The sequence below is a fragment of the Sabethes cyaneus genome, chromosome 1 (genome assembly GCF_943734655.1).
Source record: "Sabethes cyaneus chromosome 1, idSabCyanKW18_F2, whole genome shotgun sequence".
Lineage (NCBI taxonomy): Eukaryota > Metazoa > Arthropoda > Insecta > Diptera > Culicidae > Sabethes > Sabethes cyaneus.
The window spans coordinates 87,660,086-87,732,174 of NC_071353.1; the positions used below are offsets into that span (position 1 = coordinate 87,660,086).

General features: G+C 40.2%; 1 pseudogene; it reads right to left on the reverse strand.

The window, feature by feature from the left end:
* Positions 1-977: 977 nt before the first annotated feature.
* LOC128745917 (ATP-dependent zinc metalloprotease YME1L-like) lies at positions 978-5,203 on the reverse strand (annotated as a pseudogene).
* Positions 5,204-72,089: the final 66,886 nt, after the last annotated feature.

Below are 72,089 nucleotides of genomic sequence, written 5' to 3' on the forward strand. Positions count from 1 at the left end.
GTACCTTTACCTTTTGCAGCATGGGGTTCTTGAAACAGCCAACGCCATGCTCCAAAATGTATTCGACGGTGAGGTTCCCATCGGTAACTACACCGTCAATCTCTACATCCTTGGCAGGGATGTACACGCGATACTCTCTTGTAAAAAGCTCGCAGCTAGCAATTGCGTTTGCTTGCTTCAGACTTTTCACGGCAACTCGCAGTTTATTCGGTCTCACCTTTGTTATCTCGGTTACGTCCGAAAACTGTTTTGCCAGGTCTTTGCCAATTTGTAAAATGTTCAGCGGTTTCGTTTTGGGCCGGAAGAAAACAATAAACGGCCCCTTCGAGTCATCCGGATAAGCCTTAATCCGTTGAGCAATCTGTAGGTCCGAGGCTGGGAGGCCGGACGGGGCTGGGGGACCAGACGAGACTGGAGGAGGACTGAACGGTAAGTTTAAAAGAGGTGAACTAGGCGGTGAGATATCTAGCTCATCTACGACCTCCTCATCCGTTCCAACGTCGATGAACATCGCGACGTTGAGGTTTTCCATTTTAGCGGGAGCAATAAGCTCTACCGCTAATGTACTTTAAAAACCGGGATGAAGGGGGGGGGGTCAATTTAACGGAAAAGCAATTTATCAAATAAACCAAAAAATAAAAAAAAAAAAAAAAAAATTATAAATATATAAGGAATCCAATACTTCACCAAACGCAATCCAAGCCGGCTGGTAGGTGAGTTGATCTCTTCCTGGCTAAGTGACGCTAAGCGCAAACAATACGGCAGGACCGACTGATGTCGATCGGTGCTTCTGCTGCGTCCTGGTTAGCACGTGTTCGGGGCAGCACACAATGAAAATTACAATGCCGCTTGTCGGGCTGTGCTATATCGATAGCATACGATTTACGGCACTGTAGCACAAAGATTCGGGAGGCAAAAAACTGCAACTTCACTTGTGTTGTGTTGAAACGAACGGCACAGCACACCAAGCACACAATTCATTGACCTTGAACGCGGATTAAATAGCAAAATTTTTATACTTTTCGGAGCGATCGCACAACAAGTGTTAACTTGACAACGGTTGTCACTCGAATGAAACTCCCCAATGTAAAATGTTTAAAATGTATCCGTCTGCTGGTAGTCGAGTAATTCGTAGTCAAAATTAGGGTATTTTTTATAATCAAAGTTCTACAGTTCCTAAACAAGCAAATATAGAGGTATACTATATTCAGCAAAATTGTATATTTTTATCATTTGTACAACTTTGTAATACATGAAAAAGTCATACTACAATTACAAAAAGAGCAAAAATATAAAACCTGATTTTACAAATTCATATACAATAAATAAGATTTTTCTATCTTCGCTGCAGAGATGGAAGGTTATTGTCTTTAGCAAAATTTCTTGTAATAATATGCTCTATAACTTTGCAGAACATATCAATGTGTTATATTGACACTGTAGAAAATATTTTATTTTTATTCACTTTTAGGGGGATTAATCAAAATTTAGATTCCACCAGACGACAGAGCTTTTAATTTCAAGAAACTATTCTAAAGGTTCGATAAACCTAAAACCAAGTTTTCCCAGTCAAAACTCTAGTACGCACGTTTTCTTTGGTTTGAGGCTATTGTGCGCGCGAGTAACTGTGTTACAAAAGTTGGCGCGAGTGTTCGAGGGTTAATATGTTTTGACCGCTACAACCAATTCTTATGAAATTTTGCATATATATTCGTAGTGTCAAAACCTCTCGTTTGATATTAAAATAATTGAAATTAGGTAAATTATCTTGGTTAAAATCATTATAAATGTTTGTTAATTTTGGTGTGGTGTTTACGATTGCTCATAACTTTCAAATTAAACGTCCAATCTAAAAATCATTCAATAGTGATCTATTAGGATATATTATCTCTCAAATGAGACTAATAGCGCATAAATCGGTTTGGCCATCTCTAAGAAACAGGCGATAATTATTACCTTGTTAAAACAGGTTTTTTAAGCATAACTTTTAAACTACTTGTTGGTTTTCAATTAGAAATTGCCGAATAATTTAGCTTTAATAAGAGCTTTCATTTGATACTAAGATTGCTGAAATCGGTGATGTAGTTCTAGAGAAATCCGTGTCACGTATTTTTCACATTTTTGCTTATAACTTTTAAACGAAACGTCGTGTCACGAAGCAACTCAATAGTGATCTACTAGACAATAATACCTTTCAAACAAAAGTAATAGCGAACGATTCGGTTCAGCCAGTTTTTTCGGGATGTACGCAATATGCCCCAACAATGGTCCGCGTGGCATGATTGTCACCTGGAGGATGCGATTCTTGAAATTAAATTTTTCGAAAATTTACTACCTCTTGTAAAACGCGTCTTCATTAGATGATTGATACCTTTGTATAGTAGGCAACTATAGCATGTCCGCCTTCATGATGTGCCGTAATTTTGTTTGCTTCTTCGTCTAGTAAATGAGATTTACGTTCTGGACCCATAAGTACCTTATCTCTGGCATTTTCCAAATGCTTCATAAAAACAACTTCCACGCCATCGATGGCAGCTCTGAAAAATTAACCACTCTCGTCTATACTTCAAAAAATCAATAAATACAAGCTAGTACTTACCGTAGTGCAGCTTGATAAACCATATTTTCAATATCGGCCCCGGTGAAGCCCGTCGTTCCTCTCGCCAGTTGGACTATACGTTAATTTCCTTGCTCAAAATTTTATTCACATAGTAGGTGAGAATTTCCTTTCGACCAATATAGTCCGGGGTAGGCACAACCACTTCAACATCAAACCGGCCTGGTCTTAGCAAAGCCTGATCCAGATCATCCCGCTGATTGGTTACCCCCAGCACGATAACTCCTTCGTTTTGTTGAAATCCATCCATTTCCGACAGCAATTGATTGATGGTCTGATTTGCGTTCGGATGCAAGACTGGGTTAATTCGCTTTGTCCCGCTAGAATCGATTTCATCATTGAAAATAGTGCAAGGTGCACGTTCCTTCGCTGCTTCTGTATTTTAAATTAAACGAGAGATCTAATATTTTCGAATCATTCACATGCAAAAAGCACTGAATGAATCTCGCACTCGTCTGGCCTCCTGACCGACCAGTACCTCATCGAATTCGGGCCTGGCAGCGTGGAAAAATGGAACGCCCGCTTCACCGGCCACTGTCTAGTTAGCATTGTTTTGCCGGTACCGGGTGGTCCCACCAGCAGTACGCCCTTTGGTAGCTTTCCGCCGAGGTTGCAAAATTTGTCGGGATTCTTAAGAAACTCAACTACCTCCTTCAGCTCCTGTTTTGCTTTGTCGCAACCCTTCACATCCTCGAAGGTAACCGAGATGTATTCGGGATACACCTCGACCTGGTTACCGATTTCTATTCTACCGAAAAGGGTAAATGCGTTTGCCAAAAATTAACATCACCGGTTGAGCCTTGAACCAACAAAAAAAAAGCGTAGCAGACATCAGACCTGAAGACGAACTCGTTGGTTGAGACAAACAAGCTGATGAAAACTCCGATGAACACGACGATGACAAGCAGCTGGTGAACTTTGAGATATCGCATCGCTTTTCCCGACCGATTGACGTGATCCGGATGTGTGGCAGTTAGATAACCCTCAGCGAAAGCGACCTTCAAGCATTCTCATTGTTCCTCCGCTATCGACGGATTGTTACCCTCGTTTAAAAGCTTATTGAATGGTTCAGTATACTGCTGAGGGAGTTTGAGCATTAAATGGAACGAGATCATATTTATGGGAGATTTGCAGTGCAACCGGAGTAGCTAAAACGAAATCCTGCTACGCCAAGGCAGTTTCCTTTCCATGCTTGGTAGATGAATGATTTTTATGCTACTTTCTGAAAGCGATATTCGTGGTAAAGTTTATTTATTATTAACATACTTCACTCGGTTTCTGATACCTACGATGCTGGTCAATACTTATCGAACAAAAGATCTGTTCTGCATGCAACAATTTTGTTTAATCACCAAAGCGAATAGCGAACACACATAATTTCGTTTGTTCGCTATCGCCATTTTACTATCGTGATCGTCAATATGAAGTAATTTGCGGTTTCGTCACCAACGAGAATGACATTTGCTGAGGATCGCTTATGTAGGAGTAAGAGGGGAGCAAAGAGTGGAGGAGAGGATCCGGGAGTTTGGAATTTGATGTTGTTGATATTACTCCTACTGCAAACAGCCTCAGCGAGGGCCTCAGCTAATGTCAGAAAATCTTTATATGTGTGCGTGGTGGAATACTTCATAGACGTCACTTGACATTATAAAACAAAACAAATGCATCGAAAGTGTTTCACACTTTAAAATCACTGTACAAAACCAGTGGGGTGAATCCAAATGAATTTCACTTCAAAGTCATGTTAAAAAAATATGTAACCAAAATGTTTTTCGCTGATTCATGATTATGTGCAAGATCACTTGAAGCGAAAGTGAATTATTTTAGAATCTAATGAGAAACGTTCTTGGAATCATGGTGCAGTGCTATTTCAAAATCCATATGCCGAAACACAGAGCGTGCATTTTGGTTTCAGTGTATGCGACGTGGAATGCGCCTCCTGTACCGAAGCTGGTGTTCATTGGAAAAAGTACCTCAACTTAACCTGGCAGTTATTACGTAGTTTACATGGATCTTTCATATAACGTTGAATCAGTGGGGCGAGCAACCGACATTCTTGCAAAAATGACGTTAACGTTTGGCTTAGAATTTTCAAGGGTTACACGATTGGTACACCGAAAAAACTATCCAGCTTTTTACGAGCCATAATGGCGGACGCGTTCGTAATATTTTAATATTTTTGACATTTCCCTAATACATCGCACGTTTTCTTTCCGCGCGTTCACGGTAAAACTAAAGCAATGTACGGAAAGAGAACGTGCGATGTATTAGGGAAATGTCAAAAATGCTGTTCAAATATTACGAACACATCCGCCATTATGGCTCGTAAAAAGCTGGATACACGTGCGATCAATGTGCAGATCACATAGATATTCTCCTGGTGCTAATCACTACAGTTCCATAAGAATAACACATGAATCATATTCAATGGTAAAACCATGAGTAAAACACTTTGAGATGATCTGATATTCACATCAACTCATCGTGAAAGCCACGTTAATTCACATCACATTTCATAAGAGTTACCCTTTGATTAAACGTGTAAAACCAGTAAAATATTTATAAAAACTTACACCTTAATTTCATGTTGATTGCAACAGGATATGATCTAATGGTAAAACACGTGGATTTGCGATGTAAAAGAAGTGACTACCATGTAGATTGAAGGTTTGTTAAAGAAACATGGTTATTTAACGTGTTTTCCATATGAAATATTTCACGTTAAATCGAAGGGAAACGCTGATACCCGAATGATTGACATACGAAACAAGATTATCAATATTTGCACGTTGAAATTCATGTGTAAGATCTCTTGGTAACGCCGTGTCTATTTTTATCAGTGTATGTATGGCACTCGTTCAAATGCGTATTTGCATTGCTGGTTGAGCAAAGTCCTTACATTACAAAGCTACAGAGAACAATCGAAAGGTTCCAAAGATCACTGCTAAACGTTGAAATACGACACTTGTTCTATACGGTCAACCAGTTGCAACAAAAACAGTCGATCCCAAAACAGCTGATTATGCAAAAAACTAACAGCAACATATACAGCAGATTCTTCTCCCTATAAGAGACAAGCTACAATTCCAGGTTAGACAAAAATCGTTCCCGAGTAAACCAGAAGCTACAGACACTAATCAACTCCACCGCCAAAGCCAATACCGTTCCATCGCTAAACTCAAAAGCAGTGTTAAATGCCACCAGCACTACATTGCCATCGGATATGGAAGTTCTACTAAGTTTAGGGCCAAAATTTAACGTACAAACTAGTCAAACACCCAAAACAGAATACTTCCACCTCATAGCGGATATCGAACAACTGCTAAAACACAACCCGGATAAACAAATACAAGATACGACTAGAGCGAAACTGGTAAATATAATCCTAAATCACATACAAAAGCAATGTTTTACACAAAAAACGCCAGCAACAACATTCTGCAACAACGCTTTAGCGACAACTAAACAGTTTTTAAAAGATCACTCGAACCTGTGCATCCTACCAGCTGATAAAGGCAATCGAACTGTAGTTATGGAAACAAATGATTATGACACGAAAAGGCAACAACTGCTCCAGGACACAACCACGTACACCAAAATATCCAGAGATCCGACGACGAAATTCCAAAACAAAAACAACAACTTCGTTGAACGACTACTAAACTTGGATTTAATTGACAAACCTACAGCTAAACTTCTTAAATCAAACACCGCGGTTTGTCCTAGAATCTACGGACAACCAAAAGCCCACAAGTCATATTTGCCATTGAGACCAGTTGTGCCGAATATGACAGCTCCAAACTATCAGCTGTCGAAATTCATCGCCAATATACTAAAAGCAGCAATAGACAATACACACAATATTAACAGTTCGTACGAATTCTGTGAATACATAAACAACTTCACAGCACCCCCGGAATATGTGATGGTATCGTTTGACGTCGTCTCATTGTTTACAAATATACCAAAGGAACTAGTAAGTAAAGCTATACACACAAACTGGCCTACCATAAGGAAATACACTAACATCAATCTGGACTTGTATTGGGAGATGATCGAATACTGCATGGATGCCAGTTACTTCGAATTCCGACAACAGTACTTTCAGCAGCTCAGTGGAACCGCAATGGGTAACCCTTTGTCGCCCATTCTAGCAGATTGGGTTATGAACATGCTAATTGATAAGGTTTTAAAAAATGTTAATATTTCCATACCGGTTGTAAAGAAATATGTAGATGATCTTTTCCTACTAATATCAACGAAAGAGATACAAAATGTGCTTAATACTTTCAACAGTTACCACCCGAAATTACAGTTCACTGTCGAGGTAGAAATAGATAGGAGGTTACCATTCTTGGACATGCTGATCATTCGAAATATGGATCAGACATTCGGTACGGAACGGTACAAAAAAAATTCAGAGGGGTTGTGTACAAGACACGACCGCATATATAGGTGACGCAGGACTACGTAAGTCTCTTTGTAGTGATTGTAGCATGTATTCATGCTTGTAATCATTCGATTCTTCATGTATATATGCTATATGCAACTTATATACATGCTACATGCGTTGTATGTAACATTTGTCAAAGTATTAACATTGCATACGTTCAATTCTCAAAAAATTGTGCATTTGAAAACAATTTAACAAAATCAAGAACACAAACTATTGCTTTCCTGCTACCTTACTGAAATTAAAGATTGTTTTTATTACCCATGGTTCCCCACGTTGAAGGGATTTTACCAATTCAATCCTATTTTATCAACAGCACATCTTTTCAATACACTTCTAATGAAACGGTAAGCATGCGTATTCACGGGAAACTAGCAGTCATTGACTTTTCGTCGGTAAACCCAATTTCGGAAGCAGCTTTTCGGCCCAAAAGCGGGATTGTGTTTATAAAAATGTATATACTGCATTCTTCTTGCCAATCTGAACACAGCGAATATATTTTCATAAACCGAATTTTTGTTTCAAACAAAAAAACTGCTTTTGAAATTGGCATAATCGATGATGACTAATTTCTCCTTCATGCAGAGTCTTATTATAACCGAACACTACAGCTGTAGCATATTTTTCCTACACAGATATCAAATTCGCCGAGGTTTAATCGTCTCGCAGTAAAGAATTTGCGAACTTGTGTCATTTTTTCTGGTACACTTCCCTAACACATACATCAAATTGGACTAGGTTTAATCGCGTTCGTAGGAAATCTGTTGGCACGATGGGGCTTTGTCATTCTTTCTGGCGTACTTCCCAAGCAAGGACATCAAAATGGTCTAGGTTTAACCGCGGTGTTAAGAAATTTTGTTGGAATGAGGAAACTTGGTCATTTGTTTTGGCTTACTTCCCAAGCACAGATATCAAATTGGTATAGGTTTAGATCATCGCAAAGAATCTTCCAACCAATCACGAAGCGAGAATTCTGGTAAAACATAGGTTCATTATTTCCAATTTTTCGATAGTTCAACATCAAGAATCCATACTTTTCTGACCCAAATGAAGGTCAATTCTTAGAAGATTTTCCGATCGATTGGTGTAAGAATATTGAAAATCGATCGGAAAACCGCTGAGCTATTAGCGCTCAAAACCTTTCATTTTTCGTGACGCTCGAATTTTTCGATTTTTTGGAATGACACCCTATCTCAAAACTTGCTGTAAGACGTAGTCCTACGTCAAAAAACCTATAGCTTCAGGTCGATTTATAAATTACCACTCAATGCATCCAATGTATCAAAACATAAACATAGCATGCAATTTAGTATCCAGAGTAAATAGACTAACAACAACAATGACTCAAATAGACAAAAACAAGATAATAACCGAGGAGCTAAGCAAAAACGACTACCCAAAACGACTCATAAATAGACTAATCAATAGAAAACAAGAAGATAGAAGCGAAGACAAAAACCAAAACAACAATGAAGTATACAAATCCATTCCATATATATACAAACTAGCTGACCCGGCAAACTTCGTATTGCCACAAATTAAAATGTGTTGTACATAAATCGTGAATCTGTCACAATCTCGAGTTTAGCAAGTTTCTGAGGAGCTCAACCTAAGATAACTCATTTTGGCAGTTACGTCACTATGAGAGCATGGGTATTTTAATTTACAAATTTTCAATTTTTCCTAACAATAAAGTAGAAAACAATCCCCCTGTTAAGCGTTATAGCACTTAAATATGCGCCGTGATTGTATAACATTTCGCTGAATACCATTTCGCGAAAAACCTTACGCGGAATGTCCCATTTCACGGAAAACCTTTTCATGAAAAGTACCATTTCGATCCTCGGGGTGATCCTCTCCTCACTCGTTGTCGCTCGTTCGGATCCAACTGAAGGAAAGTAATAGAGGTAGACCTAGGAAAACAAATCAACCTAGACAGAGCTGATTTCTGCGGGGGGCTGCAGAAAGTTTTTGGTGGTCTTGTTATTGTCTGTTATGTTTTATGGAAAAGTCATGACAAAAAAATCCTGTCTACAAAATCCCCCACATGCCGAATTTGGTTCCATTTGCTTGATTAGTTCTCGAGTTATGAGGAAATTTGTATTTCATTCCCCTAAAGGGGGAGGGGTCATAATTCCCCTCCTAAAGAGAAGAAGGGTGCACCATTAAAAAAAATTATCTCCAAATATACCCTTATGTCAAGTTTTAATCTATTTGCCTGATTAGCTCTCGAGTTATGCAGAATTTGTGTTTGATTTGTATGGGAGCCCTCCCTCTTGGTGGGGGGAGGGGTCTCTGACCATCATAAGAACCTTCCTCGGCCCCAAAAATCCTACAATGCAAATTTTCACGCCGATCGGTTCAGTAGTTTTCGATTCTATAAGGAACTTACCGACAGACAGACAGACAGAAATCCATTTTTATAGGTATAGAAGATTAAGCGACCAGTTAGATAACCCGAAAAAAAGAAAAAAAAAAGAAAAAAAACCTCTTTATGGAATAATACTTAGTTCCTTTCAGTAAATTTAAAATAGTCGGTTATACTAGTTAACTTTTGATTTTTCGAAATCAACGCCAACGTTTTGGTAATGTTCGTGTTTATTTTTCGTCCCTGCTGTTCCTTCTTTAGCATTTAAAATTCAATCTAAGTTTGCGCTTTTCTAGTATGTTATCAAAAATCCTGAGAAAAGTATGTGCCCGTATTGAACTGTTGCTACAACTGTCCGGTACAAGAGTTTAATTAAATCCCAGTTATGATGAGACTCTGTAAGAAACTGTGAAAAGGCGTTAAGAAATCGAAAAAGGAGAATTAAAGATAGAAGGAAACCACACGTGTGTGAATGAACGCTTTGGATAACCAAAAAATTTAAACTCTCAGAAAAGTTAAGGCAAAAATTGCATGTGTTGCATGGGAGCTAATATTCGCTTAACTTTTCTGAACAATTAACTTTTCAGAGAGTTAACTTTTCCAAGAGTCCACTGTATTTTTTTCTTATTAGATAATTCATTTATCTGTTAGTGTCAAAAATTTCACTGCAGTGATTTTTTTTTTCTTCAGGAGTTTTCCACCACCGTGAGAAATATTTTTTCCAACTGGTATTTTTGTCAAGTGGCTAAGAATTTTTTGCCGTTTCATAAAACAAATTGTTCAAAAGTTATAAACTTTTGAAGCAAGTGATGTCCGAGAAAACTGTAAAATTTGATTGGAAGTTTCCTGAGAAAATAAAAAATCGCGAATTTGAATTAATTTTCAAATTCAAAGATTCAGAACATAAACTGGCGATTGACAGGCAATTATTTAATTAAAAGCTGACTTTCATGTCTTAAAGTGTACCATTCCAAGATTGGTAAGCTACCAAGCATCAGTTAATGGTGTCGCATTTCCATTTTTTTTAAATTATCCGTTTCAGGCCGGTTAGCGTTTAGTAGTTACGGAAGGTTCCACACATTCAAAGCTTTGCCTTTGACATTTACCTATTTTTTAAAAATTGGTCAATTTTGCATCCGGACAATTTCGGACTTCCGGACCGGAATCGGACCGGAACCGGAACAAAGCTAAATCGGACCGGAACGAAATCGGACCTAAAAAATTCGTTCCGATTTTTTACCGGACCGGACCGGACCGGAACCCGGACTTCAATTTTCGTTCCGATGTCGAACACTAATTATAATTAGCTCTCGAGTTATAAGGAAATTTGTATTTCGTTTGTATAGGAGCCCCCCCCCCTCTTAAAGTGGGGAGGGGTCCCAGTTCATCATAGAAAAAAATTTTGTCTTCAAAAACACACACATGCCAAATTTGGTTCCATTTGCTTGATTAGTTCTCGAGTTATGAGGAAATTGGTATTTCATTTGTGCAGGAGCCCCCCCTCTTAAAGTGAGGAGGGGTCCTAATTCAACATAGAAAATTTTCTTGCCCTCGAAAACCTTCACATGCCAAATTTGGTTCCATTTGCTTGATTAGTTCTCGAGTTATGAGGAAATTTGTATGGAAACTCCCCCTCTTAAAGGGGAGAGGAGTTATAATTCCCCTTATAAAGAGGGGAGGGGTCTCAAATTACCCTAGAATAAATTCTTGTCACCGAAAACACCCACATGCCAAATTTGGTTCTATTTGCTTGATGAGTTCTCGAGTTATGAGGAAATTTGTATTTCATTTGTATAGGAGCCCCCCCTCCTAAAGTGGGGAGAGGTTCTTATTCATCATAGAAAACATTCTTGCCTCCAAAAACACCTACATGCCAAATTTGGTTCCATTTGCTGGATTAGCTCTCGAGTTATAAGGAAATTTGTATTTCGTTTGTATAGGAGCCCCCCCCCCTCTTAAAGTGGGGAGGGGTCCCAGTTCATCATAGAAAAAAATTTTGTCTTCAAAAACACACACATGCCAAATTTGGTTCCATTTGCTTGATTAGTTCTCGAGTTATGAGGAAATTGGTATTTCATTTGTACAGGAGCCCCCCCTCTTAAAGTGAGGAGGGGTCCTAATTCAACATAGAAAATTTTCTTGCCCTCGAAAACCTTCACATGCCAAATTTGGTTCCATTTGCTTGATTAGTTCTCGAGTTATGAGGAAATTTGTATGGAAGCCCCCCCTCTTAAAGGGGAGAGGAGTTACAATTCCCCTTATAAAGAGGGAGGGGTCTCAATTTACCATAGAATAAATTCTTGTCACCGAAAACACCCACATGCCAAATTTGGTTCTATTTGCTTGATTAGTTCTCGAGTTATGAGGAAATTTGTATTTCATTTGTATAGGAGCCCCCCCTCCTAAAGTGGGGAGAGGTTCTTATTCATCATAGAAAACATTCTTGCCTCCAAAAACACCTACATGCCAAATTTGGTTCCATTTGCTGGATTAGCTCTCGAGTTATAAGGAAATTTGTATTTCATTTGTATAGGAGCCCCCCCCCCCTCTTAAAGTGGGGAGGGGTCCCAGTTCATCATAGAAAAAAATTTTGTCTTCAAAAACACACACATGCCAAATTTGGTTCCATTTGCTTGATTAGTTCTCGAGTTATGAGGAAATTGGTATTTCATTTGTACAGGAGCCCCCCCCTCTTAAAGTGAGGAGGGGTCCTAATTCAACATAGAAAATTTTCTTGCCCTCGAAAACCTTCACATGCCAAATTTGGTTCCATTTGCTTGATTAGTTCTCGAGTTATGAGGAAATTTGTATGGAAACCCCCCCTCTTAAAGGGGAGAGGAGTTATAATTCCCCTTATAAAGAGGGGAGGGGTCTCAAATTACCCTAGAATAAATTCTTGTCACCGAAAACACCCACATGCCAAATTTGGTTCTATTTGCTTGATTAGTTCTCGAGTTATGCAGAAATTTGTGTTTCATTTGTATGGGAGCCCCCCCTTCTTAGTGGGGGGAGGGGTCTCTAACCATCACTAAAACCTTTCCTGGCCCCAAAAACCTCTACATGCAAATTTTCACGCCGATTGGTTCAGTAGTTTTTGATTCTATAAGGAACACAGGACAGACAGACAGACAGACAGACAGACAGACAGACAGACAGACAGACAGACAGACAGACAGACAGACAGACAGACAGACAGACAGACAGACAGACAGACAGACAGACAGACAGACAGACAGACAGACAGACAGACAGACAGACAGACAGACAGACAGACAGACAGACAGACAGACAGACAGACAGACAGACAGACAGACAGACAGACAGACAGACAGACAGACAGAAATCCTTCTTTATAGGTATAGAAGATATAGATTACACTTTTGCTTCGTGCTAAAACAAATACGTAAAATCCAATTGAAAAATTTAAGTGTAACTGGTTTTCTGCTAAATGCAAATGACGCAAAAATAGTTCTTTTTTAAGGGGCATAATACCTTTTACACCATATTTTTTGCCTAATCTATACCTATAAAGAAGGATTTCGTTCTTGCCCTCGAAAACCTTCACATGCCAAATTTGGTTCCATTTGCTTGATTAGTTCTCGAGTTATGAGGAAATTTGTATGGAAGCCCCCCCTCTTAAAGGGGAGAGGAGTTACAATTCCCCTTATAAAGAGGGAGGGGTCTCAATTTACCATAGAATAAATTCTTGTCACCGAAAACACCCACATGCCAAATTTGGTTCTATTTGCTTGATTAGTTCTCGAGTTATGAGGAAATTTGTATTTCATTTGTATAGGAGCCCCCCCTCCTAAAGTGGGGAGAGGTTCTTATTCATCATAGAAAACATTCTTGCCTCCAAAAACACCTACATGCCAAATTTGGTTCCATTTGCTGGATTAGCTCTCGAGTTATAAGGAAATTTGTATTTCATTTGTATAGGAGCCCCCCCCCCCCTCTTAAAGTGGGGAGGGGTCCCAGTTCATCATAGAAAAAAATTTTGTCTTCAAAAACACACACATGCCAAATTTGGTTCCATTTGCTTGATTAGTTCTCAAGTTATGAGGAAATTGGTATTTCATTTGTACAGGAGCCCCCCCCTCTTAAAGTGAGGAGGGGTCCTAATTCAACATAGAAAATTTTCTTGCCCTCGAAAACCTTCACATGCCAAATTTGGTTCCATTTGCTTGATTAGTTCTCGAGTTATGAGGAAATTTGTATGGAAACCCCCCCTCTTAAAGGGGAGAGGAGTTATAATTCCCCTTATAAAGAGGGGAGGGGTCTCAAATTACCCTAGAATAAATTCTTGTCACCGAAAACACCCACATGCCAAATTTGGTTCTATTTGCTTGATTAGTTCTCGAGTTATGCAGAAATTTGTGTTTCATTTGTATGGGAGCCCCCCCTTCTTAGTGGGGGGAGGGGTCTCTAACCATCACTAAAACCTTTCCTGGCCCCAAAAACCTCTACATGCAAATTTTCACGCCGATTGGTTCAGTAGTTTTTGATTCTATAAGGAACACAGGACAGACAGACAGACAGACAGACAGACAGAACGAAATCCTTCTTTATAGGTATAGATTAACACCAAAAATAACAAAGCTAATTGAGAAATCAAAAGATTACAACAATATTAAAATAGCGCACTACAATAACTATAACGTCGACTGGCTATACCGTACAATAAAAGGAAAACAAGACACCCTACAGGCACACAATGTAATATATGGAATAAAATGCAAGGAATGTAAAGCTATGTACGTTGGACTAACAACCAACAAACTAAAAACAAGATTATCTGGGCACAAATCGGATACAAACAAACTGGAAAAAATCGTACAAATACAGGATCAAACTACAAGACAAATACAACTTGAACAGCTGAAGGAAAAAACAGCTATGATCACCCTCTGCATCAACATAAACCACCGATTCGACTTAGAACAAGCAACAATTCTGGATCACAGCAACAAACCAACACGACTACCGATACTGGAAGTATGTCATATAATGACTACGAACAACATCAACAAACGCTCCGACACAGATGGAATCAACATATGTTATACGGGAATACTAAACACACTAAAACAAAATAGTAGAAAAACAACCACACAGACAAACACTAACACAGAAACACAGGACCAGACACAAACACAAATAAACATCACGAATACAAACCAATAAAAAATAGCACAATTAAAATCAAGCCAATAGTAAAAGTATCGTGTCCAACATAGGAAGAACAATTCACGACAGGTTAAAATAGTAATAAATATAACACAAACAAATGACAGTTACCAGTAAGTTAAAACAGCATTGTATACACAATTAGAAATCTTGACTAAATTCTGATTAACTTAAACATTATGTAGTAAACCAAATTGTACCAAAATCCAAAACCAGACAACACTGTAGGCTAAAAGAATTTAGACAAAGACGATCAACACTTTGTAAGTAACAAACAAATTATAATCCCGATAACAACAGTTAATAAAAGTACCCGTTCGTAGAAGCCCTGATGAAGATCCAAATCCGGGTCGAAACGTTGGCGTAAAAAGGCAAATATAACGTCTACTAAAATTTAATGACTGAACGGCCAAAGTCCCAATCATTCGTAAATCTCTTATTGTTTCGCGAATTAGTGACAGCCAGATCGAGTATGTACAAGGACACGACACCCCGAAAGCTGTTTGTTTCATTGCTATTGTCCCGTGCAAGATTATAGTCAACAAACGAAGCTCACTAGTGTCTCACACACGCGCATTCAGTCTGTGTTGCTTTCTCCGTTTCATCTCACACACGGTACGATGACGAACGTTCAACGCACACCGCTGACTGCTGGTGCTAGGAAAAATTTACACTTGACGAACGAGTGGCTGCGGACTGATGAATGCGATGCTTATACCAATTCAATTACACTGGAAGGTATGCTACGGACGGTGATGCAGCAATTTTTGGAAACGAAACAGCTGATCGATACGGTGCGCTCTGAAATTAGGAATGTCAACAGCAAAATTGATTCTGTTAAAACTGAACTGAGGAATGAAATAATGTTGGTAAAAGACGAATGTGTGACGAAGTTTCAAAACCATGACACTGCACTGGATACGCTTAACGCAAGGGTAGACAGTATATCGCAGAAAATCGGTGCCCTGCAGAATCGAAATGAGCTCATTGTAAGCGGAGTTCCTTTCAAAAATGGTGAAAACTTGCACTCGACGTTAAAAGCAATTGGCACATAGCAGTGAATGAAACAACAATCCTGATGGCGCCCCCTAGACGAATGAAAACCAGCGGCAACACGGACAGCGATGGTCAAATCGCTGTGGAATTTCCGCTGAAGGCAACAAGGAACGAGTTCTACAGTGCGTATTTACAGAAACGAGACCTAAAGCTACGGCACATTGCACTGGACTCCGATCGCCGTGTGTACATCAACGAGAACCTCTCCATTGAAGCGCGCAAGCTTAAATCGGTTACACTACATCGGAAAAAGCGGGAAAGCTGTCTTCGGTTAACACCAAAGAAGGGGTCGTCTATGTGAGATCTACGGCCGGTGAACCTCTCGTAGCCATACAGTCCGAGAATGAACTGGATAAGTACTCGTAATTAGTATGTTATATATACATTTCTCTCTATCTCTGCGCTTTGTAGTACTTTTGTAGTAGTGTTTAAGTAGTATTGTTTTAAATTATTTTTGATTGGAGTTGAAGATTGTATGTTAAAGATATTTGCTTTTCGCTCCTCCGTAATTATGCAGCCCTCGCGAAATTGCTTTCCCTACTACACATGATGCCTCCGTCATATACCCACGCCTCTACAAACATTCCTGGAGCTGTTCTAAACGCTGCTCTACTACCTGGAAAGCTGAACATCTGTCATGGAAATTCCCAAAGTCTTTGTGCACCGTTACCGTTACCGTGTTGTAAGAAATGATAGAGTATATACGCGTGGTGGAGGTATCGTTGTTTACTACAGGGAGGATCTGGCCTGTTTTAGTGTTTTCGGCACCGTACTCACAGTAGATTCAGTAGACAAAACGGAATGTTTGGCATTAGAGTTTCGACAGGATGGCCAAAAGATCCTACTAATGGTAATGTATAATCCGCCGGAAAACGATTGCTCGGCTTTCCTGGCAGAAAAGTTGGCAAATTTTGCTGTTTACTACGACAATGTTTTCCTGGTGGGAGACTTCAATACCGACATGCTCCGGATCAGTAACAAATATACGTCATTTGAATCGGTGCTTCGTACGTTTTCTCTGTCATCCATCAGCGATGAACCAACATTTTTCCATGGTGGAGGATGCTCGCAGCCAGATCTTTTCCTAACCAACAGAAACGAGAAGGTCTTGCGATTTGGACAAGTCAGTTTTCCTGGGTTATCATAACATGATTTGATTTTTGTGTCAGTCTATTTTGATGTTACACGGTCCTCCAGTTTGCGTACTTATCGAGACTACGCCAATTTTGATCCGCATGTCTTAGAAAATAAAATTCTGACTATCCCCTGGAACCAGTTCTACGCGATGGAAAACCCGAACGTTTCCATGAAAATTTTCAATGAACGCTATAATCTGTGGTTCACGGACAGTGTACGTCAGTCCCTGCTCGAGCGTGACTTAGCGTACAAGGATTGGCTGCAAGCTCCAACATATTTGAAAGACATGAAGCGGCAACAATACAAGGCACTGCGAAATCGTGCTAACACGAAAATTACTCGAGCCAAGCAAGAGTATTTGAATCGTTTTTTGAGCTGCCGTCGAAAACCTTACTGCAGCGTTTAAAGAGTCTTGGAGTCGGTAAGGATAAACACTCTGGGTCATGTGATTTCGATCCAGATGATGCAAATCGTGTTTTCTCAGCCAATTTTACAAACAGTTCCCGCCGGAGAGAAATACCCGTAAGCTCTGAATTCACCATACACCATACAGTTTCTGTTTTCAACCAGTGCACGACTGGGAAGTCGTCAACGCCATCTGTGACATCAAGTCGAACGCCGTCGGAATGGACGGCTTGCCCATTAAATATGTGAAGATCATCCTACCGCTAGTCGTAGAACACATTACATGTTTGTTTAATATGTTTATCGAGGGCTCCACATTTCCTGATTCCTGGAAGCACGCAAAAGTTTTACCATTGAAGAAAAAGGCTCGTTTGAACGACATCAGTTATCTTCGACCTATCAGCATACTTTGTGCGTTGTCGAAGGCTTTTGAGAAGCTTCTTAAACAGCAAATAACGTTCTACATAGAAGTTAATGGCTTGCTGACGGACTATCAGGCTGGTTTCCGTCAAGGACATAGCATCAAAACTGCAGCTCTTCGAGTGACCTTCAATGTTTTCACTTGCACCTACTACGGTTTCCTCCTGAGTGAGTAGATCTTCTCTTTCCGTCATATTTAAGCCGGGAGCATTCAGTGTTGATGATGCGAAAGGGATATCAGTTTGCTGTCGGCTGCTATGAATCGGGATAGCAGACGTAGTACGTTAGCATTCGATGAGGTAACGATGATCGGCTCCGGACGGATTGCAGGTTCGGGAAACTCCACTTCATAATACCGTTTCACAATTCGGTTTACAACATCGAATACCACTTTCTTCGTTTCTTGCCAAACAGGTTCTTCAGGATAATAACGAGTCACTTGGAGGTAGTAATGCACTAATCTGAAAAAACAATACGGATTGTGACCGCCCAAGTAACAATTCTAAAGCCACTTGGTTTTACTTGAATTTTATAAATGTTTTATTGCGTTTTATATTATTAATCATTACCTCTGGTTTTATTGTGGTATTGCGCAATACCGAAAGGATACGAGTCCAAACACACTTATAGCTAGCTAGAAAACAATAATAAAACTGTTAATAAAGCAAATTTATTGTGGTTGCTTATATTACCACGTTAAAACTCGTTGGCTGCACCACGTCTGTTATAAACTTACCATAAGTGTAGCGCAATAAATCTGTTAGTTTTATAGAGCTATTAAATCGGTAGCACCCTGACCACAGTTTTTTTGCTGCTATTATGAAGAATACCGCAGCTCAACATCAAACTCATTTTTGACATAGGACTACGTCTTACGGCAAGTTTTGAGATAGGGTGTCATTCCAAAAAATCGATAGGTTTTGAGCGCTAATAGTTCAGCAGTTTTCCGATCGATTTTCAATATTCTTACACCAATCGATCGGAAAATCTTCTAAGAATTGACCTAAATGAAGAAAAGTATGGATTCTTGATGTTGAACTATTGAAAAATTGAAAATAATGAACCTATGTTTTACCAGAATTCTCGCTTCGTGATTGGTTGTTGGAAATGACGTCATCAAAGTAGAAACACGTTTTCACAACTGGCCATCCGCAACAACGAAGAATTTAACAAATCGCTGTCCGGTGTCACCACTGCTCACAGAAGTGTTTTTCCAAGCATCCAAGCTGTTTTGTTGCTGCTAAGAAGACGAAAAAGAAGGCTTAAATTTCCAACATATCATGTCGACAAAATGTTCTTTTAAGGACATAACATAATGTTCATGAAGATTTGAGGAATTTTCGCTCACTGATTTTAATTCTATTTAATTTAGATTGATTCTAATTGTTCGCTTCTTATCAAATAATTTTAACCGATCACCTCACGCGCTTTTGTTCGCTTGTTGCTGCTGGTTAAGAAGTTGGTCGTCTCGGAAGGTACCAAAGCAGCCACCAAATATCCCAGCTCTAAGTAAATGTGTTCGGTCAAGCGTCAAAATGAATGAAACCATGGGTTTAATAAAATGAAAGAGTTTTAGTAACATCTTTTGCATCTTCATATGAGAATTTGTTCGTTCTTCAAAGAACGGTTTTCAGTAATTGATGAAACCTAGGAAACTTGAAGCTAAGGGCTTTTCACTCGGTTTTCTTTAGCAACACAAATTTATCCATCACCAATGCTACAGTAATAATACGTAGTGTAATTTTTCTTTGGCAGCAAAAGGCGAACGGCTCACTGGTAACTTTGCTCTTTTGTTCAGACTGAAATTGAAACGCTCTATTTTATTTAACGTAGATGATAGAATGAAGGACCATGAAAAATAGGTGTGGCTGATTCTTGTCGCTTGCGCTGGTACATAACACGTGGTAAGCCGGTGAACAGCATTATTCAAACGCTAGCTGAGCTACTGTCAACACCGTTTGCCAGGGCAAACGAAAGCCACACCTGACTCGTGCACATTTGCAGTGTGTGTGCAATGCAGTGTGTTGGAGCTGGAGCACTCGTTTCGCTGCTGTGATGAAATATCTGGCTGCTGAAGTTCTAGAATTGGCAGGAAATATGCTTCACGAGACAACAAAACGACCAGAAGCATCCCACGTCACTTGCAGGCCACTTGGAGTAGTATTTCATCGTGATTCAGGACCATACACGAACGGCTTCGTTAATCGCATAGCTGCTGAAGCTTTCCGACTGGTCCGTTGCAACAAGCCGTGCCTGGTTAGTGGTTATCGGTACTTGGTTAGTGCAAGTTTATTGCAAGCTGGAGTTATGATAATCAAACAATCGGTCCTTTTAAGGGTCACACAACGATTGAAGAGTTTATTATATTTTCTTGTCCAGTTAATACCATAATAACACAGGCAACGAGGGAAAAGTTGAATTTTTCGCCATTGCGGACGACCAACAAATGACGGAAACAAGCTTTCTGGTCACGGGCGACATTTTCTGCGACTTCCAAAACGTCTGCAGGTTGTAAATGCTTTATCAGTGTTCTTTTGTAAGCCGCAGAAAAGTTGCGCAAAATTTTCAACTTTTTGAAAACTCGCGCGTACCGTCTACCGATTACCAGAGGAAAAGCACTATTCAACGTAGAAACAGATCATAAAAATTTATTTACTGTTTGGTTTAGTTACTGACTTGGTTTCGTTTTAATAAAATAGATTCAATCAATTCATGGATATAACTCCAAAATCGGTTGAGGATTGAATGTATACAATGTTTCTACTTTGATAAACGTTACGTATGTAGCTTGTATACATGAAGAATCGTATTATTACATACATGGATACATCCTACTATCGCTACAAAGAGACTTACGTGGTCCTACGTCACCTATGCGGTCGTGTCTTGTGCACAACCCCTCTGATTTTTTATGCGAGGCCATATTGCCATATTCTAGTAATTTGTTTTAGCTCGCAAACAAAAATTCATCAAAGCAAAGTGTTTTGCAGAAAAAAAATTATTATAAATCGGTTTTCCAGCCACCGGAGGCAACTAAAATGATTTTGTTAGAAATTGAGATTGATAAGCTGAATATATTTATTTTCTTAAAACAACCAGCTTTCGAAAATTGCAAAATTTTAGTGGCGCGTTGATTTTATACACCTATGACCAATCATATCCATATGCACGATGAAATTAAATGCGCTCATGCTGCAAACCAACGAAATTGCTTAAAATTTATGAAATATTCTATGCGATATTTTATTATGGTCGCTATACCTAAACCAAATCGATAAGAATAATCTGACAGCAAAACTATAACTTTGCTTCTCACGCACAGGGCTTGAAAAGGGATCGCAAGTTGAATGTGACTGCCGTGAATGTGAACTTTCCGCATTCAAACTCCGCTTTTTGAACGATCATTTGACTGTTTTTTGAATCCAGTCAATCTGCCGCTTGCGCTGCTGCAGTCTTACAATTCATGCGGCATCTCAACAAGAGCAAAAAGTCGATCTCCCGTTTTGCTTTGCGCTTTGAGAATATAAACTGCAAACTGACTGGAAGCATACGGTGACGTATTTTTTTGTTTCTCTTTTTGTCTCCAAATCGGCTGCTCACAGTAATAGTTTGTCACCCGGACGTCGCACAGAGGAGTAACTAGGGCAAAAAGCAGGCCAAAATAAGAAAAACATTTTTTTCGGTCTTCCAACATAATATACATTTTTTTGTATGCTTAAATAGATGCTTCACAAAGTACTCTTAGTCAAAATACACAGAAACATACCTGTAAGTTTTGGCAGGTGTACAAACATTGACAATGTTTGGAAATTTTTTTTTAAATCATCAAGCATCAGGAAACGAATTCCATCAGAAGTAAACAAAAAGATTAACAAAGGCTATTTATCAAAACATAGGTTCATCATAAGTAATTCTAACTGGTTTGTAGGAAAAAAATTTAAAATTTTGAAAATATGACTTGTTTTAAACAGTTTTGTCAAACAACTATTTTTTTGCAATTTTGTGCTTTTTCAATGGTAAAAAAGTTATCAAATCCTGCAGAATCTGGTCATATATTCTATGGAGGAATGAATCTTAGTGGTATTCTGAACAAATCGGTACGTAAAGCTCATCCGGAAACGTCCGGACTGGCATTTGCGACCCTTTTGAAAATTATATGTTTCACATTGTTTTCAAAGAAATATCGACAATTCGCATCTAGTTGCGTATTATCTTTGGTGCAAGATAATTCACCTTGAATACAATGGGCACACTAGCTATACTATAGGCACAGACAAACAGACATATAACTCTTGGAAGAAAAATCAACAAAAATTATCGTACCTCACATTTAGCCTGAACGCTAGCACCATCTATGATCAACATTCCCAAATATCAAATAGCAACAGAAGTATCCCTCGAAGTAGCAAGTATTTTTATGGGGAATTCCCCTTCTTTTGTCAAAAAGCGCCGCTTTGACCAAAACGAAGACATTCCCAACTAAGTCCAAATTTGAAATGACGGTTTAATCGGTACGAAGAATGGAAAACGAGTGTTATGTCTGTTTGTCTGTGCTATAGGGGAGGGACGTCTACAGCGAGACACTTTTTTTCAAAAACATTTAAATTTTTTTGATGATAGCTATCGACGAACTCTTCAGTCCATTTGAAAGGTATATCCTTCTAGTTGTCTGAAAAAAAAATTTCAGTCGTTTTGATTAAAAGCTAAATTAGTTATAACCACAAATGGGAAGGTATATTTTTGGCTCACTGTTCCCCAAGAGGTGGGAAGAGTGAGACAACGGGTATTGCCTACTGAGACACCTATTTGAACTAAACGTAAACCATATTTTTGGGTAATAAAGAATGGTTTAGCTTTAGAGGTCGTGCTGTTTATTGTGTCTATAAAGCATACATTATTGATGGATATGATTGAAAATTACGATTATTTTCAGATATACATTTATACTCATATAAAACACAAATCCTGGACATCTGACTTTTAACTTACACTTCAGAATTCATTTACAGTCAATCCCTATGGATTAATTTGCAGTTGAACACAAAAAAAAATCAAAAAAATTTGCATGCCGAAAGCTATGTCTCAGTGTCACCCACGTCTCTGTGTCTCACCGTTGCCAATAGGAATGTTTTATGAAAAGTGGTGAACTAGCGAACAGCAAACAATTCGATTGTCATATTTTGACGTAGGACTACGTCTTACGGCAAGTTTTGAGATAGGGTGTCATTCCAAAAAATAGAAAAATGCGAGCGTCACAAAAAATGAAAGGTTTTGAGCGCTAATAGCTCAGCGGTTTTCCGATCGATTTTCAATATTCTTACACCAATCGATTGGAAAATCTTCTAAGAATTGAACCAAATAAAGAAAAGTGTGGATTCTTGATGTTGAACTATTGAAAAATTGAAAATAATGAACCTATGTTTTACCAGAATTCTCGCTTCGTGATTGGTTGTTGGAAATGACGTCATCAAAGTAGAAACGCGTTTTCACGCTTCGGCTTATAATTCAGTCAATTTTTAATAGATTTCCAAGATATTTACACCAATTGATCGGGAAATCGATTGAAAATATAGAAAACTATTGATTTTTTTTTTGAAATTGAATTTGAAAAATTGTTGTTTTTGAATTGATTTTGAAAATTTGAAGTATTTTCATATTTTCGCCTTCCCTCGTCAGTGCTTCTCTAGCACGGATGACAGAAATATATACGATATAAGCTTCCTTATGATTGTATTTAATTTACGCCCTATAGAATCCGATCGAAAATTGTTGAGCTTCAGCTGTTGCTGCTTCTCACGGATAAGGCAACGAAGACATGCAAATTCACCAAGCGAGGTGTTGTAGCTGGAGCACTCAATGATCGCTGCCGTGATGGAATATCTGGCGACAGGAGTTCTGGAATTGGGAGGACATATGCTGTTCTCGACAACGAAACGATCAGAATTATCGTCACTTGCAGCTGGCCATCCGCAACAACGAAGAGTTGAACAAATTGCTGTCCCGTGTCAATGCTGCTATGAGAAGTGTCTTTTCGAACATTCAAACTGTTTTGTTGCTGCCCAAGAAGACGGAAAAGAAGGCTTAAATTTACAGCATATCACGTTGAAAAACCGTTCTTTTAAGAACGAAACATTTGTTCATGAAGATTTGAGAAATTTTCACTCACAGATTTAAATTCTGATCTGATTGTTCGCTTCGTATCAAATAATTTTGACCGATCACCTCGTGGTTTTGTTGGCTTGTTGCTGGTGGTTCATTTCGTTGCCGTGATGGCATAGTTGGCTGCTGAAGTCCTGGAATTGGCAGGAAATATGCTGCTCGCGACAACAAAACGACCAGAAGCATCCCACGTCACTTGCAGCTGGCCACTTGGAGTGGTATTTCTCGTGATTCAGGACCATACACGAGCGGTTTCGTTGATCTCATAGTTGCTGAGGCTTTCCGGTTGGTCCGTTGCAACAAGCCGTGCCTGGTTAGCGGTTATCGGTACTCCAATTTACCGAACAGAGAATTACGTTAAATGCGTTAGTGCAAGTTTATTGCAAGCAGGAGTTATGATAATCAAACAATCGGTTCTTTTAAGGGCCACACAACGATTGAAGAGTTTATTATATTTTCTTGCCCAGTTAATACCATAATTAACACAGTCAACTAGGGGAAAAGTTGAATTTTTCGCCATTGCGGACGACCAACCAATGACGGTAATAAGTTTTCTGGTCACAGGTGACATTTTCTGCGACTTCCAATACGTCTGCAGGTTGTAAATGCTTTATCCGTGTCCTTTTGTAAGCCGCAGAAAAGTTGCGCAAAATTTTCAACTTTTTGAAAACTCGCGCGTACCGGCTACCGATTACCAAAGGAAAAGCACTATTCAACGTAGAAACATATCATACAAATTTATTTACTGTTTGGTTTAGTTACTAACTTGGTTTCGTTTTAATAAAATACATTCAATCAATTCATGGATATAATTCCAAAATCGGTTGAGGATTGAATGTTTGTACAATGTTTCTACTTTGATGACCGTTACGGATGTAGCTTGTATACATGAAGAATCGTATTATTATATACATGGATACATCCTACTATCGCTACAAAGAGACTTACGTGGTCCTACGTCCCTATGCGGTCGTGTCTTGTGCACAACCCCTCTGATTTTTTTCAAATATTAACTCTTATTGCTATGTGATGCCATGCGGTAATTTTAATTTTAATTTAATATGTATTTTGTTGATGAAAATCACTTGAAAATGATTGCTAAAGAATTTACTTTGACCCCTCTAAAACTGATGTTTGTTGAAAAATATATTAAAACATCAACAAATTTTTCTCGAACTACATTATGCGATGTAGGTTCACAAACTTCACTTTGCACCAAAATATCGTGGATCTTGGGTGTTTTATGAGGTAGCTGTTCCCGTTGACTCACTTTTCCTGTTGTCTCTCTGTTGACTACTCTCTCCTACATGTCTAGGGATTATGAGGCCTGTTCTCCAGATGTGTCACTAATTGAGTCAACATTCCCATTCAACAAATTTCACTGACAAAAATAGTAGGAAAAATGTTAGTTGAGTAAAGAAGGTAAAGTATGTTATTGCATGTGTGGCGTGATTGTTATTTGATAAATTGCATAACAGAGGCTTATCACAGAGAAGACATCTGCGTTGATTTAGTGTCGAAGAATCAGTCTAATCCACTATCAACAATTTGGTATTAACCAATATCATTTCTTTTATATGAATCAGAGATAAACAAGATACTCATTTATTTGCTCATGCATTTGTAAGTTTTGGAGAAGGCTGCACAATAGTGACTAAAAGAAAAGCATAATCTGCACTGATAAGTGAATTGAGATGACTAGTAATGGCACCAGTTTGTTACAAAATTAACTATTTTTACGTTTCACTTCATATTCGAGCGATATATTACTTAATACATTAGAAAATAATTTTGGCCAGTTTTTGCCCTAGTTACTCCTCTGTGCGTCGGTCCGACGCAAGCAAAATATTCGTTTGTATTCACACCATCGACATCTCTATATCGAGCTGCAGTAAACGTCAGCGACAGCATGTCCGGGGCTCAAAATTTGACAGCGGGCCCAAATCAGACTGCTGGCAGTTGAGTGAAACGCAGTGCTGACATGCTATCTCATTTTCGCACACACGAGATGTTGGCAGCGAAAACATGGTTGCCTGCCGATGGGGTGTTTGTATTGGACGGAGTCCGACCGACTTCTTCCATGCACATGTAGTGGTTGTTTTTTTTGTAGTATTGAATCATAGTTAAGTTAAGTTTCGTTAAGTTTGAGTAAAACGGTTTTGATTTCTTGCTACCAAATTTCCGAGTTTTTAAGTGATCATTTCATTCGAATCGCATTTTTTAGGCGCAAATATTCAATTGGATATATCGCTTGATTCGATCGTTGTGGAGTTTGATCAAAATCATTTGTTTATCCCGTGTACGGACGATTTTAGTTTTGCAATTCGTACCATCTCTCCAGTTACATTTTGCCGGCAGCTATTGTTGTGGATCTATTCAACAAAACAGAATGGAGAAAACACTGTGCGGAGAATGTAAACAAACCGTCAACGATCTGGAACCGATCCGTTGCGGCTTTTGCGAAACCAGCTTCCACATCAACCAACAATGTTTCAATAGCCGAGTGTGCAAAGATTTCTTCATGCAAGGCCAAATTATGTTCATTTGCCCTAATTGTCGGGAAATGCTAAATGGGCGTTCAATTTCATCGTACGTAGCCGACTTGCAACTGAACAGCACTACACTATCGCCTACACTTACCGAACTGCCTGCCCAAGTTCAAAAGTTTTTCGAGGTGGTTGACGGTTTAAGCAAAAATCAGATAGGTTGTGTACAAGACACGACCGCATATATAGGTGACGCAGGACTACGTAAGTTTCTTTGTAGTGATAGTGGCATGTATTCATGCTTGTAATCATTCGATTCTTCATGTATACATGCTATATGCAACATATATGCATGCTACATGCGTTGTATGTAATATTTATCAAAGTAGTAACATAACAGAGAACAGATTAACAGGCTCGAAGGAAGTAATCGATTTTTTGTGTGTAAAATCTGTCGGTAGCGCCCTCCAGAAATAGTTTGCCAAACGCATCAAAAAATATCCATGTACCTTTATCAATATTTCTTTGTGCTGGAGTTACATAGCAGCGATGGCAGCGACATCAAGATTTAGTTCGCCACTTACTGCTCGAGGGGTGCTCTATTGCAGGATTACTCGTAGATTACATAAAAACCTTTTACACACTTTTTGTCAATTACCTGGTAGTCTGTTCTCTGTGGTAACATTGCATACGTTCAATTCTCAAAAGATTGTGCATTTGAAAACAATTTAACAAAATCACGAACACAAACTATTGCTTTCCTGCTACCTTACTGAAATTAAAGATTGTTTTTATTATCCATGGTTTCCCACGTTGAAAGGACCAATTCAATCCTATTTTATCAACAGCACATCTTTTCACTACACTTCTAATGAAACGGCAAGCATGCGTATTCATACAGAGCCGTATTATAACCGAACACTACAGCTGTAGCACATTTTTCCAACACAGATATTAAGTTCGCAGAGGTTTAATCGTGTCTCAGTGAAGAATTTGCAATCTGTTGGGACAACGTACTTGTGTCATTTTTTCTGGCACACTTTCCTAACACAGACATCAAATTGGACTAGGTTTAATCGCGTTCGTAAGAAATCTGTTGGCACGAGGGGGCTTTGTTACTCTCTTTGGCGTATTTCCCAAGCAAGGACATCAAAATGATCTAGGTTGAACCGCGGTGTTAAGAAATCTTGTTGAAATGAGGAAGCTTGGTCACTTGTTTTGGCTTACTTCCCAAGCACAGATATCAAATTGGTATAGGTTTAGATCATCGTAAAGAATCTTCCAACCAATCACGAAGCGAGAATTCTGGTAAAACATAGGTTCATTATTTTCAATTTTTCAATAGTTCAACATCAAGAATCCATACTTTTCTTCATTTGGGTCAATTCTTAGAAGATTTTCCGATCGATTGGTGTAAGAATGTTGAAAATCGATCGGAAAACCGCTGAGCTATTAGCGCTCAAAACCTTTCATTTTTCGATTTTTTGGAATGACACCCTGTCTCAAAACTTGCCGTAAGACGTAGTCCTACGTCAAAAAAATTGACAATTTTCCTTGCAAGCCGATAAGTGTTGAACCCGGAGCGCCTTCTAATATGACCGCTACTCCTGTCTGGCCGAATAAAAGCCTAAAGCGTCGCCGAACTGAGCGGGTACCATTCTCAGCTCAACCTGATCGTGGTGAAAGCAATATTGATCTAAGCGATCTCTCTGTTCCATCGATTGCTTCCGTCGTAAAACAAAAACGCTTTTGGCTTTACCTATCGGGATTGAATCCACAATTAAGTGACGACGACATACAAAAAATTGTTTCCCGCTGCCTAAATGTTACCGAGCCTGTTACTGTTGTGCGACTCGTAAAAAAAGGAATAGATACATCCAATTTTTCGTACGTGTCCTACAAAATTGGTTTGGACCCGGAGCTAAAAAATGTTGCCTTAGATCCTGCGTCGTGGCCCACTGGATTGCTGTTCCGTGAATTTATGGAAATGCCAAAAAACTAACATGTGATGTCGAACCTGCTATCAACAACGAACATGAGCCTGTTTTTAATGAACCTACGCGATTTATTTTGGACGGTGGGAGCCCTCAGGCTTCTGCCAGAGGCGAGTATTTTGATCATTTTTCGGTGCAACCCATACTGTATGATCACGCATTCCAGCACACTGCAAGGAGCTTGAATCGTGTTTGGTACTATTATCAGAAACTCCGCGGATTACGTAACAAAATCGACGAGTTTTTTCTAGCTACTATCAACTGCAACTTTGACGTGATCTTGCTGACCGAAACTGGACTGGATGACCGTATAAATTCGCAACAGTTGTTCGGCGACTCGTTCAACGTTTTCCGATGCGACAGGAGCTCTATTAACAGCGACAAAAAATCATTCGGTGGAGTTTTGATTGCCGTTTCCAAACAACATTCATGCGCTCTATTGGAAACCTCAAACGGAACCCATCTCGAACAAATATGCGTGAGTACCATCATTTATGGTTTGCGAATTCTGCTTTGTGCCGCCTACGTTCCCCCGGTCTTAAGCTCCGACAGTGCTGTTATCGATAGCCACATAGCTTCTGTCGCAGAGATGTGTGAAAAAAAGTCTGCTTGTGATGTCATTTTGGTTTGTGGCGATTTCAATCAGCCTCGTATTATATGGGCTAATGAAAGATCACCGCACACGACTTCTCTCCGCTTACCCGTCGCAAGCGCGGCGCTTCTAGATGGCATGGACTTTTTGAACCTGCGTCAAATGAATTATCAACTTAACCATCTTGATCGTGTGCTCGATCTGATTTTTTGTTCCGCTGAGCAAAACTGCGTAGTTGACACTTGTGATACTCCACTCGTTCCTGTTGATCCGCATCATCCCCCGCTAAGACTAGCGATGATGTTTGAAAGCAGAAGTAATACAGCACACTTTTTGCCTGAGAATAACACACGTGCCTTGAACTACCGCAAAATTAACTTCGCTGCTTTCACCCAGTTCATAATGAATATTGAATGGGCTATGTTATTTGAAATGAACGATGTTGATGATATTGCTAGCTTATATAGTGAGACATTGAACCAGTGGTTTAGATCTAACTTACCATTCGCGAAGAAGCCAGCTTCTCCCTCGTGGGCTACCCGTCGCCTGCATGAATTGAAGCGTGTGCGTAACACTTGGCAACGTAAATATCGAAATTTACGAACTGATGCGACACGATGTAAGTTTAAACAAACAAGTGCTGAGTATCGGCGCCTGAATTCTAGTCTGTACAAAAGCTATGTTTTGCGCGTGCAAACAGACCTCCGCCGAAATCCCAAACAGTTTTGGAATTTTGTAAACTCTAAGCGGAAAAGTTCTATTATTCCATTGAATGTTCGTCTTGATGGCAGTGAAGCTACGTCCGCATTGGATTCGTGCGAAATGTTTGCTCAGTTCTTTTCTTCTGTATTTGCCAACAACACTGCTACCGAGTTAGATGCCGAGGCTGCATCCGAATGTGTACCGCTCGACCTGATTGATTTGGACACTTTTCAAATAACTAAGGACATGATAGTATACGCTGCAAAAAAACTGAAAACTTCTTTTTCTGCTGGTCGGGATGGGATTCCTGCAGTAGTTTATACTCGCTGCGCTGAAGTTCTGGCGGAACCATTATGTCGCATCTTTAACAGATCGTTTGAGCAAAGAAAATTTCCAGCCATTTGGAAGCAATCTTATATGTTTCCGGTTTTCAAAAGTGGTGACCGAAACAATATAAGGAACTATCGCGGCATAACCAGCCTTTCAGCGTCGTGTAAGCTATTCGAAATAATAGTAAGCTCTGTTGTTCTTGCGCATACGAAAAGGTATATTTTGGTTGACCAACACGGATTCATGCCTGGACGATCCGTTTGCACTAATCTGCTGGATTTCACGTCGACTTGCATCCTGCATCTAGAGCAGAAAGCTCAAATTGATGTAATTTACACCGACTTAAAAGCTGCGTTTGACCGAATAGACCATCGAATACTCTTACGAAAACTTTCTCGACTTGGTGGATCACAACATTTTATAGAATGGCTGAGTTCCTATTTATGCGATCGAACACTTCGCGTACAGCTCAATTCATGCCTTTCCACCCCATTCTCAAACAAATCGGGTGTACCACAAGGCAGTATTATGGGGCCATTGCTGTTCTCGCTGTACTTCAACGACGTGGCATTACTTCTTGGTGATGGATGTAAGTTGGTGTACGCCGACGATCTGAAATTATTTATAGCTGTACGATCCATTGAAGACTGTCGTTATTTGCAAAAACTACTGGATATTTTGGTTAACTGGAGTCACAAGAACTGGCTCACCGTTAGTACTGCAAACTGTCAGATTATGACTTTCCATCGTATTGTCAGCCCAATACTGTTTGAATACAACATTGATGGTGATGTTCTCAAAAGAGTCGAGCATGTCAACGATCTGGGTGTTGTTCTTGATGCAAAACTTAATTTCAATATGAACCGCTCGTCTATTATCTCGAAGGCTACCCGACAACTAGGTTTTATCTCCAAAATTGGACGGGATTTTAAGGATCCATACTGCCTAAAAGCACTGTACTGCTCTCTGGTTAGACCACTGTTAGAAAATGCATGTCTGATTTGGACACCTTTCCAACTTGCCTGGACTTTAAGAAATGAACGAGTGCAGAAGAGGTTTATTCGACTGGCTTTACGTGATCTACCCTGGCATGATCCTGTGAACTTACCACCTTATCCTGATCGCTGCAAGCTTATTGCCCTTGATACACTTGAACGTCGGAGAAAAATCCAGCAAGCCATGTTTGTTGCCAAGATGTTGAATGAGGAAATTGATTCGCCGAGTATTCTTTCGTTGTTGGACTTTCGTGCTCCTCAACGTTCGCTTCGTTCTGCTGGATTACTACAATCTCGACTGCACCGTACAACATTCGGTTTCAACGGACCTATCGCTGCGTGCATTCGTACGTTCACTTCAGTTGAGCACCTGTTCGAATCCGGTGAACCGTCGCATAGATTTTACCAAAAAATTTATAACTCTGGAATTTTATAGGTTGACCATGTATTTTAGTTCTATTATATGTATTTTAACTTATGACAATTATTTATATGACGAAAATTAGTTAAGTGTGATGATATTTGTACGATTGTAACTTATTTATGTATGTTCTTTGAAAAAGATGATGGGGTTTTTATGCCCACATGAGGATGGCCTCAATTGGGCTTTTCCCCATCCAGTTCAATCCATTGAGACCATTCAGGTCGGATGGATATATAAATAAATAAATAAATAAATAGATACGATTGTGCGGTTGCTTTTCGTTGCGTGGTGACTGCCAGTCATTTGACTGTTTTGCAGTCATTCGCTGCTCCAAACGGTAAAGGCAACTTGATCGAAACGAAAATGTTAAAAAGCTTTAGAACGCGTTCGTTCTACTGCGTGCAATCGGCGTTTGACTGAGCAAACTGCCAGTTGTGTTATGCATAGCGTTCGTATTCCACCACTAAACGGACGGTGTGAACTTGAATGCGTGTTGGTGTGACTGCGGAAGAAAAAAAAGGATCGGTCGAAGCCCTGCTCACGCATGAATTTTCAAGTTGATAATACTGGCGAACTTATTTAGCTTTCACCAGAGGCGAAAAGCGAAAAGCTTTATTAAATTATGGCGATAGCTGTCAAGCAGCGAAATCTTAACCGGTTTTATTGTTACTTTCAGCAGAGCGTGATACGACTACTTGAGCTTATGACCTGAGTCTTATAGCGGTTATGAAAATTTTCTGAAGAGTGGGCCACTTAGTCAGAGGGCAGTTTTATAGCGGTCACCAGAAAGTTCTGGTGGAGCTCATAGTTTTATTATCGGTTTTATGAAATTGGTCATGAAAACGACTAAACAAACGTAATAAAACTTGGAATTGTTACTTGGGCGTTGACAAGCATTCGCTCAATTAAATGCAATTGTATCCGAATATGACTGAAATATGACTTGCGAAGAGTTCTACGACGAGATTCGAGTGTGCCCTCTATAGGATATCCTCGAATAGCTAATTCGTAATTAATTTCCTCTTCGGCGAGGTCATTCGCGTTTATACGATATAAAACCATTTTACAATAATGTTCCAAAAAAATCCGTTTTTGCTTAACTTTAAATATATAAATAAAAACGAAATAAAGTTTTACCAAATACCCAAAAAAAAATAATCAATAATCGCAAAAAATACAAATATAAATTTAAAATCATATTCTTTCACCTATCACCAAATACAGAAATTGCTCATTCACTAAATCTAACAATACTAATGAAGCTCAGAATCAGATATGTATAGTCGCGAAAGAACGAACTAAATTTACTAACTTATTACTTTGCTAGGATCAATCGAATCTATCTACTGAGACACTTTTAGTCGTGGCCCCACGTTGGGCGCCAAAATGTAACGTTCGTGTTGCACACAACGCACAGCAGCTAAAGCGCCACTCCGGTTTAGGAGGCTGCTGACGCTTTTGAAAGTCCGGCTATGAGACTCTGTAGAACGGGCGGGTTAAAAGTGGCTAAATCACACCGTTCATCTGATTTTTCCTAACAGGGCTCAAACGTCAAACCAAGAATTAATCGTACAGGCCGAACGATTGATATCTACAAAATCTCCAAAACAAATGAACTAAAAGAATCGAGACGATACGCGAAGTTAAATGAGAGAAGATCTGTCCATTCATTAACCCGAACAACAAACAAAAGTTCGATATCTTTTAGGTGATTTTCAAACTAACAGGCTGTTTATTGAACGCCTCAGCCTACAGGTCCCGGGACAGGGTAAAGCTACTCCACTTAAGGCTAACAATGGCAAACAATCTTATATGCTAGCACTTGCGGTTTTTATTTGGTTCTTCTACACAGTTCGACAGCACAGGCTGAACGGTTATGATGACACAGGCAGCAACGATAAATCAGCTGATCCAGGCATTCAAGCTGATCCAGATTTAAACGAAGAGCGTATAGCGTTTGCCACCTTAGTGCGAGTGGCAGGCGCCGGTCCGTAGCACGAGTACGCTGAGTCAGTTAATTTAATTTAATTTAATTTATTAATCTTCGACATAAAGAACATCGCACAGACATAAAACTTATCTAACTAATTAAATATTACAGATTCTTAGCCTAAATACATGTTTTGACAATCCAAAATCGAACAAGTAATAAATATCATTAAAACGACTACAGCAAACTTCCAGCGGGTTATTCATTCCATAATTAGTCCGATGATGCAATTGTCGAAAAAACTCACTTTGGCGAATCACTCGGGAAGGCACATTGAAGCGTAGTTTGCTCAGTATATCCGCACAGTCGATGTTGCCTGCTAGGACGTCGAAGATTAACATTCGTTGTAGGAATACTCGCCGACTTGACAACGTTTGTAGGCCGATTAGCATGCAGCGACTTTCATACGGTGGTAGATTTATCCTATCCCTCCAGCCAATATTCCGAAGAGCGTATCGAATAAATTGCCTTTGCACACGTTCGATTCGGTTGATGTGGACTACATGGTACGGTGCCCACACTTGCACTCCGTACTCTAGAACACTGCGCACGAGCGAGCAATACAGGGTCTTCAAACTGTAGATATCAGCAAAAAACTTTGTATTTCTTTTCAGGAACCCCAGCATAGCGTATGCCTTAGCCGTGACAGCGGAAATGTGTTCTACGAACCTTAGTTTGCTGTCAATCAGAATTCCCAAATCCTTCACAGTCGTCTTACGTTCCAAGCTAGTTGCTGCCATGAGGTAGTCAAACACAATTGGTGCACGTAACCTGGTGAATGATATTATGCAGCATTTGTTCACGTTTGCTTCCATTCCGTTCAGACTGCACCAATCCATGAGCGTGTTGATATCCGATTGAAGTGCGCAACAATCTGTCAGCGTCGTAATTACTCGGTAGAATTTGAGGTCGTCAGCGTATAATAATTTTGGCGACTTTAATTTCCAACATAAATCGTTAATAAATAAAACAAATAGCAATGGCCCCAGGACGCTGCCCTGAGGTACACCGGACTGAATTTGGAATGGGGTAGAGCAGACACCGCAAACCTTCACTGTTGAGCTCCGATCCGTAAGATAAGACAGGATCCATTGTGTTATCCATTCGGGTAACCCTATTCTTTTGAACTTCTCAACCGCCAGAATATGTGGAACCTTGTCAAAAGCTTTGGCGAAATCGACATACACCGCGTCGATCTGTTGTCGTTTTTCCATTTTGTCCACAAGAGTCGAAACGTAACTTAGCAAGTTTGTTGTGGTCGAGCGTTTTTTCATAAAACCATGTTGATCTGTAGCAATTATGGATTTAACAGATTGGTACAGTTCATCGTGCACCATACTTTCAAACACTTTAGGTAAACAGCTAAGAATGGAAATCCCACGGTAGTTCTCCACCTCGTTAAGAGAACCAGATTTGTGAATCGGTGTGATTGAGGCAGATTTCCAAATGGTTGGAAAGTACCCCTCTGCGATCGAACGGTTAAATATGATACTGACAGGGTACGCTAGAGCACCAGCACAATTTTTTACGAAGAACGGTGGCAGCTCATCAGGACCGGGTCCTTTTGATCCATCGATGGATTGCAGCTTAAGCAGGACATCGTGGGGCGAAAAATTCATTCGAAGCATATTTACATCATACTGCGGAATACTGTCCAAGTACGCTTCAGACAAAGGTGGTGAGTTATTACTTGGCACACTTTGAAAGAAAGACGAGAACATATTCACGGACTCCTGTAGCGTGGTCGCATCGATTCCCTGGTAACGCATGTTTTCCGGTATCCCTTTTGTAGATTGACGGTCTTTAACGTAGCTCCAGAATGATTTTGGGTCAGCTTTTACATTTCCTTCTATGCGACGAATGTAATCGCGAAAGCTTGAAGCGTTCAAAGAGTTGAATTGAGCCTCAATTTCACGCATTTCAATTTTTCGCGACTCACTCCGACACTTGAAGTAACGCTTTCTGGCTTTCCGAAGACGATTTCGAAGATTCCGAAGGTTAGCATTCCACCACGGTAGATTTTTGCGAAATTCACGTTTCCTTTTTGTTAACGGTACATTTGTTCGAAAGATTCGAAAGAGCTCTTCGTAGAAACGGACAACTACATCATCAATGGATCCAATAGCTAATAATTGATCCCAGTTCACTTGTTGAATTAACTCCTTCAGCCGTGCCATATCACATCGATGGAAATCAAAACTTACAATTTCTTCTTCTTTGTGATTACGCTCAACATTTAATTTTAACACAATTGGCATGTGATGACGGTCAATTTTCAGCAGTGGTATCGGTGGTTCAAAAATATCTGCACAGGCTGTACTACTTGTAAAAACCAAATCAAGCAACCTGCCATTGTCATTTACAAAGTAATTCTGCTGTTGCAGACCCGTAATTAACATAGATTCAACTAGTGCTAACTCAGGCTCGGTAGATGCATTTATCGGTAAAAAACAATTCATATCCTCGTCAAAATCCCATCTTAAGTGTGGTAGATTGTAATCACCCAGCACAATCATTTTATCGCGATCCCTGGCAAGCAAAGATAGTTGCTGAACGCAAGCCGAATGCATCTCATAAAGCACGGGATCAGAATTAGGCGGCAGATAGATGGCACAAATAAAAACATTACAATCATTCATCTCAATGCGAACAGCTGTTTGCTCTAACACATTAGCATCCGAGCAGATAACAGACGTGCTTTTTAAATTGGTTTTTACTCCGATCAGTACACCACCACCACGTCGGCATTGGCTGGTAGCAGAGTTTCGATCGCATCGATAGAGTGTGTAGCTATTTGTTAGCTCCGAGTCAAGTATATCATTCTTCAGCCAAGTTTCGGTAAACACTATGATATCATAATCACACGCACCGAGAGCAAGAAACAAATCGTTTGTTTTGGTTCGTAGGCCCCTAGTGTTCTGATAGAAAACGGTCAGTGTACGTAGTGCGGGTGGATCAATTGAGTGGTTATCAGCTGCTATCGTTTCGCTCGTTTGAATTTGCTCTGCCGTGTGTTCGTCTATCAGCGCGTCGCTATTGCATGGAATCCTCGACCGGGACGGTGCGAGTGCGAAAATTATTTCGTGTTAAAAGTCCAGTGTCAAATTCACGAAAAACAATTCCCTTCTGCCATGACGAGCTTTGAAGGGCCAATTCCTTCTGGTGGAAACCAATGCCGACTTTAAACGAGACAAAAGTGAGTTCGGAAAGATTTTTACCTTTTGGAACGAGCTTCGTAACGTCTACAGTCTCATCGGTGTTAAGATTCATCTTCACAAGGTCCGCAATTTCCTTAACTGTTGCTTCAGGAGTGAAACCGGACAAATAAAGATGAAATTTTTTAGTAAATTGGTGTTCTGCCAAACCCGGAATAAACACCCCACGTTGAATGGGGAACCCTGCTAGATAAATCTATCGAGCACGAGTCACAATTATCATAGCGCATATCGCTTAAAATAAATCTTCCGCATCAAACGCATTAATAAAGTTAAAACGAGCATTATTTCACCATACAAACTGCTAACCTCGAACGAACAACGACATGCCATGTAACAACTTTGCTCAAAACATCATTCGGCAGTTAAAACATGTATACAGTCAACCAAAAAAGTTTAAGTCATTGTGATAAGAAATCGAATGATTTCTCATTTAGAAATGAAATTATCTAAAAAGATGTTCAAAAGGGTTCAAATCTAGACTGAATACTGAATTTCGATAGCTCTAGGACAATTGTATGGTGCCTATCGCTTACAATTATCGACAGTATGTTTAGATTCAACATCCCGGTACAATATGTATGTACCACACAATTTTGCTTTAATTTCACCTAAAATTGTTCAGATAGTTGAGTTTACATTTAGTTCTATCCAAAAATATATATCTTTGCTACCTCGGAGTTTTCCATGCACTGCAACAAGGTATGACATCAACAACCCTTATGCAAGAATAACTAAAAGAGAAGGGTTACAAGAGAAAAATCACTCGTCAGCAAGTAAACAAGCAATGCGGTTAGTGTCATACCTTGTTGGGATGCATGAAAAGCTCCGAGATAGCAAAGATATATATTTTTGGATAGAACTAAGTGTAAACTCAATTATCTGAACAATTTTAGGTGAAATTAAAGCAAAATTCTAATTGTGCGGTACATACATATTGTACCGGGATGTTGAATCTAAACATACTGTCGATAATTGTAAGCGATAGGCACCATACAATTGTCCTAGAGCTATCGAAATTCAGTATTCAGTCTAGATTTGAACCCTTTTGAACATCTTTTTAGATAATTTCATTTCTAAATGAGAAATCATTCGATTTCTTATCACAATGACTTAAACCGAGCTCTTGTAAAAAAACCCGATTTAATCCACCTAGTGGTGAAAGGAACCTTTCTTATACGGTCTTACTTGCTATTTAAGATTGAAATCGACACGTCTTCGGAATATAATTCATCTATTGGTTATCGTTGCGTAGTGCGTTGATTTACATAAAAGTTTTGAAAATTGAATAAGTTTACAAAATTTGAACAAAATAGGAACATTTTTAAATTTTGATAGATCCTTTGTTCATGAAATTGCCGAGTATGGATAAGTAAGTTGTTCTTAATCTGAGTAAGTGTAAATAAAAGTGAGTTGTAAGTGGAAATCTTATCCTTTAGCATATACGTTGTCTAGTAAAGGTCTAGTTTATAGGTTTTTGAGCTAAGCATAGTTTCCTGTAATGCCATTCTATTTGACTCACATCAATAGAGTTTTCTTGAATAATTTTCATCAATTTTTATTAACTCACTTTATTTTATACAACACGTGTAGGTTTTTCAACGCCATATTATTATAAAGTTACAAGTCGTTGTTTAACTAACGTATATTCTTCAACAAACTTATTGTGAGCAAAATATCAGAATTATTCAATGCATTAATAATTTAAATTGTTGGGAAAATTTATGCAGTAAAACTATCAGCAAATGTAAAATGTTTAAAATGTATCCATCTGCTGGTAGTCGAGTAATGCGGAGTCAAAATTAAGGTATTTTGTACAATCAAAGTTCCACAGATCCTAAACAAGCAAACATAGAGGTATAGTATTTTCAGCAAAGTTGTGTATTTTTACTATTTGTACAATTTTGTAGTACATGAAAAAGTCATACAACAATTACAAAAAGAGCAAAAATAGATAAACTGAATTTACAAATTCATATACAATAAATAAGATATTTCTATCTTCGCTGCAGAGATAGAAGGCTACTGTCTTTAGCAAAATTTCTTGTAATAATATGCTCTATAACTTTGCAGAACACATCAATGTGTTATATTGACACTGAAGAAAAATAATTTTTTTATTTCACTTTTAGGGGGATTGATCAAAATTTAAATTCCACCAGACGATAGAGCTTTCAATTTCAAGAAACTCTTCCAAAGGTTCGATAAACCTAAAACCAAGTTTTCTCAATCAAAACTCTAGTGCGCATGTTTTCTTTGGTTCGGGGCTATTGTGCGCGCGAGTAACCGTGTTACAAAAGTTGGCGCGATTGTTCGAGGGTTAATATCTTTTGACCGGTAAAACCAATTCTTATGCAATTTTGCATATATATTCGTAGTGTCAAAACCTCTCGTTTGATATTAAAATAATTGAAATGAGGTAAATTATCTTGGTTAAAATCATTATAAATTATTGTTAATTTTGGTGTGGTGTATACGGTTGCTCATAATTTTCAAATTAAACGTCCAATCAAAAAACCATTCAATAGTGATCTATTAGGATATATTATCTTTCAAATGAGACTAATAGCGCATAAATCGGTTTGGCCATCTCTAAGAAACAGGCGATAATTATTACCTTGTCAAAACAGGTTTTTCAAGCATAACTTTTAAACTACTTGTTTGTTTTCAATTAAAAATTCCTGAACAATTTAGCTTAAATAAGGGCTTTCATTTGATACTAAGATCGTTGAAATCGGTCATGTAGTTCCGAAGAAACCCGTGTCACGTATTTTTCACATTTTTGCTTATAACTTTTAAACGAAACGTCGTATCACGAAACAACTCAATAGTGATCTACTAGACAATAACACCTTTCAAACAAAAGTAATAGCGAACCATTCGGTTCAGCCATCGCTGAGAAACAGGCGATAGAAAAAATCATTACATACATACACACACACACACACACACACACACAGACATTGCTCAAATCGTCGAGCCCTATCGATTGGTATATGTGACTTGGCCCTCCGGGCCTCGGATCAATTTCGTGTTTTTCGACCAATTTTTAAACCTTTGTTATAGTATAACAAAGGTAAAAATGGTCAGCAATTCACAGAGGGATATTTGAAAAATTGTTAATTTTATCCCAAACAGATTAAAACAGGTCATCAAGAATGTATATGGTCCTACAAGGTAGTAGTTGAGCGAGAAAGGACATTTGTTTCAACTAATAGCTAACTGTCCGAATACTTTTTTGGCTGCATTTTTGAGCAATTCAAACTATATGAACCCTATCTTCAAAACGGAAAGCTTTTCCCCGAATTTTTGTTGTGCATCTAAATATGCTTTAGTTAAACATTGTTTTAAAAAATATGTGTTACCATTCTTTGCAAAAATACTGTGCAAAATTACTAAACGAAAATTTTATGCGCTGCTGTCCGAATACTTTTTTGGTTGACTGTAAAACGTATGTCGATTGTGTTGGAAGGAGTGAACAAAGGGTCTGTAAAGAACGAATAACAGAAGAGAAACGAAAAGATCTGTAATGGGGGGACTCAGGACAGTCAACTGTTGTTGTTGTCACTTTGATTAAAGAAACTGACTAAAGAAATGACATTGGAGCTCAGTCACTCCCGGCCACTTGTCATCATTAAATCTAATTTGCTCAACGATGATTGTTGTGCGTGACTCTGTTCAATGTTGCTCGAAAAAGTTCTAACAATATTTTTTTCCAGATCAACATTTAAGCAATTTTATAAACTGTACGTTACAAATTTGATTGCCTGGTGCTTTCGTTAGGCAGCACGGATCGATTTCGTGATGATACGATGATATTTGTTGCCGTTCGCTTGCAGTCAATATTTTCTCCCGCGTTCATCGACTGATACTTCGCAAGTTTTCGAGCAAGATTCAAGATTCAGAAGTTTTCATCGATTCATGCGCACTTGGTTTCGACGAACCGACAATGAGTTATTTTGTCATTTCCTTAGTCAATTTCTTTAACTTTGATAGTGGTTTTGCTATTTCATTGACTCTCGTTCGGTTTATTACTGCTGTGGTGCAGTAGGCGGCAGTCGTCAGACTACTGTCAGCGTACAGTACACGCTGTATATCACAGTTTTGCTGATATTTTTCATCCGATTTATGACCTACCCGTCAATTTGTTCGAGGGGATCAATGTAGTGCATGTAGAGCTTAAATAGAAATTAGTCGTCATCGATTGTGCCGATTTCAAAAGCAGTTTTTTTTTGTTTGAAGCAAACATTCTGTTCATGAAATTATATTCGCTGTGTTCAGATTGACAAAAAGAATGCAGTATTTCCATTTTTATAAACAGAATCCCACTTTTGAGCCCAAAAACTGCTTCTGAAATTGGGCTTTCCGACGTTAATGACTGTTAATGACTGTTAGTTTCCCGTTAATGTGATAACACATTATAGGTGCTGCATGCAGAGTTTAATGGTACGAGAAAAAAGTGCAATTCTTGCTAACGAGTTTTGATACCTTTGGCTGCCAAAAGTTTGGCACACTTATTCCTTAGATTAGGGTGATTGATCGTGGTTCGGCCTATTCTCATTGTTTCACACAGCACTCATGGACTAATGCACGTATATCTACAAAATTACAATGTTTTTCGAAATTTTTTTAGAATATATGGGAAGAATTACTAAAGACGATTCAATTTCTTAATTTAGAAGAAACTTAGAAAACCAGTTGATTTATAATTTGGTTTTTAATGACAGTCAAATTATGATCCTGGTTCGGCATATGTTGATCGCGGTTCGGCCCAACGATGATCTTGGTTCGGCCTATTCCGATATAAAGTTTCCAAAACCAATGTTTTTATAAATTAAACAAACAGAAATGGTGTAAGCTTACTTTTGGTGCCTAATATAGTATCTTTCTTCAATTTATCTACCTAGCAGTGTTAAGTAAACTTGTACATGGTCAATATTCTAACTATTTCGAGTTACAGATACAGTTTTTTATTTCTCCTCCCTGATGGCCTCGAGATACAACGCTGATCTAACAAGCCAGGCGTCGCATGTTGTAATTTCGACAGAAAGAGGCTGTAAGAGTCAATAGGATCGAAGCACTAACCTCGCAATTGTCCTGTATTCCAACAAGTGCCTTCGAAGAGAGACAGAATTTACATTTAATTTCAGAATATTTTCCAATGGATCAATGAGAATAGCTGCTTTTGAAATCACAACTATGTTAAAAAATAATCAGTCATACACCTACGTTAGTCATTGATTTTTGACCTAATTCAGAAACAAAAGAGAATGCTAAATTCCTATCGTTAAAAGACTAGAAATTGGCGTACCGGAAACCTTTTTAAAAAAATTGAAAAGGTAAAGCATACTTTTATTAAAAACTATTTTCGAGCGTATTAGTAGAACTCACAAATTATCGCGAACTAATTTGAAAAGAATTCCTTTTAGTTCTACAGTGAGATTTCGAATTTGGCATGGTTCGGTTTTGGCATGGCATGGTTCGATAATTATCCATATTAGCATTAGCCATTGATCAGTGATTGTTTTTAAGTTCAAATAAAGTTTTATATTCTGATGAGGCATATGTTCACGTGAACACATGAACCGAGCATTACGAGAACACGTATCTGGCATAAATCATGTTGAAAAGATTAAGCCTGCGTTAGTACACATTTGTTGATTGCCTATCCTGACATTTGATGTAATCTATACCTATAAAAAAGGATTTCTGTCTGTCTGTCCCTATGTTCCTTATAGAATCGAAAACTACTGAACTACTGAATCGGTGCGAAAATGTGCATGTAGAGGTTTTTGGTGCTAGGGAAGGTTCTCACGATGGCGAAAGACCATTCCCCCCACTAAGAGGGGGGCTCCCATACAAATCTATGCCTATAAAAATGGATATCTGTCTGTCTGCCCGTATGTTCTTTATAGAATCGAAAACTACTGAACCGATCGGCGTGAAAATTTGCATGTATAGGTTTTTGGTACTAGGGAAGGTTCTCTCGATGGCAAAAGACCCCTCCCCCCACTAAGAGGGGGGGCTTCCATACAAATCTATGCCTATAAAAATGGATTTCTGTCTGCTCTATGTTCCTTATAAAATCGTAAACTACTGAACCGATCGGCGCGAAAATTTGCGTATAGGGGTTTTTGGTGCCAGGGAAGGTTCTTATGATGGTTAGACTGAAGTTTTTAGAGCGTCTTAGTAGAATATGGCTGGTAAACGGCTGAATAATGCGTACCGTCGGTGCCTTGTGCACGTGTAGGCATAAAATAGACCCTACAGTGTTCCATAGCCTCTTATTCAGCAACTCCTTTTCCTACCTCCTCGTGGTACCAGCCGGGATACGAACAACTTTGGTGGAGATCGGGTAACCAACCCCGGTGGAAGCCAAGGTCGTATGCTGACAGGAAAGGAGGGCTCTTTCGAGCTTCGTTGGCCCTCCGGCGAAACAGGGGGTTGGTGTAGCAGGCTTTGCAAGCCGTCACTACGAAAAATACTAAAGCACGGAACGAAGAACAAATATATTCTTACTGGAACAATCGGAATAGACCCACGCGACGAAAAAGGACTATAGATTGGAAACTCGGGACGTGGAACTGCCGATCTCTCAACTTCCAAGGGAGCACTCGAGTGCTCTCCGACGTATTGAAGAGCCGCAAGTTCGACGTCGTAGCGCTGCAGGAGGTGTGCTTTTTTGTATTGTTTATGCAGGGAGAAAATCTTCATAGACAGCACCTTCACGGTGCCGAATAGGATTCACATGGTGCCAACATGCGCCTACCTACTAAAAACTATCCTGCTGCCCGTTCCTGAACCCCTCCCGGAACTACCGTTAGGTTTTACTTCAGGAGGGAAAACGTGCCGAAGCACTCCGACTTGTCCGTTGCGTGTGTGGGTTCACACAACACCCTTGCCATTTCATACCGCCACTACCCTTCACCTAGGGCCTGGGCTGCCCAATCAGCCCATTACTGACCCTAGCAAGCTATGTCAGGCCCTGTCGTTGCAAGTTCTAGCCGTTGCAACTCCGTTATCACCGCCGTTGCCGCCTTATCGACGGCACCCCATGCGCGCTGCTCAGCGCACATTCTCTGCACAATGTTGTCGGCATTGGTGTCTTCCCCAACGACCGCAAGCATCACCCGCCGAGTGGACGTAAATCGCGGGCAGTGAAAAATCACATGCTCCGCCGTTTCCTCGGCTACCGTGCAAACGGGGCAAAAGGGTGAATCTACCCGCCCGCGCGTATGTAGATACTTCTTAAAGCATCCATGACCCGACAGAAACTGGGTAAGGAAAAAGTTTACCTCACCATGTCCTCCGCCGATCCAGGACGATATGTTCTGGATCAGCCTATGGGTCCACCTACCATGGTCGGTGCGATCCCATTCCGCCTGCCAACGCCTAATAGAGTCCAGCCTAGCTCTGTCCCTAGCACCGCTGACGTTCCTCTGCCTATGGCACTCGATATCCTCACCTAGGAGTATGCATATTGGAATCATGGCTGCCATAACCCCAATCGCATCCAACGATATGGTACGGTAGCCGCACGCAACGCGCAATGCTAACAGCCTCAACACCTTGTTCAGACATGCCTGATTGCGCTTACTCTCCAAAACCAGGGCCCACGCCGGTGCACCGTATCGTAGCACCGACATGACAACGCTGGCCATCAGGCGTCTCTTACTGGTGCTAGGACCGTAGCCGTTCGGCGTGATCTTAGACAGCGCAGTGACCGCCGTTGACGCTTTACCACAAGCATAATCCACATGGCTGGTGAAGTTCAGCCTGTTGTCTGTCATGACACCCAGGTACTTCACACTTCGTTTGGAGACAATCACCTGTCCCCCAATGATTATTTTGCCCTCTAGGGCCGACTGACCATCACCGCTTCCATCTTATGGTGGGCCAATCGTAGATTGACGCCCGCCATCCAACCCTCTATTATGCTTATGGCGCATGATGCCAGCATTTCCACCTCCTCTAGAAACTCGCCTACCACCGTAAGGACGATATCATCGGCGAAGCCAGTGATATCGACTCCAGTGGGTAGTTCGAGCCTCAGCACCCCATCGTACATGGCATTCCAAAGCGTGGGGCCGAGAATCGAACCCTGTGGAACACCCGCTGTCACTTTGTACCTCTTCGCCCCATCCGCCGTGTCGTACACTAGCTTCCGGTTCTCGAAGTAACTCTTAAGCAACCTGCATAGATGATCCGGTACCCTCATCCTATGCAGCGCTAACGCAATTGCACCCCAGTTAGCGCTGTTAAAGGCGTTTTTGACATCGATTGTGACTATGGCACCATACCTGTCGCCTCGCCTTTTCCGTTTCATAGGCTCCTCGGCCCTCTCCACCACGGACTTTATGGCATCTACAGTGGACTTCCCCTTACGGAAGCCAAACTGCGTGTTTGCCAGTCCGACATCACTTTCCACTACAGGTGTTAGCCTGTTTAGGATTACCTGCTCTAGCAATTTGCCTAGCGTGTCCAATAGGCAAATTGGCCTGTACGACGAGGGATCACCAGGCGGTTTCCCCGGCTTTGGCAGCAGTACCAATCTTTGGACTTTCCATTTGTCTGGAAATTCGCATACCTCTAGGCAACTCTGAAGCGTCTCTCTAAACATATCGGGATATGCTTGGATCGCCACTTTGAGTGCCTCGGTCGGAATCCCGTCAGGACCGGGCGTTTTCTTCGTTTTTAAACCCCTGGCAAATACGATGAGTTCCTCACTCGTGACCGGAGTGAGGACGTCATTCGATTGACCGTACGGGGTCGGAGGCCACCAAACTGGATCGTGTTGCGGAAAGAGCCCTTCCACGATGACTTTCAGCTTTTGGGGGCAGATTTCCTGCGGCGCAGATGTACCCTTCATCTTCATCAGCGCTAGCCTTCTCGCTCTGTGGCACCTGGAACGGAGCTGGGCAATGGTATCACTCCACCAGTATACCGAGCGACGACCGTTCGACTTCCTGCAGGAGGTGTGCTGGAAGATCTCAATGGTACGTACGTTCAGAGATGAACATACCATCTACCAGAGCTGTGGCAACACACACGAGCTGGGTACAGCTTTCATAGTGATGGGCGAGATGCGGAAACTGGTGATTGGGTGGTGGCCAATCAATCCTCGAATGTGCAGGTTGAGAATCAAGGGCCGATTCTTCAACATAAGCATTATCAACGTGCACAGCCCTCACCTCAGAAGTACCGATGACGACAAGGATGAATTCTACGCGCAGTTGGAGAGTGAATACGACCGCTGCCCAAAACATGATATCAAGATCGTCATCGGGGATTTCAATGCTCAGGTCGGCCAGGAGGAGGAATACAAACCGGTGATTGGAAGGTTCAGTGCACACCAGCGAACCAATGAAATGGGCCTAAGACTTATCGACTTTGCCGCCTCCAAGAATATGGCCGTTCGTAGTACCTTTTTCCAGCACAGAATCCACCATAAGTACACCTGGAGGTCACCAAATCAGACAGAAGCACAGATCGACCACGTTTTGATCGACAGTCGGCACTTCTCAGACATTATCGACATCAGAACCTATCGAAGCGCTAACGTTGACTCGGACCACTACCTAGTGATGGTTAGGATGCGCCCAAGACTCTCCGTTGTGAACAACATTCGGTACCGACGCCAGCCTCGGTTAGACCTCGCGCGGCTGAAGCAGCCAGACGTCACCGCAAACTACGCGCATTCACTCGAAGCTGCGCTGCCGGAAGAGGACGAGCTGGACGAAGCCCCTCTCGAGGACTGTTGGAACACTATCAAAACAGCCATAAGCAGTGTAGCGGAGAGCTCCATCGGGCATGTGGCCCGGATCAGCGGAACGATTAGTTTGACGATGAATGTAGGAGGGTGATGGATGAGGAGAACGCTGCGCGGGCGGCCAAGATGCGCAGTGCCACACGTCAGAACGTGGAAAGACACAAACAGAAGAAGATGCAGCGAAACCAAATCTTTCGGGAGAAAAAGCGCAACCTGGAAGAGCAGGAATATGCAGAGTTGGAGCGGCTGCATCGTTCTCAGGAAACGGTAGGAAGCGGTAGTTCTACCAGAAACTGAACGGATCCCGTAAAGGCTTTGTGCCGCGAGCCGAAATGTGTCGGGATAAGACTGGCAGTATTCTGACGGACGATCGTGAGGTGACGGATAGGTGGAAGCAGCACTTCGACGAACACCTGAATGGCGCCCAGGTCGAGAGCCATGGCGGCGGGGAAAGCGATTTCGACGGTGCAACAAACGGGGAAGAGGTGCCAGCCCCAACGATAGGCGAAGTTAAGGAGGCCATCATGCAGCTAAAGAACAGCAAGTCAACTGGAAAAGACAGCATTGGAGCGGAGCTTATTAAAATGGGACTAGAAAAGCTGGCCGTTTGTCTGCACCGACTAATTGTCAGAATTTGGGATACGGAACAGCTACCGGAGGAGTGGAAAGATGGGGTTATCTGCCCGATCTACAAAAAGGCCGACAAGTTGGACTGTGAGAACTATCGAGCGATCACCGTTCTCAATGCCGCTTATAAAGTGCTGTCCCAAATCATTTTCCGCCGTCTATCACCAATTGCGAATAGATTTGTGGGAACTTATCAAGCCGGCTTCGTCGAAGATCGGTTTATTTATTTATTTATTTATTTCTACAGAACATTCATCTGAATTTTTAAAATCTTAATAAATGTGCGTCAACTTTATAAAATATTCGATCCTTTTAGTTTAGCGACGAATTTCTGCGTTGACTCATTAAAATTAAACAATTGTTCAACCATTTCGAAGGTCCTCATGCACGCGGTAATCGGTTCCTGATAACCAAATGATGTTCGGTGGTAGTTGGTTTGTAGCAAGCCAGTTGAACGGAGAGTACGTTGAGAAGCGCGGAAGTTCAGGAGAGACAGAAGTGTCGGTGAATCAACATTACCATTGATCAGTTTTGCAATAAAAATTGCTTGTTGCCATTTTCGACGGCGCTCGAGTGTATCGATTCCGAGTAAACGGCAGCGATCCGGATACGGTGGCAGGTTAACGGGGTCACGCCAGGGAAGCTCACGTAATGCAAGTCGGACAAACCTTTTTTGAATACGCTCAATCCGCAAATTCCAAGTCAATTGATGTGGAAACCAAACTAAATTGCAGTTTTCCAGTATTGGACGAACTAGAGAGCAATAGAGAGCTTTCAGGCAATATGGATCTTTGAAATCGCGGGCGATTTTGGAGATAAAACCAAGCTGGCGTGTGGCTCTTGATATCAATGCGGCATGATGTAAGTGAAAAGTGAGCTTCGCATCAAGGAGAACCCCGAGATCACTTACACGGTCGACTCTCCTCTCTCCTTGGCAATACTGATTACGAGCCAGTTTCTTCGACACCAGCCAACGAAATCATTCAGCATGTCCTGCAGACGGAGGCAGTCATCTATGGTTCGAACTACCAGATACAATTTAAGGTCGTCGGCATACACCAATTTACAGCTAGATGCGAGTAACAAGGTCACGTCGTTGAAAAACAGCATGAATAACAGGGGTCCCATGTTGCTTCCCTGCGGAACTCCTGAATTATTAGTAAATTCCGAAGACATGCATGAGCCGAGCTTAACGCGTAAGATTCTACCGCATAGGTACGAACTCAACCATTGAACGAATCGACGAGAAGTCGCGATATTTTACACAGAAGGATCTTGTGATCAATGCAATCGAAAGCTGCTTTTAGATCGGTGTAAATGACATCGATTTGTGCCTTCTGCTCCATATGCGATATACACGACGAAGTAAATTCCAGCAAGTTAGTACAAACGGAGCGACCTGGGACAAATCCATGTTGAGAGGTAGAGATGTAATTCTTTGTACGGGAGAGAACCACGCCACTCACTATAATCTCGAATGGAGCCAGCCGACAGACTAGTGATGCCACGGTAATTTCTAACGTTCTGCCGGTCCCCAGCTTTCAACACCGGAAACATAAAGGATTGCTTCCATATTCCGGGAAATTTCCCTTGCGCAAAAGACTTGTTGAAGATATAGCATAGTGGGATTGCTAGCACCTCAGCGCATTTATTAAAAACGACAGCAGGAATTCCATCGGGGCCTGCTGAGTACGATCGTTTTAGCTTCTTTGCTGCGGCTAATATCATATCAGCAGTAACTTCAAAAATTGTCAAGTCGATTAAACTAGCTGGAACACTCTGGAACACAGCTGGAATTCGGTCGGCAAACACAGATGCGAAAAATTTTGCAAACAGCTCGCATGAATCAAGCTCTGATGTTGCCACAACATCGTCCAGGCAAACATTCAATGGTACGGAAGAGCATTTCCTTTTAGAGTTAACGAAGTTCCAAAAGTTCTTAGGATTTCGACGAAGATCGGTCTGCACTCGCAGAACATAAGATTTATACAGAGCACTGTTCAGCCGACGGTATGCATCACTACGATGTTTAAAGTTCAGCTTCGACAAGTTGGTTTTAAACACGGCGATATTTGCGCTGAGCATTGTTTTTTAGTCGCTTTTGTTCACGCAAGCGAACAGTACTCCACGCAGGTGAGCTATGGCGCTTCACAGTAGGTAGATTTAAATTCAGCCATTCCACAACAATACTGCAGAAGCACGCAGTCATGTCATCAACATCAATGAAATCACGCAGGAACTCCCAATCAACGTTCGACAAGTGATTTGTCAAAGCATCAAAGTCTATCTTTCGATAGTTTAACGATCTCGTTTCGTTATCCACACATACACGATCAGCGCTGTTACAATTGGCAGCTGCAAGAGTTATTGAAAGAGGCGGGTGGTGAGGATCGACAGGAAGTAGCGGGGCGATGCTACCCTCAACTAACAATCGATCAGAGGAACAAAACACTAAGTCCAGCGTACGTCCAAGGTGATTTTTTTGGAAATTTGCTTGGCGTAAATTGAAAAAATCCATGCCGTCTATCAACGCCACACCAGCTGCGGGAGGATGAGTAGAAATACCAACTGGGTCAACATTCCAAACAAGTCGTGGTTGATTAAAATCTCCACAAACCAACAAAACATCTTTATTGCCACATTTTCTGTGAAGCTCGCCAACAGAAGAGATATGTTCTTCAATTACGTCGATGATCTGGCTGCGATCGGGAGGTATATAAACGCCACACAGTAGCACGGTCGTGCCTCTAACACTAGCCTTCACACAAATTTGCTCCAGATTTTTTCCACTCACTATTTCGATGACTGAGCTGGGATGACACTGCGCTACAGCAACCAACACACCACCAAAGCTGGATTTATTGCTATTGCAGGGACTACGGTCGCAACGGAATACAGTGAACGGTGACCCAAATAGTTGCGGGGAGTAGATTCGGTCGTCCAGGCCAGTTTCAGTCAAAATGATGATGTCTAGATTACATTCGCAGGTCGTGAAGAAAAGCTCATCGATTTTCGTCCGTAGGCCGCGCACATTCTGATAGAGGATCCGGATACCATATTCGTAGGTGACATCACGCTGCAACATAGGGTCATTCAGTGCGGGAAGAGCAAAACTTTAAAACTCCATTTGCTCCATTCTCGACTGACGTTATACGTTTTTTGGCTGGTAAATAAATTCGCGAAACATCAATCCAGCTGGCCATGAAGAGGGATCCAATGCTACCGCTTTCAATGCAGGATCAAGACCAACTTTGTATGATACGAATGACAGCGTAGTGACATCTTTATCCTTCGGAACAAGCCGAATTACTTCCATGGCCTCAGAAATATCAGCAATGTCCAAGCAACGGGAAACAATTTTTTGAACGTCACTGTTCGTAGCAAGCGGGTTTAAGCCAGATAAATACAACCAAAATTTGTTCTTAGCAGCAGCCGGGAGGATAGAAGAAACAGAAAGATCATTTAAGCTGATATCTTTTGTTCCACACACAGGCGCCGCATGAATGAGTGGCTGGCGCTCATCACGTCGTCGTTTTGCACTACGTATGGGCCAAACTGGAGTGTCACATATGGATGGGGTAGCAACGGGTGGCTTAGGTTTAGAAGTAAAATCGTCAATTTTGTTACTCAGCGCTTCGACAACACCGCACAGCTGTTGAAATTGTACGGACAGATTAGGTGTAGCGGAAGGCTGTGGCTGGCACAGTTTTGCTTCTTCTATATAGCAGCTAATGCTGCGGCCTTTTAGCTCAGCCCGACAGGTTGAGCAAATTAATAATATCTTCCCGGCTGCAAATGATTCTTTTAGTCCGCGAGCATTAATGCCACAGCACTGCTGGTTAATATGCAGAAATGCTTCGCAGAAACCACAGCGTAGTGGCTCAAGATCGTTTATTTCACATTTGCATTCTCCGCACAGCTTTTTATCCATTATGCTTTGATCAAACACCTTTGTATAGAACAGCAGATACAATAGAATGCGTAGCGTGGTGCTGTCGTAGATTGCGCTGTTAATCAGTTAAATCAGCAAAATAATCGGCTAATGCTATCTCGAATTCGTATATTTCACAGAATACAGTCACCAAATAAATCACAAATTACGATTGGAACAAAACTTGATATCAATCACTTGATTATTCGTCACAAAAATATAAAAACTTCGGAGCAGCGAAAACAAACAGCTGTTTCACTCGAAGGCGATACGATAGATACGATAGATTACAACGGATCAAATATTTACACTGCGGCAAATCCTCCAAAAGGGCCGTGAATACAGAGTTCCCACGCATCATTTATTCGTTGACTTCAAAGCCGCATATGATACCATCGACCGGAAAGAGATATGGAAAGTCATGGACGAGAACAGCTTCCCCAGGAAGCTCATCAAACTGATTAATTCTACGATGGATGGTACACAGTGCTGTGTTCGGATTTCGGGTGGATTATCGAATTCATTCGAATCGCACAGAGGGCTTCGTCAAGGTGATGGTCTTTCATGCCTGCCGTTCAACATAGCGCTACAAGGTGTTATGAACCGAGCGGATATCAATACGCGGGGCACGATATTCAACAAATCTAGTCAATTCGTCTGCTTTGCCGATGACATGGATATTATCGGCAGCACATCTGTGGCGGTGGCTGAACAGTACACCAGACTAAAGCGCGAAGCAGAAAAGATTGGGTTAAAGGTAAATACGTCTAAAACAAAGTACATGCTGGCCAGCGGAACCGAGGCCGAACGACATCGCTTGGGCAGTAGTATATTGACCGACGGCGATGAGTTTGAGGTAGTCGATGAATTTGTCTACCTTGGCTCACTGGTAACGGCGGACAATGATACCAGCCGTGAGATTCGGAGGCGTATTATCAGCGGAAGTCGTGCTTACTATGGGCTCCACAAGCAATTGCGGTCGAGCAGACTAAGTCCCCATACAAAGTGCACCCTATTCAAGACGCTTATTAGACCGGTTGTTCTCGACGGGCATGAAACATGGACAATGCTCGAGGAGGACCTGCGAGTGCTCGGAGTTTTCGAACGACGAGTGCTAAGAACGTTCTTCGGCGGCGTACAGGAGAACGGAGTATGGAGGCGGAGGACGAACCATGAACTCGCACAGCTCTATGGCGAACCCAGTATCCAGAAGTTGTTGTTTTATTCGTCAAGCATTTGTAGACTACATACAATAATATTATTACAATGTTTACTTATATACTACTAGCTGACCCGACAAACTTCGTATTGCCACAAATTAACCTGTGTTGTACATAAATTATGAATCTCGGATGATCTTTGTCACTATCTCGAGTTTTGCAAGCCCCCCAGTGGGCGGCGCTTCCGACGGCGGGTCACCGGCAACACTCGCGACCGGCTCGTCCTGAATGATCTAGTGTTACTATAGATAGTTTTTGTGGTCTTGTTATTGATTAATGTTTTATGGAAGAGTCTCGAATTTCTCGAGTTGGATTAGTTTTTGAGTTTCGCAAAAATTTCTGTTTTATTTGTATGAGAGTCCATATCCCCCTACCACAGGGGTGAGAGGTCTCTAACTATCATAAAATAAATTCAAGACTCAAAAATCTCCTACATGCTAAATTTGGTTCCATTTGCTTGATTAGTACTCAAATTATAAGGAAATTTGTATTTCATTTGTATGGGAGCCCACCCTCTTAAAATGGAAAGGGGTCGTAATACCACAGAAAAAAAAATTCTGCCATCTAAAACTCTCACATGCCAAATTAGGTTCCATTTGCTTGATTAGTTCTAAAGTTATGAGCAAATTTGTATTTCGTTTGAATGGGAGCCCCCCCCCCCTCCTAAAAAGGTGAGAAGTCCTAATTCATAATGGGAAAAATGGTTGCCTCCAAAAACACCCACATGCCAAATATGGTTCCATTTGCTTGATTAGTTCTCGAATTATGAGGAAATTTGTATTTCATTTGTGTAGAAGCCCCCCCTCTTGAAGTGTGGAAGGATCCTAATTCACCGAAGAAAATATTTTTGCCTCCAAAAACCTCCACATGCCGAATTTGGTTCTATTTGCTTGATTAGTTCTCGAGTTATGGGGAAATTTGTATTTCATTTGTATTGGAGCCCCCCCTCCTAATGTGGGAAGAGGTCCTAATTCATCACAGAAAAAATTCTTGCCTCCAAAAACACCTACACGCCAAATTTGGTTCCATTTGCTGGATTAGTTCTCGAGTTATGAGGAAATTTGTATTTCGTTTGTATAGGACCCCCCCTCCTAAAGTGGGGAAGGGTCCCAATTCATCATTGAAAAAAAAATTGTCTCCAAAAACACACATATGCCAAATTTGGTTCAACTCGCTTGATTAGTTCTCGAGTTATGAGGAAATTTGTATATCATTTGTACAGGAGCCCCTCCTCTTAAAGTGGGGAGGGGTCCTAATTCACCATAGAAAATTTTCTTGCTCTCGAAAACCTTCACATGCCAAATTTGGTTGCATTTGCTTGATTAGTTCTCGAGTTATGAGGAAATTTGTATGGAAGCCCCCCCTCTTAAAGGGGAGAGGAGTTATAATTCCTCTTATAAAGAGGGGAGGGGTCTCAATTCACCATAGAATAAATTCTTGTCACCAAAAAAAACACCCACATGCCAAATGTTGTTCGATTTGCTTGATTAGTTCTCGAGTTAGGAGGAAATTTGTATTTCATTTGTACAGGAGCCCCCCCCCCCCCCCTCTTAGAGTGGGGAGGGGTCCTAATTCACCGTAGAAAATTTTCTTGCCCTCGAAAACCTTCACATGCCAAATTTGGTTCCATTTGCTTGATTAGTTTTCGAGTTATGAGGAAATTTGTATGGAAGCCCCCCCTCTTAAATGGGAGAGGAGTTACAATTCCCCTTATAAAGAGAGAGGGGTGTCAATTTACCATAGAATAAATTCTTGTCACCGAAAACACCCACATGCCAAATTTGGTTCTATTTGCTTGATTAGTTCTCGAGTTATGAGGAAATTTGTATTTCATTTGTATAGGAGCCCCCCCCCCCCTCCTAAAGTGGGAAGAGGTTCTTATTCATCATAGAAAAAATTCTTGCCTCCAAAAACACCTACATGCCAAATTTGGTTTCATTTGCTGGATTAGCTCTCGAGTTATAAGGAAATTTGTATTTCGTTTGTATAGGAGCCCCCCCCCCCCACTTAAAGTGGGGAGGGGTCCCAATTCATCATAGAAAAAAATTTTGTCTCCAAAAACACACACATGCCAAATTTGGTTCCATTTGCTTGATTAGTTCTCGAGTTATGAGGAAATTGGTATTTCATTTGTACAGGAGCCCCCCCTCTTAAAGTGAGGAGGGGTCCTAATTCAACATAGAAAATTTTCTTGCCCTCGAAAACTTTCACATGCCAAATTTGGTTCAATTTGCTTGATTAGTTCTCGAGTTATGAGGAAATTTATATGGAAACCCCCCCTCTTAAAGGGGAGAGGAGTTATAATTCCCCTTATAAAGAGGGGAGGGGTCTCAAATTACCCTAGAATAAATTCTTGTCACCGAAAACACCCACATGCCAAATTTGGTTCTATTTGCTTGATTAGTTCTCGAGTTATGCAGAAATTTGTGTTTCATTTGTATGGGAGCCCCCCCTCTTAGTGGGGGGAGGGGTCTCTAACCATCACTAAAACCTTTCCTGGCCCCAAAAACCTCTACATGCAAATTTTCACGCCGATTGGTTCAGTAGTTTTTGATTCTATAAGGAACACAGGACAGACAGACAGACAGACAGAAATCCTTCTTTATAGGTATAGATACATTATTCCTATGGCTAAGTCGTAGTTTAATTTGGATTCTGGACATAGTGATGTCAATTCTTTCGCAATTTTGATTATAAAGGCGCATCATGTTATTGACTGGTCCATTTTTCGCATAATTGGTTTTATATGATTTTTCCATAAATATTTTTCTAGTTCTAAGGTTACGACTCGGCGCATAAAAGTTTAATTGAGCAAGCAAATCTGCGGACTGGATGCGTTGAGAAATAATGTCATTGATAAAGTAAAGCATTGCTTGTTCGCGACGTTCTTTAAGTGTTTGTATATGGATTAGCATGCAGCGCGCTTCATAAGATGGTAATGGAAATACTGTCCAGTTAAGTTTTCGAAGCGCGTATAGTAGAAATTGTTTCTGAACAGATTCAATGCGTCCTTCGTGTAACGCAGTCTGTGGGTGCCATACAATATTGCAATATTCCAGAATAGGTCTTACATATGTAATGTATAAAAGTTTTATTGTGTATGAGTCTTTGAAATTATGACTGAAGCGTTTGATAAAGCCCAGCATTCTATTTGCTTTGTTAATAATGGTATTGTAATGTTCTGTAAATGTTAGTTTTGAGTCTAAGATTACTCCTAAATCCCTTACAATTTTACATTTTGGTACAATATTGTTTCCTAAGTATATGTCAATAGAGGGAGTTTGAATTTTCCTGCTAAATGCTATTGAGTTACATTTTTTACATTGAGGTTTAGTAAAGATTTGTTGCACCAAGTGTTGAATACATTGACTTCATTCTGAAATACTGCGACGTCATGGGCATTTTTTATTTCCATATATATTTTCATGTCGTCTGCATATACAAGTACTTTTGAGTGGTTAAGTATGTAGGAAATGTCATTTACGTGCAAAATGAAAAGAAGTGGCCCTAAGTGGGAACCTTGGGGAACCCCAGAGGTGACTTGAATAGGGTCCGAGAGGGCATTTTGAAAGCGAACAATTTGTTTACGTTCCGTTAAATATGATTGAAGCCATTTCAAGAGCTTCGGTTCTATTTCAATTTTGCTTAATTTGAAGATTAATAATGGTATGTCTATTCTGTCAAATGCCTTACTAAAGTCCGTGTAAATAGCTTCTACGTGGTTGCCACTGTCCATTGCATTAAGAGTAAAAGCTACAAATTCCAGAAGATTTGAGGTAGTAGAGCGGCCTTTAAAAAAGCCGTGTTGCTGACTTGTAATTTTGTGTTTTACTTGTTGAAAATTTTTTTCATTTATAATTGATTCAAATAGTTTAGGAATGCAAGAGATAATGGCAATTCCACGGTAGTTTCGGACGTCTGATTTTGTTCCTGATTTAAAGATAGGGACTAAATACTAAGATTCCCATATTTTCGGGAATTTTCCATTTTTCAGAGACATGTTAAATAGGCGTTGTAATGGTGTAGCAAGTTCTTCGGCCAGGTTTTTGAGAAATATGGGTGCTATTCCGTCAGGCCCCGGTCCTTTTGACGCATTCAAGCCTTTGAGTGCTTCAAATACGTCAATTTCTGATAGTTGAGAGACATATATGTCGTTAGAAAATTCGGGGATAAATGAGAAATATTCTTGGTCGCGGTCTTCTTCGGTAAATTTTGTATATACTTCTTGAAAGAAATTTGCGAAAAGGTTGCAGATTTCATTAGTATTATTTCCAATAAGCCCGTCAAGTTTCATTTGGGATGGGAAATTACTGCTTTTCAATTTAGTATTTACATAGTTAAAGAAATTTTTTGGGCATGATTTGACTTCATTTTCGACTTTACTATTATATTCTTCATACGCGATTTTAGTGGCCGAGTTGAGTTCTTCGCTAATATTGAGATAATTATTCAAGTTAATGGTATTGTTTTCATTTTTGAATTTTTTGTGTGCTTTTTGTTTTCTATTTTTAAGATTTTTTAGATGTGGGTTGAACCACACAGGCCATTTACTATGTTTACTTCGTCTTCTTCTTTTCATTGGTACAGTTTCGTGTAAAAGGCACTTCAAGAAAAGGATGAATTTTTCTGTTTCATAGTCGACATTTCCTTCAGTACAAAACACATGTTGCCATTCTGTTGTACATAGTCTACGCTTAATTTCTATAAAATTTGCTTTGTTATATTCCGGCACTTCTTCATATTCCAAGTCAGTAGGGTAAGAGCTATTGTGTGTGAAGATTGAGTATTCGATTGCTGTGTGAAATGCTTCATTCTTCCATAAGGGAGACAGTGAAGCATTTACAGCAAAGTCGTCTGTGCAGTTTGTAAAAAGTAAGTCCAAATAAACATTTTGACTATTTTTGACTGAATTTATTTGGTGCAGGCCAAATTGTGAAATTTTGTCAAAAATGCAATGCAATGTCTCATTTTCGCCTACTACTGGAAGCAAAATGGATTCATTGTCAATGTCTACAATGAAGTCCACATTGCGCTGATTGAAGTCGCCGTAAATATGTAGTTTTACTTCGGGTTCCATATTTGAAATAATGTCTTCTACTGCTTCGAAAAATAGTTCATAAGACTGTTTATTAGCATGTTCGGGAGGAAAGTACACGGCTGAAAAAATGTGTACTTCGCCGTATATGGTTGCTTTGGCCCATATATTTTCAAATTCGATGTGCTTTCTAGTAATTATTTCTTCCGAAGTAAAGTCAGAGTTTATAGCTATGAGGACACCTCCTCCAGATTTTTTCTGACTTAGAGACAAATTACGGTCGTGCCGGAATACGTTAAATAGATTTCCAAAAATTTCTTCGCTTTTGACGCTTTCCTCCCAGCTACTTTCAGTTCCAAGAATGACTTTGAAAGAAGATGATATTACATTTTGATGAATTTCCTTCATTTTGGCTGGACTTTTCCATGCGGTTGAAATTCTGGCAATAGATAAGAATTTCAGCCGCACTCTGTTTTAGTGCAGAAGAAGTTTTTGGAAAATTATTACTACTTACATTTACGTTTACTAGCTCCAAAGAGCGCGTCGATAAAATTTCTTCTTCATTAGACTGGGCGTCGTCGTTTGGTGATTCAAATTCTTCCGTGTTGTGGGTCAATGGCAGAGAAAATTCGCGTTGTAAGATTTACGTGACGGTACAACGCTTGTCGAAAATTTATTGTTACTTTCGCGCAATTGCTGAAGGCGGTGAGTTCGTTCGCTCACTAAAAATTGTCTGTACGACTGCAAGTCAGCTTCTGCTTCCGGCGGTAAAAGTCCATATTCCTGGTAGACTTCTAGAAAGATGCGCTTTAGATGTTCGGGAGACGTCGGGAGTCCTTCGGATGCCAAAAGCATTCGAATGCTGGTTGATGTTAGTCCTTCTATACAGACTGACGGCTGCTGGTCTTTCATATATGCCAAGTACAGGCGGACGATTTTCATTATTTTTGGGTCGCGCAGTCTAGCTTTCAGAAAGCGCCCGTCACCGTTTGTTGACTGCTGAGTAAGACGGACTATAGGTGGACGCATTGGGTCGCATTCAAATAGACTGTCTTGAGGAGGTGCTGGAGCTGGGTGTGAGGTATTGTTATTGCTGGCGTTGTTATTTCCGTTTTCGTTCAGGGTGGTGTTAGTCTGGTTTTCGGTTCTATATGGATTAATTATTTCACCTTTTTGGAAATTTATGAATTTGGATGTTATGTCCGTTGTTGGTGGTCCAGAAAATTGAAGTTTTGCAGCTGCCAGCAGGTCCTTGTCCAGAGGTAATGCATAATTTTTTGGTAGCATTGGCTGATTGCTTTCGACAGTTCTATGGATATTGTTGTTGGTGTTGTCATAGTCGTTGCTGCTGTAGATATTATTACTGACATTGCGGTGTTCGCTATTGTGCTGAGTGTAGTCGTTATTATTGTGATTATTGTGACGTGTGTTATTATTGATGTTGTCCGAATTTTTACGCTGTCGTCTACGTTGTTGTCTGCGTCTTCGCGCTGCAATTTCTGCCTGTTTTTCTTGAAAGCGGCGGGTTCGTTGCCTGGAGTCAAAAGAACTCCAATCAGCTTTCCAGATTTTTTTGCTGCCTACTATACGCCAGCCGGAATTTTGTGGAGGGTCATTTTTCGTGTTATTTACAGGTGCGGACGGATGCAGTGAGCGTTCCATCTCTTCAGAAAGACTTAGGTGATTGACGGACGCTGGTGTTGCATGCATTTTGGAGGTTTCAGCAGAGAGTACTTTTAGTTCGTCTAGTACTTCTTTTGCTGCAATACTACAATTGAGCTACTAATTGACGAGGCTTCAATTGATGATTCAATTGCGTCAATTTTTGATTCAAGTGTAGCAAAAGCGTTTCCAAAATGCATTTCCAAAAGTTTATTTGTGTGTCTTTGGATTTCTGCTACAATTGTGTCATTCACGTTTTCTGATATTTTTTCTTCGATACGATGGAATGATTCTGCCATTTTCGCGTTAAGCGGCTTAAAAAATTCGCTGTTAGCATTTCGTACGACGACCGAGAGGTGGTCGCTTACGTTTGCTGACAAAGAATGTTTTGATATACTGGCTAATGTGGTGGCTATTTGCTTATTTCCCACATGCCAATGTTGTTCAATGGCAGACATTCGTTTTTCGATTTGTTCCACGGCGTCCTGCATATGCGTGATATTCTGCAATTGTGTGATGATTCGATGTTGGCTTTCTGTCTGCTTGCTGATTATTTGCTTCAGCGAGTATTTTTCCGTGAAGTCTGGTGTGCATTCTGTACATAGTGGCAGGTCAAAATTCCGTAAATCGTCCTCCCACTCACGTTTAGCACCAATACAAGCAGTATGAAAGCTGCGTCCGCATGTTCCATGACACTTCCAAAGATGACGTAGACTTGTCATTCCACATTCAGGAGCGTTGCACTTCATTACGGCTGGAGTTCACTGCGCGGCGGACAAGATAAATTATTTACACACGGTTACGCGACGGTCGAAAATTGTTTATAAATACTAGTTACTCGCGGTTGCGCGACGGTCAAAATTGTTTATAAATATTCGCGAGGCTGTCGCAAGTCGGTAAAAAAAAAATTATTGTACTTATGTTACTGCGCAGTAAAAATGCGCGTCCGAACTCTTCGACGGTCAGCGGACGAAAAAAAAACGGTAGCTAAAGCTGGACGGATACGATGGGCAGGGCGTGTTGCAAGAATGCCGGACAACTACCCTGCAAAGATGGTGTTCGCCTCAAATCCGGTAGGAATAAGACGACCAGGAGCGCAGCGAGCAAGATGGTTAGACCAGGTGGAGCGAGATCTGTCGGAGAGTACTCGGTGTCCGAGGAATTGGAGAGCGGTAGCCCTCAACCGAGTTACATGGAGAAACTTTGTTCAACAGGCTTTGTCTTAGGACGGCAAGCCACCTAAGTAAGTAAGTAGTAGAATACGAAACCTAAAATTAAAAAAGAAGAAAACTTATCCAATTTTATTCTACTATGTGTATTTTATTCACGACAGATACGTATTTCGCCTACGACTTGCAGGCTTCCTCAGTGTCTGTTTACGAACAAATCTATATGACACATTCCGCCGTGACGTTACAACGTTTTGACTTTTCTTTGCACAGTATTTATGTTTTAGCTGGGAAAATCGTTGAGAAACCCCTAAATATTATTATATATTTGGAAAGAGCATAAAATTTTCTATTCAAAGTGAACAAATTAATAGCATTTGCTTTGCCCAGATTGTTTTGGAAAGCAAATATGTAGCGTGACGTTACAACGGACCAGAAATACGTCTTTTGGTTCTTCTGTTAAAAACCCGATTTAATCCACCTAGTGGTGAAAGGAACCTTTGTTATACGGTCTTACTTGATATTTGAGGAAGAAATCGACTCGTTTTCGGAGCATAATTCATCTATTGGTTAACGTTGCGTAGTGCGTTGGTTTAGATAAAAATTTTGAAAATTGAATATGTTTACAAAATTTGAACAAAATAGTAGCACTTATAAATTTTGATAGATCCTTTTTTCATGAAATTGCTGAGTAAGGATAAGTAAGTTGTTAATAATAAATTGAGTAAGTGCAAGTAAAAGTAGGTTGAAAGAGCAAATATTATTCTTTACCATATACATTGCGTAGTAAAGGTCTAGTTTATAGGTTTTGGAACTATGCATAATTTCCTGTAATGCCATTCTTTTTGATTTACATCAATAAAGTTTTCTAGAATAAATTTCAACAATTTTTATTAACCTTCGGTTACTCACGCTGTTGTATTTTGTATTTTGAACGCCATATTGTTATAAAGTTACAAATCGTTGTTTATCTTGGCCCCAACTGGAATTTTCTCTCGTTTCTTCATATGGAAAAATAGTGTCTGTATGCAGCAAAACTATCAGCAAATCTCGGGTTATTTTTTATATAAATCTATGTGACAATGAGAGATTCTCTTCATGTCTCCTCTCTTCTGTTTTTTAACACATCAGCTTTACATGAATCGGTTGCCGGAGTTACTAGTTAGCTAGATGTGTTGAAAATTTGCTTTTTTATGCATTTATGTAGCCGTGAAAAGCGGAAGAGAGGAGACGCAAAGAGTATCTCTCATTGTTACATGGGTCTGTTTGAAAAATTACCCGAGAAATGTAATATGTTTAAAATGAATCCGTCTGTTGGTAGTCGAGTAATTCGGGGTCAAAATTAGGGTATTTTATATAATCAAAGTTCTACAGTTCCTAAACAAGCAAACATAGAGGTATACTATATTCAGCGAAGTTGTGTATTTTTACTGTTTTTACAACTTTGTTGTACATGAAAAAATCATACAACAATTACAAAACGAGCTAAAATGGAAAAGCTGGTATTACATATTCATGTACAACAAATAAGATTTTTCTATCTTCGCTGAAGAGATAGAAGGTTGCTGTCTTCAGCAAAATTTCTTGTAATAATATGTTTGAAACTTTACGGAACATATCAATGTGTTATATTGTAACTGAAGAAAAATATTTTTTTTATTTCACTTTTAGGGGGATTAGTCAAAGTTTAAATTCTACCAGACAATACAGCATTCAATTTCAAGAAACCCTTCCAAAGGTTCGATAAACCTAAAACCAGGTTTTCCCAGCCAAAACTCTTGTACGCACGTTTTGCCTTTCTACTATATAAATATATAGTATAAAGGTATAGAAATCACTTGGAAAACCGGAAATGGAAAGAAGGTCCTGCGGGCCGAATGTCATATACCACTCGACTCAGTCTCGAAAACTGAGCATTTTCTGTGTGTGTGTATGTATGTGTATGTGTGTATGTGTGTGTGTATGTGTGTGTGTATGTGTGTGTGTGTGTGTGTGTGTGTGTGTGTGTGTGTGTGTGTGTGTGTGTGTGTGTGTGTGTGTGTGTGTGTGTGTGTGTGTGTGTGTGTGTGTGTGTGTGTGTGTGTGTGTGTGTGTGTGTGTGTGTGTGTGTGTGTGTGTGTGTATGTAACGCTTTCAATCTCACTTACTTTTCTCGGAGATGGCTGAACCGATTTTAATGTTCTGAGTGTCAAATGAAAGGTCTAGGTGTCCCATTGGTCGCTATTGAATTTCATACTGATCGGACTTTTAGTTCAAAAGTTATTTATAAAAATACGAAAAATATGGGAATTCATTATCTCATAGATCCCTTAACCGATTTGAACAAAATTGATTGCATATGAAAGAGAAGTCTTGCAAACCCTTAAGTTCCAAATTTCATGACGATTAGACTTGTAGTTTGAAATTTACATAAAGAAATGGCAAAAAATAGTATTTAAAACATATTTTTGAAACATATAAACATTCATTCAATGAAAAACATCACGCATTTTATTATTATTTGAAAATTACTGCTGAGATCTATCAAACGAAACCGAGTTATTGAAAATCGGACGGTTCATTCAAAAGTTATTCAAACTTTGACACTTGAGCACCATACACTCAAGTCTTTTTTTACACAGTTTGTTTTTTTCGATTACTCGAAAACGGTGCAGCTAAGGAACTATTTACAATCTACGTGAGGAATGTCGAGCTACTCCCAAATGTATTGAGAAATAAATGAATGGTCTCTCAGTTACCCCGTTCTTAATACTCAAAAAACTAAACCGTGTAAAAAAAGTACTTGAGTGTATATTAAACCGTTAAAACATGTGAAATCAAAACATATCAATCAAATGTTGATTGTATTCAATGTGTGTGATGTATGTATGTATGTATGTATGTATGTATGTATGTATGTATGTATGTATGTATGTATGTATGTATGTATGTATGTATGTATGTATGTATGTATGTATGTATGTATGTATGTATGTATGTATGTATGTATGTATGTATGTATGTATGTATGTATGTATGTATGTGTAACAATTTATTAAGCAAACCCTATTAAAATTGTTGTTCCATTTTTCTTATGTTCCCTTCAGGAACATCTTACTCATTTGATCATATAAAAAGCAGTTGATAAAAGCTATTCGAGAGTACACACGTCGTTTTACTTATCGTGAGCCTTGAAGAATCCTATATTAGGCTACATCTCTGTAGACAGGATATCGCGGACGGTTAAAAAGTATCGAGTTTCGAAGTTTCGAAAGTAGACGGATTTAACGTGGAATTCGCCGAGGTTTTATCGGGAATACGTTGCCGGGAGAAACGTAGAAACGGAGAAGGTACCGCGTGTTTGCCGCGAGGTAGCAGCTATCGATAGTAAAAGCTATTTAAGCGTGTGAAACAGAAAACCAGATATAGTTGAAAAAAAAAATCCGTGATTTGGACTAACTTAGTGGATAATACCGAAACACGTGCTGGGTTAAGTTCACTCTGTGCGACCATTTTGTAGGCGCTAGTGTGGTGCATTGTGTGATGAGCGACTCCGAGGACAAGTCATCAGTAAGTGATCACACGAATATTACCCTACGGAACAAAAGTCAGGCAGAGAAAATGGCCGATGCTGAAAGGCTCAAGCAGGAAAACGATCGTCTGAGGCAGCAAATTGAGCTTTTGCAAACACAACATCAGCTTCGAGTGGCAGTCGCCCAGTTACAAGCCCGAACGAAAATGCCAGAGCCAAGAGAAATGGAAAGTCTTGTGAGTAAGTTTGATCCGAAAGACCCAACTAACCCTACAGCGGAAGAATGGGTAAAGTCGATCGAGAGCGTAGCAAGATCGTATAACTGGATGGAAGATGCAAAGCTGTATTGTGCTCGGCTTCAGCTGCAAGGTGCCGCACGGCTGTGGTTTGAAGGAGTAAGAGACGAAGTAGCCGATTGGGAATCGTTTGCCTCAGCAATTAAAGCAGGTTTTCCGTCATCGAAAGGGTCAATTCACTATCACAATGTTATGCAGAGCCGTCGCCGGTTGCCTACGGAGACAATAGAAGAGTTCGTATACTGTATGAACGCAATGGGGAAACGAGGTGGCTTCGACGAGCACACCATCGTAACGTACATAATAAATGGACTCTCAGCATTTTTGGTTCGTTCGAAAGTCAGTGTAGCCAACACCAATACTGTTCAAGAACTTTTAACACAGTTGAAGTGGATCGAACGATTGCAAGAGTTATCTAGTTCGCATACTGAAATACAAAGAGCTGGTACATCTCAACCGGCAAACGTTGAGATTGCGGGTCGTTCGGATTTCGCCGATCGTTCGAATGACGGCGTGAAAAGAAAAAAATGTTTTCGTTGCCATCAAGAAGGTCACTGGAAGCGTGATTGTCCACTAGCGAGCCAGAAAACGGATAGCCGGATTAAAGTGATACAACGGAAAAGTGCCTTCGTAAAGCCAGTGATGATAGGAGATCTGACATTAACTGCGTTAGTGGATACCGGGGCGATGGTCTCTACTATTCAAGAGCGTTATGCTTTGCGATGTGGAGAATTGCACTCATGCGAAAAGGTGCTGCAAGGTTTCGGGTTGCAGCAAGTGGTTGTAAAATCGTTGTGTGCTGCGAAAATTGTGGTGGATCAGGTGGAACTACCTGTAAAATTCCACGTGGTATTAGATTATGTGCAAGAAACGCCAATAATTATCGGTGAAGATATCATCGATCAAGATAATCTAGTGATGGTTAAACGAGGTGCGGAAGTGCGGTTCCAGTTAGATTCAGAAGAAACTGACAGTGAAAACGTCGGAGATTGTACGGCTACAAAACTAATGACGGTTTTTAAGATCGACGCAGCAGAAGAAAAGAATTCCATAAATGCCGAAGATATAAAGTGTGGAGGTACATTAAATGCTCGAATCCAGTTGCTGCAAATTATGAATGGATATCGCCAGTGCTTTTCTAAAACAATAAAGGAACTTGGGGTTGCCAAGAATGCTGAAATGAAGATTGTGCTCAAAGATGCAGAACCTGTGTATGTGAAACCGAGGAAACTGGAATACACTCGAGAAGCAGTTTTGAGTGAAATCGTGGCTGATTTAGTGGAAGCTGGGATAATTGAAGAGACTGAGTCGCCGTACAACAGTCCAGTAGTTTTAGTGCCGAAGAAGGACAATCAGTTTCGAATGGCAGTGGACTACAGACAACTGAATTCGAAGACGATGAAAGATCGGTTCCCGATGCCAGACATAGAAAGTTGTCTTAACAAGCTGGCGGGTGGAAAGGTTTTTATCTCAGTTGACCTCAACAGCGGATATTATCAAATTCCTCTCGCACCGGATTCTCAGGATTATACAGCGTTTTCGACAAAAGATGGTCATTTTCGTTTTCTTAGAATGCCATTCGGGCTTGTAAATGGATGCGCTGTGTTTCAACGATTGATTAACAAAGTTCTAAATCTGGTGAAGGATGATGGTGTGGTCGGGTACATGGACGACCTGATTGTAGCTGGAACTACGGAATTAGAGGTGCTCGAGAAGTTTCAGAGAATGCTAGGGGGGTTAAAAAAGTTCGGCCTCACAATCAATCTGAAAAAGAGCCAATTCTTCGAAGAAACGGTAGTGTTTTTGGGCTTCGAGGTCAATCAAGAGGGAGTCAAACCGGGTCCACTGAAGACGGAAGCCGTTCGAAGGTTCCCAATCCCCACCTCGATTGGACAAGTCCAGCAGTTCATTGGCCTCTCCGGATTTTTTCGGCGATTTGTCAAAGGCTACAGCATCATCGCAGCGCCACTCTACAAACTTCTGAAGAAGGATGCGGTGTTCGAGTGGGAGGATGAGCAACAGCAGGCGTTCGAAACCATTAAGGCTATCCTGAGCACCAGACCGCTTCTAGCGCTATTTGATCCAAATCGGGATCTGGAATTGCATACCGATGCGTCGTCAATTGGATTGGCGGCTGTACTGCTGATGAAAGTGGAAGAAGGACTTAAGCCGCTAAGTTATTTTAGCAGGAAAACCAACAACGATGAATGCCGCTACCACAGCTACGAGCTGGAAATGTTGGCCGTTGTAGCGGGGGTGGAACGTTTTCGCTATTACCTGCTAGGAAGAAAATTCATCATTAAGACAGATTGCAGCGCGGTGAAAGATGCGTTTAAAAAGAAGGATATCAATCATCGAGTCGCACGATATTTCCTAAAGTTGCTGGAATATGATTTCGAAATCGAGTATCGACCCGGAACAGCGATGGCTCATGTCGATTCGCTGAGCAGGAATCCTGTGGAACCCCCTGGAGAAGTTGAATCAGTTGGTGAGAAGATAATGTCACTCGAAATAAGTAACGGTGACGCGCTGGTATCCATGCAGCGCCGAGATGCGAAACTAGTAAAAATCATCGAGCAAGTGGGCGGCATTCCAATATCTGATGAACAGAGGCAGGTCCAGGAGAATTACCTTGTGGAAAATCACCGATTATATAGGAAAGTTGCTGGAAGGAAATGTTGGGTGGTGCCAGCCAATATTAGATGGAGGCTACTCAAACATTATCACGACGACTATGGCCACTTCGGGGAAGAGAAAGTTCTACAGCTGCTAGTGCAAAAATTCTGGTTTCCTCACATGCGCAAGTATACGCGGAGTTACATCAAAGCCTGCCCAGGCTGTGCGTTCGCGAAGGAGAAAGGAGGGCGTCAGGAGGGGTTATTACACCCAATCCCCAAGCATCCCGTTCCATTTCACACTATCCATCTCGACCATTTGGGACCTTTTCCACGTTCATCTAGAGGTAATGTGCACATATTAGTACTGATTTGCGGGTTTTCGAAGTTCATCCTAGCGAAGCCGGTTAGGTCAACTAAATCTGCGCCAGTAGTGGCCATGTTACAGGACGTAATAGGAGTTTTTGGATCACCGGGAAGGATTATAACAGACCGCGGAACAGCGTTCACAAGCCGTGCATTTGCAACGATGTGTCGCGAAATAGGGTCCCAACACATAAAAGTCGCTGTAGGATCTCCCAGGGGAAACGGCCAAGTAGAGCGCTTCAATAGAACCATTTTGAATTCGCTTCGAGCTCTGGTTGAGCCAAGCGACCGCAAATGGGATGAACAGCTAAATGGAATTCAGTGGGCTATGAACAACAGTCGGAATTCTACCACTGGGTGCAGTCCTACGTCGTTGCTACTGAGCTACAAGCCTCGAGATATTCATCGTAATGAAATTATACTTGCTCTACACGATGCAGACGACAAAAGAGTGGCTGACCCCGCGCAACTGAAAGCTTGTGCACAACAACGGATACAGCTGAAGCAGGAATCACAAAAGCGTTACTTCGATCAACGACGTAGAGAAGCCAGAGTTTTCCAAATAGGAGATCTTGTCTTGGTAGAAAAGGACCAGTTTCAACCAGGAGGCAGTCACAAGCTGGAGCCGCGGTACAAAGGACCATATGTTATTGCGGCTAATTTGGGAAGCGACAGATACCAAGTTGAAAGTCTACCGGAGCAGAGCGAGCGTCGTTTTTCAACAGTCTACTTTGCCGATCGCATTAAACCATGGTGCGAGTTACCGGATCTGGAGCTGATTGATGATACCTTGATGGAGTCTGACGTTGAAGAGTCCGGCGATTCAATGGATGACGCGGAAGAGGACGAGTAACTTACGATGAGGGCATCGTGCGAAGCTGGGTGTCCGATTGTAACAATTTATTAAGCAAACCCTATTAAAATTGTTGTTCCATTTTTCTTATGTTCCCTTCAGGAACATCTTACTCATTTGATCATATAAAAAGCAGTTGATAAAAGCTATTCGAGAGTACACACGTCGTTTTACTTATCGTGAGCCTTGAAGAATCCTATATTAGGCTACATATGTATGTATGTATGTAAGTATGTATGTATGTATGTATGTATGTATGTATGTATGTATGTATGTATGTATGTATGTATGTATGTATGTATGTATGTATGTATGTATGTATGTATGTATGTATGTATGTATGTATGTATGTATGTATGTATGTATGTATGTATGTATGTATGTATGTATGTATGTATGTATGTATGTATGTATGTATGTATGTATGTATGTATGTATGTATGTATGTATGTATGTATGTATGTATGTATGTATGTATGTATGTATGTATGTATGTATGTATGTATGTATGTATGTATGTATGTATGTATGTATGTATGTATGTATGTATGTATGTAAGTGATGACAATTTGCAATTTTTAAATTTGCATTGAAATTCAAGAAAAGTGAGAATCATGTCAATTGTCTGAAGTTTTTGAAGCCTCTTAGTGGAATACGAACTCTGAAATTAAAGAAAAGAAAAAACTTTTACCGACTAAATTCCACTATTTAATATTCGTTCGCGACAGATACGTATACGCTTTGAAATAAGACACTGATGAAGCCTGCACGTCGTAGGCGAACTACGTATCTGTTGCAAATAAATATTAAATAGTGGGATTCAATCGAAAATTTTTTTCTTTCTTTGATTTCAGGTTTCAATTGTCATTTTCTTCTCTTGCTGTTACTCACAATTGTACAAGAAAAGCAAAAAGCGAAAAAAGCAGTTGATTTAAGCATGTAGGCAAAGTGGTGTATACTAAAGTGACCATTTTTAGCACGTCTTCAACGACAACCATCCGCTGACCATTGACAACACAAAAGTAATTAACAACTGCTCTGCGTGGAAGATGGATGTAGCGGAGAGTTTAGAGATTTACAAGAGGTGCTCCTCCACTTTACTAAATAAAGACCCTGGAAACGGTTACTCCTGGCTTTTCAAATATGTGCCAAAACACAGACATACAGGAATACACACAGACGTAACAACTTCTGGTTAAAAAACTTCACTCGGATCCCGATTTCACATTTTTCACATTTTTCACAATTTTCGCATAATCCCATTAGACCCTTTCAGGTTTTCCTTCATTTAACTAATATTTTATTTTTTTAGATTTCAGACTCCTTCAATAGAATTAGTTCACCAATAGAATTTAGCTAACAATATTATCAGTTTACCTACACCAACTGTGTATACCTGCACAGGTAGTTTTAAGCAAACATTGTATCGCTTTACACAGGTAGTCTTAAGCAAACATTGTATCGTTTGACACAGGTAGTCTTAAGCAAACAATGTATCGCTTTACCTACCCGCTTTACCTATCGCCTTTTGTATACCAGCATCAAGGAACCTTACGCTCCTATAAAAACTGTAAAATCGCTTTGGCTAATTTAGTTCGAAAACAGACACTGAGGAAGCCTGCAAGTCGTAGACAAAATACGTATCTGTCATTGAATAAAATACACATAGTAGAATTAAATTGGATAAGTTTTCTTATTTTTTATTTTTAGGTTTCGTATTCTACTAAGACGCTCCAAAAACTTACACACACACACACACGCACACACACACACGCACACACACACACACACACACACACACACACACACACACACACACACACACACACACACACACACACACACACACACACACACACACACACACACACACACACACACACACACACTTAAGCAAACATTGTATCGTTTGACACAGGTAGTCTTAAGCAAACAATGTATCGCTTTACCTACCCGCTTTACCTATCGCCTTTTGTATACCAGCATCAAGGAACCTTAAGCTCCTATAAAAACTGTAAAATCGCTTTGGCTAATTTAGTTCGAAAACAGACACTGAGGAAGCCTGCAAGTCGTAGACAAAATACGTATCTGTCATTGAATAAAATACACATAGTAGAATTAAATTGGATAAGTTTTCTTATTTTTTATTTTTAGGTTTCGTATTCTACTAAGACGCTCCAAAAACTTACACACACACACACGCACACACACACACACACACACACACACACACACATTGCTCAGTTCGTCGAACCCTGTCGATTGGTATATGTGGCTCGGCCCTCCGGGCCTCGGATCGATTTCGTGTTTTCACGTAGGACTACGTCTTACGGCAAGTTTTGAGATAGGGTGTCATTCCAAAAAATCGAAAAATGCGTGCGTCACGAAAAATTAAAGGTTTTGAGCGCTAATAGCTCAGCGGTTTTCCGATCGATTTTCAATATCAATTTCAATTCGTACACCAATCGTTCCGAAAATCTTCTAAGAATTGACCCAAATGAAGAAAAGTATGGATTTTTGATGTTGAACTATTGAAAAATTGAAAATAATGAACCTATGTTTTACCAGAATTCTCGCTTCGTGATTGGTTGGATGATTCTTTACGATGATCTAAACCTATACCAATTTGATATCTGTGCTTGGGAAGTAAGCCAAAACAAGTGACAAAGTTTCCTCATTTCAACAAGATTTCTTAACACCGCGGTTCAACCTAGACCATTTTGATGTCCTTGCTTGGGAAGTACGCCCGAGAGAGTGGCAAGAAAAAATGATACAGGCTCGTTGTCCCAACAGATCGCAAATTCTTTACTGCGTGACGATTAAACCTCGGCGAATTTGATATCTGTGTTGGAAAAATGTGCTACAGCTGTAGTGTTCGGTTATAATACGGCTGTGTATGAATACGCATGCTTGCCGTTTCATTAGAAGTGTAGTGAAAATATGTGCTGTTGATTTAATTTTATCAACAATCAATTTAATTTTATAGGATTGAATTGGTAAAATCCTTTCAACGTGGGAAACCATGGATAATAAAAACAATCTTTAATTTCAGTAAGGTAGCAGGAAAGTAATAGTTTGTGTTCTTGATTTTGTTAAATTGTTTTCAAATGCACAATCTTTTGAGAATTGAACGTATGCAATGTTACTACTTTGATAAACGTTACATACAACGCATGTAGCATGTATATATGTTGCATATAGCATGTATACATGAAGAATCGAATGATTACAAGCATGACCGTGACCGTACATGATTGCGATCAGCTCCTAATTCCGATCACTCAACCTAAATGGTCAATTTTTAGAAAATTGTGCCAAAATCTGTAGTAAAAGAGCACGCTTAGTTATTGTGCTATGCCTGAAGTTTTTGGAGCGTCTTAGTAGAATACGAAACCTAAAAATAAAAAATAAGAAAACTTATCCAATTTAATTCCACTATGTGTATTTTATTCAATGACAGATACGTATTTCGCCTACGACTTGCAGGCTTCCTCAGTGTCTGTTTTCGAACTAAATTAACCAAAGCAATTTTACAGTTTTTATAGGGGCTTAAGATTCCTTGATGCTGGTAAACAAAAGGCGATAGGTAAAGCGATACATTGTTTGCTTAAGACTACCTGTGTCAAACGATACAATGTTAGCTTAAGACTATCTGTGTATACCTACACAGGTAGTTTTAAGTAAACATTGTATCGCTTTACACAGGTAGTCTTCTTGAAATCCTTTGACTCTTTCAGTCGAGATTCGAACATGTGACGTCTAGCTTCCTGATCAGATGATTCTAGCAAAAATCTTACTGAATTGTTGCTCAAGTTGATATTTCTATCAAACTTTGTTATAAATGTTTCTACCAAGATTCTATCTCGTTCTGTTACTTATAAAGCGCTTTGTCACAATTTGATTATACAGCAAGACAGAATACTGATTTTTGTTACTCATATGGATATAAACTAGATAAAATTATATTATAATCTATACCTACAAAAAAGGATTTCTGTCTGTCTGTCTGTCCCTATGTTCCTTATAGAATCGAAAACTACTGAACCGATCGGCGTGAAAGTTTGCATGCAGGGGGTTTTGGGGCCAGGGAAGGTTCTCTCCCACTAAGAGGGGGGGCTCTCATACAAATGAAATACAAATTTCTGCATAACTCGAGAATTAATCAAGCAAATGGAACAAAATTTTACATGTGGGTGTTTTTGGAGACAAGAATTTCTTCTATGGTGAATTGAGACCCCTTACCTTTTTAGGAGGAGGGGCTCCCATACAAATGAAATACAAATTTCCTTATAACTCGAGAACTAATCAAGCAAATGAAACCAAATTTAGCATATGGGTGTTTTTGTAGGCAATTTTTTTTCTATGGTGAATTGAAAACACTACCCACTTTGGGAGAGGGGGCTCCCATATAAATGAAATACAAATTTTCTCATAACTCGAGAATTAATTAATCAAATGGAACCATATTTGGCATGTGGGTGTTTTTGGAGGCATGAATTTTTTCT